This window comes from Gadus chalcogrammus, unplaced genomic scaffold (assembly GCF_026213295.1).
Source record: "Gadus chalcogrammus isolate NIFS_2021 unplaced genomic scaffold, NIFS_Gcha_1.0 GACHA080, whole genome shotgun sequence".
NCBI lineage: Eukaryota > Metazoa > Chordata > Actinopteri > Gadiformes > Gadidae > Gadus > Gadus chalcogrammus.
Genome location: NW_026613515.1, coordinates 46,867 through 118,457, shown reverse-complemented (window position 1 = coordinate 118,457; position 71,591 = coordinate 46,867). Strand labels below are relative to the sequence as shown.

At 46.4% G+C, this 71,591-nt stretch overlaps 3 protein-coding genes, 1 long non-coding RNA gene and 1 other non-coding gene across 5 annotated transcripts in view; 3 read left to right on the top strand and 2 right to left on the bottom strand.

Moving 5' to 3' along the window:
• The window catches only part of LOC130378477 (uncharacterized), a 3,688-nt gene extending 102 nt beyond the window's left edge, over positions 1 to 3,586 (top strand). The window contains exons 1-11 of the mRNA XM_056585228.1: positions 1 to 153; positions 413 to 506; positions 788 to 1,138; positions 1,288 to 1,321; positions 1,472 to 1,555; positions 1,715 to 1,806; positions 2,162 to 2,279; positions 2,362 to 2,466; positions 2,609 to 2,773; positions 2,908 to 3,066; positions 3,372 to 3,586. The exon at positions 1 to 153 is cut by the window's left edge and continues 102 nt beyond it. Coding sequence (XP_056441203.1) covers positions 1,756 to 1,806; positions 2,162 to 2,279; positions 2,362 to 2,466; positions 2,609 to 2,773; positions 2,908 to 3,066; positions 3,372 to 3,586 — 813 coding nt within the window. The 5' untranslated portion in view covers positions 1 to 153; positions 413 to 506; positions 788 to 1,138; ... (1 more) ...; positions 1,472 to 1,555; positions 1,715 to 1,755. The remainder of the gene's footprint in view (positions 154 to 412; positions 507 to 787; positions 1,139 to 1,287; positions 1,322 to 1,471; positions 1,556 to 1,714; positions 1,807 to 2,161; positions 2,280 to 2,361; positions 2,467 to 2,608; positions 2,774 to 2,907; positions 3,067 to 3,371) is intronic.
• Positions 3,587 to 31,860: 28,274 nt separating this feature from the next.
• On the bottom strand, positions 31,861 to 31,980 carry LOC130378482 (5S ribosomal RNA). The gene has a single exon (XR_008894716.1). It is a non-coding gene; the product is annotated as a 5S ribosomal RNA (ribosomal RNA).
• A 7,282-nt stretch (positions 31,981 to 39,262) lies between these two features.
• Positions 39,263 to 41,663, top strand: LOC130378481 (uncharacterized). Its single transcript, XR_008894715.1, has 3 exons — positions 39,263 to 39,511; positions 40,032 to 40,148; positions 41,575 to 41,663. It is a non-coding gene; the product is annotated as an uncharacterized LOC130378481 (long non-coding RNA).
• A 2,893-nt stretch (positions 41,664 to 44,556) lies between these two features.
• On the top strand, positions 44,557 to 57,455 carry LOC130378476 (NLR family CARD domain-containing protein 3-like; the record flags this gene model as incomplete). The annotated part of the gene is made up of 7 exons (XM_056585226.1): positions 44,557 to 44,607; positions 49,331 to 51,117; positions 52,601 to 52,774; positions 54,619 to 54,792; positions 54,948 to 55,121; positions 55,298 to 55,344; positions 56,938 to 57,455. Coding segments are annotated over exons 1-7 (2,925 nt in total), but the record flags the coding sequence as incomplete, so codon positions are not given.
• Positions 57,456 to 70,566: 13,111 nt separating this feature from the next.
• Positions 70,567 to 71,591, bottom strand: part of LOC130378479 (uncharacterized) — a 7,308-nt gene continuing 6,283 nt past the window's right edge. Inside the window, exon 6 of the mRNA XM_056585229.1 lies at positions 70,567 to 71,591. This exon is cut by the window's right edge and continues 3,260 nt beyond it. The gene's annotated coding sequence lies outside the window, so the exon portion shown is untranslated.

The window sequence follows — 71,591 nt, the reverse complement described above, 5'->3', positions numbered from 1 at the left end:
CCAGCGCAGTTTCCTGGAGTGGACCTACTGCAGACATGAGAAGGAAAAGCTGTCGGCTGTTGACCATTTCTCTTGTCCAGCCTGCATGGAAGACATTGCAGCAATTTCTGTTGATGGAAACCGCAAGATGTACCGCTTCAATCGGACTAAAGGGTATGGCTACTGCATTCATTTAATCCCGGTAAAGTCCCAGTAAAAGAAATACAAAAATTTGGTCTGAAGCTGCCAGGTTGTCCAACATGCACAACATGAATTATACAGTCATATCAAATAAGCTGCTGAATTGATCAGCTGGGGTTTTTACTTGTGAGTTTGTCACTGAAGATGATTGTAAAACTGTTACACTAACAAACTACTGGAGGATTGAACGTCTGGTGTACCCTGTACTAATTTCTGGTTTAAATTCCCGTAGGACTGATGAATCTGGTTACTTTGATGGTGCTTTTTTTTCAAAAGACAAGGAGGTTGCAGAATTTGTGGAGGGTATCCGGAATCGAATCAGACCTGTGAGTGATGCTATTCTTCCATGATTATATTTGAATGTAACAGAATCATACAAGGTTAGAAGTTATAATCTCTGGTTTGTTAATACACAAACTTAAACAATAATTACAATCTGCTATTAAAGTGATAAAGAGTGTGATACATAAATGATTTGATCTTTGCAACAAAAATATCAAATAATTTAAAACAATATTAATGTGCATTTTTAAAAAACCTGTTGTTGGAAGAATTATTGTTTTGAATGTTTTTGAATTGATACTTCTTGTCTGACGATGTTTTAAAGGAATCTGGTCGAGGTGTGTGTGGTAAATCCCAATGGAAAGCTGCAAGGGAGACTGCCAAAAAGTCTGGTTCAAAGGTGGATGAAGAGGGAGTGGAGGTGGCCGTCTGTCGTCATGGAATTTTGTTCAAGGCTTTGAACATGTTCAGAGGAGAGATATACGCTTATCCTCTCTTCCTACAAAAGGAGGTTTCTTTGGGCCATAACATTCAATTTTTCTGCACTGATATCATGTGCAAGTACTATCCTTACCTGCAGAAGGTATGTGAGGCTTTCCCAGATCTGGTGCCACTCCTGCAGATGAAGCCATTCTTGTCTGTGATGCATGCAAAAGGCCACTCAGGAAAATGTGAGGTAAATGTAACAATAATAGTCATAGAATAAGGCTACATCTATTGCCACATCAAACTCTGTGTAGTATGTTTCACTGAAAACTTTACATTCAAGAATATCTGCGTAGGTGTTGGATAGAGCTCCAGTGATGGTTTCTTCTTCTATTACAGGTGCAATGGGGTGGGCGCAATCAGGAAGGAGCTGGTGTGTTCTCTAACCAATCTTTACACATGCAACATTTGTATGGCTCTACAATACAATGACAACTAAAGTTTGAAATCCAGAGTAAAGACTGTGCAGATCCCATTTATTGTGCTTGTCAAATGTTTAATTTTAAGTTTCCAATGACAATAGGTATGACTGTTGGGGAGGAGGTCGAGCAGGTGAATTCTTTTTTGTCACGAGTTGGACTAACGACAAAGTACATGACCAAATCTGGTAAGTTTATTATTTCAATAGTCAAGCATTAAACTTACTCTTTGATATGTATTACAGGAAGAATCAACTTGGTGACCTCTCATAAACAGTGTTGTTCTTAACTAAAAGCTTTTTGTTGCAAAGTTTTTAAAAGTTAAAATTAGTTGTATTTTCTTTCAGCACGCACAGATATGATTACATTGCAAGCTCGAGGATAGAACATGAGAAAGAAGAGCAATCTACACGAGTACCTTTCTCAAAGATATGTCAAGGTAGGCTTGCTCTTTAGAATGGATGTATAATATGTATGCACTACCACCAGCCCTTAGCAGTTGAGGCTGTCAAAGTGATGGTACAATCCCAGCAATTGAAAAGAGGCAGACCTTGGGGGTCAGTCTACATTAAATGGGCAACAGCTTCTTCCTATAGAAACTAAATTGGAGAATGTTAACATCGAGGTGACGGATGACATTTCCAACATTATCTCTCAAATTTCCCTCTTGTAGTCATTAATATGCCGGAAAAAGAAATGTAATTTGAACAGAGAACCTCTTCGTTCCTAATCTTAATTTTAATGAAGATTTGGTAATTGTAATGCACTATAAAAGCTGCAAATATCCACTGCAGATAATGAAAAGGACAAGAGAAATGGAGCAGGAGGTAGAGGCCTTGAAAGTGGAACTGGGGAAGACTGAAGTGGAACTCCAGCAGTGGGTTACTGATGTGAAGGATTGGGCCGCAGCAAGTAGGTATCTCTACAGCAGAATATTAAGTAGTGTGCCGATTTGAATTTGTCAGTATTAACTTCTGATTGTTTTTACAAACAGCTCCAAATGACATCAGTCCTGATGATGCTCCTGGGTTACAGCGTGTCATGGAAGGTTTGGCCCTAAGTATCCAGCAGAAGAAAGTGGATAAATATCGGCAGACTGGTGTGTTGGAAGTCATTTTTTCTTAGTACAGAGTTGTTCTTGTGTGTCATTCATTTATTTCCCATGTTATTGGCTAACAATAACATAATAAATAAATTAATGTATTGTTCTAATTTGTTACTCTTTGTGTTATCTATTGCAGACAGCAATAAGGCCAGGCAACGCATTCAAACAAAGATTGCAAAGGACAAAACTAAATTAAGCCAAGCCATGGACTTCTACAACAGGCTTGTCTCTGCTGAAGATGCTGTTGGTCCAGTTGATGTCATCCTGGCTGCAGAGTGTCCTTTATGGCCATGGGACAAAGGTATCTGAATTTCTCCTTTTTTAATTCGGATTAACACTCAACTTCTGTAATGTATTTTTGAAATCTTTATTTTTTTACTCTTGATAACATTCAGGCATACTCATCCTACACTATGTATTAATTTCTCATCATAGACTCAGACGTGCCTTTAAAAGAAAAGAAGGCGGTCTTCGACAAAGTCATGCTCCTCCGTCGCCTGAAAGAGGAAGATGGGATTCTGCTGAAAGAGATGCAACAGCATTGGCAGTTTCTTTGCAGAACTTCTCGAAGACTGCAAGAATTTAAAGGAATGGGTAAGTAATGCTCTACAAATCTAAAACGAAAATCACAAAATTATTCTTTCTTTGAGAGGGGAGAAGATTCAACCATAACATTACTGTAAGATTGTTAAATTGTAATTTGAACAAAAACGTTGTAGGTGATTAATTCATTAGGTTTTACACAGCCTATTTGCTTTGAAGCAAGAGTACATTTTCTGTTATGTTAAATATTAGAATGGTGAAAGAATCATTGTCTGATCTGGCAATCATTTTTCAACATTGAGCATTTATCTATTGCTTCAGTCGCTAAATTAAAGATTCATCTTTTCATTTTCAAGGCTACCAGTCAGGACTTTCCATGGAGGCTTATGAGGGACTGCGCTGCATTTTGCAAGGCCAATTGGAGACGTTGAAGCGACAAATGAGGGAGGTGAAGTCAGCCTACATGCACGTAGTTGACTCTAGTGTCCTGCAGCTGGAGGAGGAAGAGTCTGAGGAAGACTTGCAGGAGGAGTCTGATGGTGACGATAGCGATGAAGACGAAGACTTCTAACCATCCAGCATGTACTCAAGTCATCAGTTATTGTTATTAGACACGGACACAGGGTGCAAGAGGACAGGGAGACGGTAAAAGAGAACAGGGAGACAGGGTGCAAGGGGTCAGGGTGCAAAGGGACACGGAGAAAGAGGACAGGGGGACAGGGTGCAAGAGGACAGGGGACAAGAGGACAGGGGACAGGGGGACAGGGTGCCTTGTTATGTAAAGGTAATCTTTGTACCGGTAAATAAAATTGTTGCAAAAATGTTTGGTGTATCATAAGTGAAATACTTTCATTGCATGACAATATGCCAGAAGGGACACAGAAAGCAATCCTAAAGGAATCCCATTTTGCTGCAGTTCAATGTTGCCGCTGTATACAGCATTATGTAAAAAGGTCAATGTATTTCTCAAACCTCGCTAAGATCTGGCTACTTGCTTTCAGGTCATCTGGTAAACTCATCACTTAATGTAATATACCATGGGATGATATTTTTGTACCTATACACAGGATTGATTTAACCCTTGTGCCATCATCCAAGATGAGCTTTCACAGAGGCATAATTCAGAAAATAGAATGATAATGAATCCCTGAAAATGAATAAACGTAAACGTTTGTTTATAGGGGGGGGGGGGGTTCCAATACCCGTACTGTCCGTACTTACTAGCCAATTCACATCCGGCGAAAATAAGTATACTTCAAGGACCCGGATGCCGTACTCAAAACGGGCTAATCGTGAAGTGTGGATTGAAGGACACTCCCCGTACTCAACGGCAGCCATCTTGGCCACGTAGCGGAAAAGGCTGAGCCAAAGTAGGCGCATTTTCCACATAGCCTGCATTAATAGTAATTTTGTAGTTTTTATAGCTGCTAGGCGTAAAGAGTTCACGGTTCAAAGCGGGATGTTTATTGCGGAGGTGGAGCCACGGCGGCAGTCGTGATCGTCATTTCCGGTAAGTGCACCAGAGTACTCGATTTGGAACATCCCTCACATCTGAAAAATAAGCGTACTCAAGTGAGTACGGATAGTGCAGATAGTGTACTTCCTTTAAGTATACTCATGGAAGTACGGGTATTAGAACACGGCACCGAGTATACTTAAAGGAAGTATACTATACTGTACTATCTGAGTACGGATAGTGTGAGTGCTGTTCCAAATCGAGTACTCCGTGGTGCACTAACCGGAAATTACGATCACGACTGCCGCCGCGGCTCCTCCCCCGCAATAAACATCCCACTTTGAACGGTGAACTCTTTACGCCTAACAGCTATAAAAACTACAAAAGGACTCATGCAGGCTATGTGTAAAATGCGCTGAATTTGGCTCAGCCTGAATCCGCCTCTTCCACTACGTAGCTAAGATGGCTGCCGTTGAGTACGGAAAGTGTCCTTCGATCCCCACTTCACGATTACCCCGTTTTGAGTACGACATCCGGGTCCTTGAAGTATACTTATTTTCGCAGGATCTGCCTAGGTGACTAGTAAGTACGGATAGGGCGATAGTACGGATAGTATAATTATTATTATACTTTATTATTATTATTATTATTATTATTATTATTATTATATAATTCCTATACTATAATAATAATAATAATACTCATGGAAGTACGGGTATTGGAACACGGCACCGGAAGTGAGCGTCGCCCTGGGTTCACTTGACAACAAGCCAACGGTCTTTCCATTGGATTTTGTATTATTGCAGAAAATAAGCTTTGTGGCAAACACAAGTTTATGATAGGGGGGGGGGGGGGGGGGGGGGGGGGGGGGGGGGGGGGCATGGGAATGTAAATGAAAAATAAATATATTTTGTGTCGACCACGGGTGTGGACGCCGTGTTCCGGAGCCGCGGGGGATTCTGGGCATTGGGGTTGTCAGTTGACAATTGGGGCTTTTGTTAACTTGTTTTGTTGTTAGGTTTAAGTGGGGTGAATGGGTTCGGGATATTATGTGGTTGTGTGTTGTTCTATTAAGATATTCATTGTTCATGTGTTCATTGTTGTCGACACCGTCACCGAGAGTGAGGTGTCCATTGTTCCAGTCCGCTCTTACGTCACGCGGTGAAGTCTCGTTCAATAAAACCAACTCTCGTTGTCGGACGTTCAATAAAAACGAACTCTCGTTGTCGAGCGTGTCCCCTATGGTGTCCCCCCCCTCAAGAAACGTGTCCCCCCCCCCCTCAAACAACGTGTTCCCCCCCCTACAAACGTGTCCCCCCCCCTCAACAAACATGTCCCCTCCCCCTACAAACGCGTCCCCCCCCCTCAACAAACGTGTCTCCCCCCCCCTCCCCGGTTACCAACAGTCTACCTCCCCCCCCCCCCACTCAACAATCGCGTCCACAATCTGGCGCGAAACCCGTGAAACCCAAACCCCGAAACCCGCCTCAAGAGCGGCACGCGTGGATACTGTAGGAATAACACGTTGTTTTTACGTTGAAATAGTACGTATCCAGTGTTCATGGAAACGTACACCGTGGACGTTTTTTCTTGGCGACTGGGTTGCGCCATGGCACGCGTAACGACGCTAGATGCGAAAACATCAGGGAAATTAACGGAAAGATCATCAAACGTTAATGTTTTCGGGGATACCTGAGACACGATAGGGTCAGGTAAAACTTTGCCACCACAGACATCGTTACCGAGTAGCACGGCTACACCTGCGATAGGCAGAGAGGGACGTATACCCACGGTAACGGTGCCAGTAACCAAGTCCGACTGGAGGGAAATCTCATGCAGAGGGACATTAACGAAACCCATTTCAAAACCACGCACAAGAACGCTGCAGCCGGTAGACGTCATGTCGCAGAAAGGCAACGCATTTTCTATTATGAAGCTTTGTGAAGCCCCAGTATCACGCAATATTTTAATCGGTACGCGCACACTAGGGTCCCCGGGTAGGGACACAAAACCGTCCATAATGAAAGGCGCAAAACAGGGATTTCCAACATCGAGGTCTTCCTGAGAAAGAGGCGGTTTAGCTACACACAATCCGACCTCCGTGTTAAGCAAAGCTGCCCTGTTCTTGTTCCTCAATTTAAAGCACTCCGAAACAACGTGACCCCGCTTTTTACAGTAACCGCAGGTCGGGCTGGTAGATTTAAATACCGACGCACGAGGTGAAAAGTGGGAAGAATCAGGCACGGCTTGTTTCGTTGTCCTAAACACAGTTGGATGGCTGGAAACGTTTGGTGGGGGTTCAGAAGCAGAGGGGAGACGATTGTGCGCAAGCACATACTCGTCAGCGAGCACCGCTGCACCAGCCGGCGTAACCTCCTTATGCTCACCAACATGAATTGCGACTGATGTTGGCAGACAATTCTTAAAGTCCTCCAGAATAATAAGATCCCGAAGGGCTTGGAAGGTTGTCACTCCCTGCGAGTTTAACCAGCGATCGCAGAGCATTTCCTTCTCTCGAACGAACTCTACGTACGAGAGCGTCCCTGGGCTTTGATAGCCACGGAACTTCTGCCGATACGCCTCTGGCACCAGGGAATAAATACGCAGAACAGCCTGCTTGACCTTCTCATAGTCCGCTGCATCTTCAAGAGGCAGCGCGGAGTAAGCCTCCTGCGCCTTCCCTTTAAAAACGCACTGGAGCGTCATGGTCCAAACCTCCTTTGGCCATTTCAGGGTCGTAGCTACCCGCTCGAAATGCGCAAAGAATTTGTCAACCTCATCCTCACGAAAAGGTGGAACGACACGGATATTACGGGCAACGTCGAATTGTCCCGACTTAGAGTGGAGATCAGCCTCACGAGCCTGGAGATCCATTTCTTTAAGCCGCAAAGCTTGATTAAATTCGAGTTCCTTCAGACGTAACTCGTGCTCTCTATCCCTAATATTTTTCTCTCGCTCCCACTCAAGTTCCATTTCTCTCAACTGCAGACGTTTTAACTCCACTGAAACTTCACTAGGGGAAAGGGCGTGAACTTTACCTCGTGTAGGTGACGTAGGTTCGTCCACCGGCACTTTCCCAAACACTCCACGGTCCCGCAGGTGATTGATGAGCCCCTCATGGAGCTCAGCCTTGGAAGGGCTACCACTGACTTGAAGCTTGTAGTGGCCAGCAACCGTAACAAGGTCATCACGCGTAATTGAAAACAGAGCCTCCTCCGTAGGAGCGAGGGTGAACGCGTGTAAATCAAACATAACTGCGAGGAAAAAAAAAAAAACGATCACTAAGAGGGAAAAACGCGTAATTGGGAACAGAGCCTCCTCCGTAGGAGCGAGGGTAAACGCGTGTTGCGAGGAAATAACCCGATCGCAAACAGGGGAGGGTAAACGCGTGTAGCGAGGAAATAACCCGATCGCTAACAGGGGAGGGTAAACGCGTGTAGCGAGGAAATAACCCGATCGCTAACAGGGGAAAAACGCGTAATTGAAACAGAGCCTCCTCCGTAGGAGCGAGGGTGAACGCGTGTTGCGAGGAAATAACCCGATCGCAAGTTCAAACAAAGGGTGACCACAGCACACTAAATGTGCACAATGCACAGTGCGACCACCACAAAAAAAAGATTTTCACCACAGGAAAATCGGATCGCTCAAAACTCAAAAATGGTTTCTATCCCGGACGAGCCCCCATTATGTTACGAAACATCTTTGGGTCACACCGGACCGAGTAACACAAACTGAAAGTCATGTTAAAACAGACGTTTTATTTAGTAGACGCTGTCTTACACATGGCGGGACGGTTATTAAATCAACGAAAGGAAAGATAACAAAACAGAAAGGAAACCCTAACTAAGCCTAACTCTGGGGGACCCAACTTGTCCTACACCGAAAGTAAAAGGGAATGTGAATTAGCCGGGACCTATGTCTACTCTGCTCCAATCTAACTTAAAACGTGAAAACAACCATCTCCTAACCAACAACGTAGAAAGTGAAATTAAAGCAATAATGTTCCCACATGGGAAAAGACGGCACTGGACCGTAAATTACTTGGCACAAAAGACAACAATTCAAGCATGAACGATCGGTGGCGTGCGGGACCCGGAACAAATCCCCCGCCCTTGCAGTCTGGGCTGGGCGGTCTTTATAGGCGACGCCAGGCGACGGCGGGAACAACCAGCCTAACCCTATAGGGAGAAAGGAAACGCAGAACAGCGCAGCTGCGCAAAATCTCATATTTGCCGTAAGGGAACGTAACACACACACACACACACACACACACACACACACACACACACACACACACACCCACAAACACACACCCACACACGCACACACACACGCACACACACACACACACAAATTCACTTAGGCTGGCTTATGGAGGATGTGGTTGTCTACCAGATGGTAAACATGTAACCCTAAGGCTATTGACGACGCTAGCCAGAGGGGCGAAGAACAACACCATACACCACAACAATGCCTGAAATCTGATTACAACACACGCAAAGAGAGGAAGAGACATAGCCATAAAACGATTCACATGACCCCTAGCAGGCTCGCACTCTAGCTGACCCATAAGTAGAGGAGAACGTAGGCCCTATATTAAATCACACTGAATAGCAATAAGTCATTAACACCCCCACCACACCCCCTCCCCCCAACCGGAAGTTGATATTTTCATAAACCTCCCCTGGTGGTGGTAAGTATTAACTACTCACACATTGCATCTATGCAAGAAAACAACCTTGATCAACTGAGAATGTACTCGAATCTGCCTTCTCAGCAGGAGCCTTTAACCCTTGACCATCCAAAGGGCGACATGGAAAATGCATAATCGACAAATAGAAGTTAGAAAGAATGTCCAAATATAATTCTTCCAATACACAAGTGTGTACAAAGTACATACTGTATACCTTTTGTGAAAATGATTAATTAAAAGCATCACTTTCTCTCTTTCTCTGTTTTCCTCTCTGAAGAAGACAATGTCATCAGAGACTGCAGCACGCAGCGCGGCTCCACCTCGGAGAGTCTGCGTGTGGACGCCCCTGGCTCCTCCCACATGTCGGGTCACAGCGGGGAGCTGCGCATCCTGAGCGTCTACGGACAAGGGGAGGGCCCTCTGGCGGTGGACGGCCATGACACCCTCTTTGCCGCGTCAGAACTGGAGGCCTTGAGCTCGCTGTCTGCTGACCACAGCGTGGCCAAGAGCCTGAACTGCAGCGTACGGCTCGTCCGCCTTGAGGAGCTGACTGGGCATCAGGGCGGCCGCAAGGGCCGGCCCGGTGTCTTGTGTGGAAAGGTTGTTCCCAACAATGCCAATATGATTGTCCTCCCTCTGGGGACAATCATATATGAGGACTCACTCTGGGGAGAAGCCCTACAAGTGTGACCAATGCACGAAGCGGTTCAGTCTGAAAGGCACCCTGAATAGACACATGATGAATCACTCTGGAAAAATCACCAGGAAATCTGCAGCTGCACATAGACACTATCTACTCTGTCCAGTTTGTTTGAGGACCCAAGAGTCTCTATCCTGTCACCTGCGCAGAGTCTGCATGAAGGATAAGACACCACCACAGATCCTAGAGGTGGTTGAAAAGGCCAAGAAAGATGTGTGTGACCTCCTGAAGAATGGACGGGCTTTTAGTTATGCAGTCCTGAAGCAAATCGTCTCATCACCAAATCCACTCGAAGGATTGATTGAGGAGCTGAAATACCATCACTTGTTTGTGACAGGAGTCCCTCCTCCTCTGCCCATTGGTAATCCAAGGTTGGTCACCGAAACCCTTTCTGAATGCCCTGGGGAGGCACCCGGAGAGACAGAGCCATCTGATGTTGAATCTTGCGGCAGCAATGAGCTTTTTCAATGTAGACAAGAGAAAACGTATACCAAAGACAAAATGGTGAAAGCGAAGGATTTAGGCATTTTGAAAAAGCATTCAGCAGATCATCCATTGCTCAAGCGCTTTGCCGACTCCCTAAAGAATGATTACGAAACTGCAAAGTACCAACAGGAGGTTGACACTGTTTCCCGGTACCTGTATTTTGCTGATCCTACGGAACCATCTTTGAAGTTTGTCAATGACAGAGAGAAGCTCAGAGACTTCCTGGGTCAACAGGGTAAGGCAGGGTATAAGGCACAAACATCAGGAAATTACATCTAGTGCTTGAAAAGGTTCTTGGAGTTCCACTTGACAAGGACCGGCTTGAGACAGGATGACAGGGAGCTCTACAAGCAGTGCACATTATATTTGAGTTTTTTAACTTCTTCACAGAGTGTCCTCTCTAAGCAAGCGAGCAAAGAAATTGTGCAAAAGAGGCATGCCTTGTTGTTTGACAAAAGTCAACCCACACCTCGTGAATGCTTGGCTGTTCTTGATAAAGGTGGAGGTGACTTAGTGAAAATCATGAATCAACTTGATGACAGTTCTTCTTCCTCCCTGAGTAGGACTGAGTGCATATTTGTGCTATACTATCTTGAGGCAATTGTCATACTAAGACACTGCCAACGGCATGTGTGGTGCAAAGCATGAAGGTGAGTGTTACTGCTCTATTGTGCTCTTATGTGCTCTATTGATACATTTACCCTGACATTTTAGCCTTACATTTCCTAATCAATGGCATATCCTCTTTTTGTTACAGGTCAAGGAATGGCTTGAACGGAAACACGCAGATGATGATTCAATCGTTTTTGTAAAGGACCACAAGACGGCTGCACATTTTGTGGTCTCAATTGTCCTGTCCAAGAAGGAGGAGGCGTGGTTTGAGAAATATTTTGAGAAATACACCAAAGTGCGGCCACAGCTCCTTGCTGGCGAAAGGAAACGTAAGCGAGATGAGCAGGATGAGAAGGATGGAGATGATTTTTTCTTTGTGTCCTCCCGCGGTAAGCCAATTTACAATACAGCTGGTGATCTGATAAAGCTCCAGCAAAAGTGCAACGTCCCCCAGGTGAGCAGCCAGGTTGTACGGAGGGTATTTGAGACAGCAGCTAACCGCCTGGATGACCCTCAGAAGAAAGCAGTTTCTGACTACCTGGCCCATTCTGGCACAACAGCTGACAAACATTACAGGATGAAATCTCTTGAATCCATTGTGATGGCTGCTGGTCTGCTGAAGAAATTACAGAAGCAGAAGAAGTCAAGGTAAGCATTTCATATTTGTCAACATAATGCCAACATAGTCAAGCACATGAAGGGAAAAAACGGTCTGTCTAGTTACTGGATCAGATAAAATGAGACGGAGAGGTAATAAAGTCTATCGGCACGAGGACCTTGGATTTATTAAGTAAAGTGGCAACGGTTATACAGAGTCATAAAGCGTGAGAAATCGAATATGTCTAAGTCCCTAATCAGCGCTGATGGTTCGTCCAGAGCTTCGCCTCCGTGGAAGGTCTGCTTCAGAAGAAGGTGAAGAGTCTCTCTGTGACACACTCTTATGCTGTATCTTCCTCTTGGTGAGGTGTGTGTGCGTTTGAGACGTATGTGGTTCTGTGTGTCTTTGCGTGACCTTGGCTCTCAGGCCCTAGTGTATCTTCTCGTGTTCTTCCTGATGGGGGAGCGCCCCAAAGAGTCTCCTGTTTGTGGCCCTCCCGTTCTGAGGATGAAACAGTGCATTGTCTGAGTGTTTACCATTTGCCTGGCGGAGAAATGGGGCCTTAGCTCTGGCCTCGACCTGACTATGTTATCATGTGTGTGTTATGTGTTTAAAAGTTGAATGTGACTGCCATGTGTTGTGCTCATCAGGCGTTAAGAGTTGACTATTGTAAGGTGACTGCCATGTGATGTGCTGATCAGGCTGGGGTAGGAGTTAGCTATATTTATAATGTACATGTGATGTGCTCAGCAGGTTTATTTGCCCAACATATCCCCCTCAAGTCGTCGCAAGACGACTTTTACTCATTAGGGATACGAGGGATAGGACTCCAGCGCGGGACTGTCATTATAACACTTTTAGAAGTAACAGAAAGAAGGCAAAACAATCATAAAAACAAACAACCATGAGTATGGGACTAAAACAACTCGCTGGACCGGGTGTATGGGGAACCACGTGGGAGAAACGCCACCCATGCTTCAGACATGGGTATGCCATACACACCCACCTAGGGGTGGCATCCACCCCGGCCGTACATCGCGAGCAGCAATACCAACAATACTGGCAGCAGATAATACACAAAAACATACCCCAAGCAAACCATAATACAAAAAACAAATATCAAACGATACCAAAAAACAATAATCAACAACAAAGCTGGCCACACAACAAAACTAACACCAAACCATAATAACAACAACAAAAATGCAACAATAAAACAAACTCCAAACAAAAACAATATCAGCAAAAAGCAGCAATAAGACTAACATTAAAAAATAACAATATCAAAATGCAACAATCACACAAACACTACACTGACGATCACAGGAAAGAAATGCAACCATGAAACGTGTCCCTAAGTAATAGCAATAATAATAACATCAGAAAGATATGAGGTAGACAATGAATGGCAATCCCCCTCAAGCCATCCCTAGATGACCACACACTAAGGATGTGAGGAGGAGTTAGCTGGTCGTGTAACAATAAGCAATCACACGCATGGGGTATCCAGGGTAGGCCCGGGGCAACGGGAACAACTGAAACCACGGAATAGTCCTGAGCGTCATCACGGGCAGGTGGTCGCAAGGCGCCACCTGAGCATTAGACCCTTTTATTCACTGCGCTCAGGACCTCAGCTGATAAACGGGCAATCAAGGCCCCTGGAGTCTCGCCCGTGTGTATCCCCGAGCTCCATCTAGTGGGACAGCGATATAAACAACAACATTTGCGTTCCCGGCGTCGGTTGCGTAGACGCGGGCATAGATATGGGAGCGGCTAAAAACAGTGAAGCGTACAGAAGCGAATACAGCCAGGGGCGCCCTTAAGCCTTAAGGGAACGGGCCGCAGCCCCTGGTGCCGGAACGCAGATCCCTGGTCCGGGGGAGGGGGGTGGTGCCGTTGGCGGGGACGGGAATGCGGGAATGGGGCAGCCCACCTGGAGAGGTTACTAGCACGTCACAGGCGGGGGGGGGAAAAAGGGGGTGTCGTGGTGGGGTTTCAGCATACGGTGGTGGAAACAGGACGCCGGGGCCGTGCACCTGGAGAGGCCACTAGCACTCCACGCAGAGATAAGGGGTATGTTCTCGAAACCCGCGGCTATCTGGTCTGCTAACTTAAACTGGTTCGGAACGCCCCGGGGAATGCCTATGCTATCCATGTACGTGGGGGTGTTCTTGGTTAGGTCAAAGTGGTCGGTGAGAGCGGAGTCGCGGCGGTGTCGAGAGGTAGTTTGGTTATCGGGCCCGGGCGAACCCCGGGTAAAGAGCGTGACGGGCATAAGTAGGCGCACTATAATGCAGGTTCCGGACCATTGTGCCGGGAGTGTAAGTCTAAGGGTGAATTTGTCACAGGACCAGAATAGGTCTTGGCGTCCCAGGCCCGGTTCGGTCATGTTGGGCCAAAGCGTAACGTTCGTGATGGAGTGGCACCACGATGGTGGTACCACCCCAACATTTACCGCTCCGACCCTGGTGATGCAAGAGTGGGTGTACTCCCCAGGGGAGTACACCGGGGGAATCGAGTCGTTAAGGCCGGGTGGAAACAGAGAGCTAAGGAGGCCGCAGCCGGCCGGTTTGGGGGTAACAAACAGAGCTAACATGCAGTGAGAACCGATGGGGTCGCTGGTAAAATCGAACAGTACTGGGGGTCGAGATTAGATGGGGGCGAGCTGACGCACAGGCTACGCAGTCGGACAGCCCCTGGAATCGGATCGTAGCAGCAATCCAGCTAAGCCATGCATTATCGTCTGCGTAGCCGGATCGCGAGCGCGATGGAATCGTGGGTGGGGAGTCGCCCCACGGAATTTAAATCAAAAATCGTGACCGGGCCGTCGCGAGTCATTATGGGTCGGACGGGGGGTTTAGGAGTTGTCGTGTTGGCCCTGGAGGCTGGTGCGGTGGGTGTGGTGGGGGCCTTTCTGAAATTTGATTTTCAACAAAGCCGCCGGTGTCCGTGCCGGATTGGGACACCCCGAACACGAAATAGGCCAGAGTCAGTATTACCACCGCACGCCCGAGTCGACCCTAATGTGGGGTTGCCCCATCCTTGGTACGGGTGCTGGTAATGTTCCTGAGGGTAAGTGGTGATTCTGCCGTTGCCTCCCGAGAGGAAGCCATTCGCCTGTAGTGCGGCCGTCACGTCCGGTCTGGGGAGAGTCCGAGAGCGGTTAGTCACATAGTACCCCTGGTGCCTCCCCGTCATCCATAGTACATTACCCCATCCTCGGACACCAGCTCTGGCTGTTGTCCGGGGACGTCATTACCCCGTTGCCCTGGACTCCCGCGAAGGAACCCTTGGGAGCATCGCAGATGTATGCATCGTACTTCTCCCAGGCTGCGGGTCCGCCTACGCACGGAACGACGTCGCATAGGAGGAAGGTATAGGCGGCGCTGGAACCATAAGTATAGGTTAGGGATAGCCCACCGTATTTGTTGAGGCAGGGGTCGCTGGGGGATTTGGCAGCTTGCAGGGGTGTCTGTCTCCTGCGGCGGTGTGGACTCTGGGTTGGGGGTCCCGATGAGGGTTGTGTCGTCGTAGACGGGGGCGTGATGGTGGAGGACTTTTTCCGGGATGGCCGTATGGAAGTCCATTCCCCACAGTATGAAGAAACCCATCAAGGCCCCGGTTATTCCTACCATGCCGATGATGCAACGTCTACTGGTCCGGGCTTCCTGTGGCGTCAGTGGTAGTCTCATGTGCAGCCGTGCGAGGTCGCGTTGAACGGTCGCCAAGGGTGCGGTCATGCGGGTTGTCGGCCTTGCGGGTGGTAGACAGATGGTGCCAGCGGGCGCCGCTCCTTCCTGAAAGGGAGACAGAGAAGGGGGTGGCCAGACGTACCTCATAGGGGCCTTCCCACCGTGGCTGAAGGCAGTGTCTCTTGTGGACCTTGACCCAGACCCAATCCCCGGGATTAACGAGGACGGGGTTGGGATCTGCGGGGGTCGGGAGGGAAGAGTCAGGGCCTGTACATATTCCAAGAGGGCTTCATCATAATGGTCTAGTACCGGGCCCCTGGGGGGGGAGAATGTGGGCTGGGCGTGGGTTCTGTACATATTCTAAGAGGGCTTCATCATAATGGTCTAGTACCGGGCCCCTGGGGGGAGAATGTGGGCTGGGGCGTGGGTTGGTGTATTTGGCAGGCGTGACAGTCTTTGATCACTTCCTGGATGCTGGCTTTCATTTCGGGGTGCCACCAGTCTCGCCGGATTGTCTCCATTGTCACGGTGGTGCCCTGGTGGGTGCGGGAGTGGTGTGACCGAGCCATGAGAGAGAGAGCTCGGGAGCTGAGTGCCGGTTTGCCATCTGAGTAGCGGTAGATTTCGGATTCGTCCTGAGTGCATCCTTGTGCGATCCAGCAGCTCTTCTCATAAGGACCGGGGTGTTCTTGCATCTCGCCAAGGTATATCAGGAAGTCGCTCATGCTCCTCGGGTATGGCTCCCCGTCTATCAGGGACGATAGGTTGACCCGGAAGGAGGCCAGGTCCAATGCGCTGGCGCCAGGGGGCGCCGATTCGCGTCCGTATCCTTTCTGCTTTCGGCTGGGCTCGCTCTGGTGGTGGTAACCTGGTTTCGGGGGCCTGGGCTTGGCTGTAGCTTGAGGAGGAGGGTGTCCAGTTCTCGGCGCTGGGTGGTTGCTGGTATTGTAACAGGGGTGGTGCGGGCGCCGGCACCGGGGCGGCCATTGTGTACCCAGGGTAATTGGTGGGTTGGTATCCCGGCTGCAGCCATCCAGGTGGCGGGGGCCCTTGACACGCCGGTATCTGATACATTGCGCATGATAGGGGCATTGGTGCTGGTGTTATTGGTGGGGTAGGCGTCGGGGCTGGGGGCGTTGGGGGTGTCGGCAGTGGGGCCGCTACAGGCATCATACTCATGGGTCCCCATGTCGTCCTTGGTCTGTTGTGCAGCTGGGATTTCTCGGCTAGCTCCTTGATCTGCATCCTCACGAGTTGCTTCTTCAATTCCTCGTAATCATCATCCTTTTCAAGTCGTTTGTCTTCCTCGAGTCGGTGGTGGTGATTAAGGTGAGCCACCCATTCCGTCCGGGGCTTGGAGTGCAGTGCCACCACTGTCTTCAGTCTCCTCTGGACCGTGGGTGGCAGTCCCTGTATTATTGCCCGCTGGAATGTCTGTGTCGCCAGTTTGCTACTGTGTGGGGGACAGTCATTATTATCCGTCCACAATCCTTCAGCCCTTTCTATGTACTGAAAGATAGATTCTTCAGGTTTGATGGTCAGGCCGGAGATTCCCACTCTGCCTGCGTCGGCTGGGAAGAGCGCCCTGAGACTCTCCCAGAAGAGGTTTCGGTAAGCTTCGAAGGGGGTGTTGTCAGGTAGGGCCTCAGTCTTGGTCAGTGTCTCCAGTTCAATGATTCGTCCGGCACCATGTGCCCTGCCGATGATGGCTCGTATGTCTCCCAGGGTCAGGAGATCGCCAGACGTCTCAGTTTCAAATCTTCTGATCCAGGCCGAGGCTCCTGCCGTGAGCGTTGGCAAGCGGGCAACCAGGTTGGCCATGTCCCGGTGGCTCCATGGTGTGTATGCTGCTCTTCCCTCCGCATCTATCAATAGAGGTGCCATAAAAGCCTCTTGTATACCTGGCCGGGGGCGGCGGGGCTCGCTCTTATTGGTACGGGGGTCCCTTAAGTGATCTGGGTCAGGGCTGAACTGGGAGGGGGTCATTAATGGGGAAGGTAGGGTGTATGAGGCGGGGGCTTTTGGCTGGGACTGAACTGGTGTTGTCGATTCTAGGGGACAGAACAATCTCGGCATGGGTAGGTGAGCCCTCTCCGGGGAGGGTGGGGGTGAGTGGCTGTCAGCTGGCCGGGAGGCTGAGAATCGCTCTCTGTCTTCGCTTCTCTGGGGTTCGTCTTGCCAATCCTCTCCGGGGGCTCTTCGTCGCTCGTCCGACATGGTGGGCGTGTTCGCCGCTTCTTCTTACAGCAGCCTGGTATGGGGGGTGGTCGGGGTTGTGGACGCCTTTGCACTGAAGGCCGAGTGCGGGGAGGTTTGTCTTTTTAGCTTTATTAGTAACTGGGATAATTCTTCTAACAGGGGGTGATCGAGAGTCGGGGTTGGATTGGTATTGATGCTGTCCAGTAGGGAGCGGTGTAGTTGGGGAAGGGCAGAGTTGGAGTGGTCCAGCGGGGGCGGTGTAGTTGGGGAAGGGTAGGGTTGGGGTGGTCCAGCAGGGGGCGGTGTAGTTGGGGAAGGGCAGAGTTGGAGTGGTCCAGCAGGGGGGCGGTGTAGTTGAGGAAGGGTAGGGCTGGAGTGGTCCAGCAGGGGGCGGTGTAGTTGAGGAAGGGTAGGGCTGGAGTGGTCCAGCAGGGGCGCTGTAGTTGGGGGAAGGGCAGAGTTGGAGTGGTCCAGCAGGGGGCGGTGTAGTTGAGGAAGGGTAGGGTTGGAGTGGTCCAGCAGGGGGCGGTGTAGTTGAGGAAGGGTAGGGCTGGAGTGGTCCAGCAGGGGGCGCTGTAGTTGGGGAAGGGCAGAGTTGGAGTGGTCCAACAGGGGGCGGTGTAGTTGAGGAAGGGTAGGGTTGGAGTGGTCCAGCAGGGGGCGGTGTAGTTGAGGTAGGGCTGGAGTGGTCCAGCAGGGGGCGGTGTAGTTGAGGAAGGGTAGGGCTGGAGTGGTCCAGTAGGGGGCGGTGTAGTTGAGGAAGGGTAGGGCTGGAGTGGTCCAGTAGGGGGGCGGTGTAGTTGAGGAAGGGTAGGGCTGGAGTGGTCCAGTAGGGGGCGGTGTAGTTGAGGAAGAGTAGGGCTGGAGTGGTCCAGCAGGGGGCGGTGTAGTTGAGGAAGGGTAGGGCTGGAGTGGTCCAGTAGGGGGCGGTGTAGTTGAGGAAGGGTAGGGCTGGAGTGGTCTAGATTTGGCGGAGGGGGAGGTGTGGCTTGGGACTGAGTGAGAGAACTCAAAAAATGGCGGCCGTGGTGCTATAACTCTGTGTGACCTGTCTTAACACACAAGAGCGGATGAGAGACTGGGGGGTAACCCTTGTCACTCTTGGAGGAGGAGAACGAGAAAAAAGGAGGAAAAAACAGGGGGGGGAAGCAAAAAACAACAACAAGGCCTAGAGACGTTATTCAATACATCCAGATATTCCTTATAGCCAATAATCATTATCTATCCTTATTGATTAATCTGCTTCAACAGACTAAACAGTCAACCAACGCGGCAAAGAGATGTGGTTTAGTATCGTAGTTTATCTATGCGACAGGTCCAGCAGTAATTCAAAGAAACACAGTAAAAGAGATATCATTTATCCTTGTCAACTTATCTAGGTTTTAGTTTTAACGGGTCAAACAGTAACTTGAAGCAACACAGTAAAAAGGTTATCTATCATTGTCAATTTATCTATTTCCGCAGGTTAAGCCATAGACCGAAGCAATACGTCAGAGAGACATTATTCATTATTATCAATCTATCTATTCTTTCCTTTACCCGTTTTAACGGGCGAAGATAGAGCGGACCACGCATACACTCACTGATTCACTCACAGATTCTCTCTTTCGCGCAGACGTACACAGACACATATCAACAGACTTCTCATTCTGTGTCCCGCACCCACAATCATCAGACACGGCAAAATAGCGTTGGGCATAAACAAAGCAGGCAAGCGTTGCACACATAGCCGGGTTATCATTAATTGATTTATTTCTATATTTAACCGGCTCACAAATACGCTCGTCCTCTTTCTTTCTCTCTCTCTCTCTGGGCCTCTTACACACACACACACAGTCACTTCGTCACTCTCTCTCTGGGCCTCTTACACACACACACACACACACAGAAACATATAAACTCTTGCGTACGCGCACAGGGATGCACACAGTCTTTCTCACTCTGTCTCTCTTTCACTCATGCTCTCCTATTCTTCCACCCACGCTGACTCTCGTTCTCGACTCCATACACACGCACTTGCTCTCTGGTCGTGAAGGTGGGGGTGAGAGGTCTCTGCTATCCCTAGTCTGCGTCAGTTCAGGTGTCTGTCCGTCAGTCCCCGCATATGCAATGAATATATGGTCAAGAAATCGCTGTGCTTCTTCAGGCACCTCAGATTCACTTATCAGGGGCGGCGAGCCTTAGGCCTCGAGGGTGTTCTTTCACCACGCAACGAGCCTCGTTTATTTATTTAATACACAAACAAAGAGGGGGATTCTAACCCTCTTCATACACAGGTGGGGCCTCGAACCCTCTTGATACACAGGTGGGGCCTCGAACCCTCTTGATACACTGGTGGGGCCTCGAACCCTCTTGATACACTGGTGGGGCCTCGAACCCTCTTGATACACTGGTGGGGCCTCGAACCCTCTTGATACACTGGTGGGGCCTCGAACCCTCTTGATACACTGGTGGGGCCTCGAACCCTCTTGATACACTGGTGGGGCCTCGAACCCTCTTGATACACAGGTGGGGCCTCGAACCCTCTTGATACACTGGTGGGGCCTCGAACCCTCTTGATACACAGGTGGGGCCTCGAACCCTCTTGATACACTGGTGGGGCCTCGAACCCTCTTGATACACTGGTGGGGCCTCGAACCCTCTTGATACACAGGTGGGGCCTCGAACCCTCTTGATACACAGGTGTATTTATTACACATCCATTACTTGGCCATCGGTAGTCTCGTATCACTATGACCGATTCTTATAGGCCCTATGGTCTCGTCGGTATTCTTTCACCATGCAACGAGCCGATATTCGATGTGTCACGCGTTCAGGGTTAATCGGGTTTATGGGGAAATGCTGGAATGCAACTCTATTCGTCCCCACGAGATATCCCGTAGCGAACCGCTCTCACAGTCTCACCTCCTAATGTGGTTCCTATATAACTATGCAGAGTTTGGATTTTATCAACAGGTTCTGCCTACCTTTTGTTGGGCGGCCGCGAGGTGAGACTGCAGGAATCGGTCCGGTGCTCCGGGGTCCCGAGGTCGTGCCGCTCTCCGTCTCTCGTTTCCCAGTTGCGTGTTCAATTCAGAAAAAATCACGTCGGAGGTCACCAAATTGAAGGGAAAAAACGGTCTGTCTAGTTACTGGATCAGATAAAATGAGACGGAGAGGTAATAAAGTCCATCGGCACGAGGACCTTGGATTTATTAAGTAAAGTGGCAACGGTTATACAGAGTCATAAAGCGTGAGAAATCGAATATGTCTAAGTCCCTAATCAGCGCTGATGGTTCGTCCAGAGCTTCGCCTCCGTGGAAGGTCTGCTTCAGAAGAAGGTGAAGAGTCTCTCTGTGACACACTCTTATGCTGTATCTTCCTCTTGGTGAGGTGTGTGCGTTTGAGACGTATGTGGTTCTGTGTGTCTTTGCGTGACCTTGGCTCTAAGGCCCTAGTGTATCTTCTCGTGTTCTTCCTGATGGGGGAGCGCCCCAAAGAGTCTCCTGTTGTGGCCCTCCCGTTCTGAGGATGAAACAGTGCATTGTCTGAGTGTTTACCATTTGCCTGGCGGAGAAATGGGGCCTTAGCTCTGGCCTCGACCTGACTATGTTATCATGTGTGTGTTATGTGTTTAAAAGTGAATGTGACTGCCATGTGTTGTGCTCATCAGGCGTTAAGAGTTGACTATTGTAAGGTGACTGCCATGTGATGTGCTGATCAGGCTGGGGTAGGAGTTAGCTATATTTATAATGTACATGTGATGTGCTCAGCAGGTTATTTTGCCCAACACACACCACATTCTATATGTAGACACACACATGGTTTTCTTATAATCTCATTGTGTTTTATTTTTATATAGTGCTGGGCCTTCCGGAGAAGGGACCCGTCAAGAGGCTCTTGGAGAAGGGACCAGCCCTCAGTCAGTGGAGTCTTCCAGCCATGGTGACCATTGTGCTCTCCCTCAGCCTTCCTTGAGACAGCTAGTGATCGATTTAGAGAGGATTCCTGAGGGAAATGACAAAGTCAAATTCCACGAGGCATTCAAGTCCCTCTTGGAAAACCACACTGTGACACTGAGTGGTCAAATCCCAAAAGTGAGAATCCGCAGGGACACCTCGGAGGCCAATCAGCGGAAGCTTTACACGCACTGGGCGCAAAAGCAATTAGAAATGCGTGTAAAACACACCCGTGGTAAGTATTTGACTTCACATATTTAACATTACTTTCAAGAAAAACTGATTGCATGAAATGACATTTTAAATTATTGTGTTCATAGCTAACAACACTTTTGTTACTTATTTTGACAGAACAATTCAATCGGAGGAGGCCAACGAAAGAGCGTGTCGACACATGGGTCAAAAAGCAGGAATGGAAGTGCAAGGCTGCCAACATCAGCACTGAGGTTGTGGAGAACTGGGCACCATCTGGATCTGAGGACCGCATCATGGACAACAAACAGATCCAGACTTTGTTGAAAACACAAGACTGGAAAGGACTGCACATCACACAGTTTGAAGAGAAGGGCGATGGGATCATTACAACCCGCACTTTTAAGAAAGGCGAGGTTGTATGTGATTATCATGGGCCTGTTGTTAGTGGAAAGGAGGGCGAGAACATACACTAAAACACAACTGGAAAGGAGACTGGATATATCTTCTTTTTCCGGAACAGTAAAGGACAGCCAATGTGCATTGATGCTCACTCAGACAGGTGTCATTGCCACCCTGACAAGAGAACATTTGGCAGGCTGGTGAATCATTCCAAAAAGAACTCGAACATCAAGCCCCTGCACTGTGTGGTGGACAAGCATGGAGAAATGAAGGATGTGATCCTTTTCATTGCAACCAAGGACTTGCCAGTGGGTGAGGAAGTTCTGTTTGACTATTGAGTCAACAAAAAATCTTTTAACAATGAGGGGTCTGACTATGACTGGCTCTAGCAGGGCATCAGCCTTGAGAGACACATATGACATGTCCCTGGTTGGTGAAATGTTTCATCTGTGTGTTTGTTTGTGCTGATGGCTCTTTAAAGGATATGGATGAGGACTCCAAAATTGTACCATGACCCGTTTGGTGAGATGTTTCATATGTTTTTTAGTGGATCAATTCTTGGCATGTATGGATAAACTTTCTGAATATGATGCTCGGCCTTTGACCTTTGGGGGGTGGTGGGGCGGCGGGTGACTCCTAAAGCTTAGAGGGCATCAGCCTTCAGAGACACATATGACATGTCCCTGTTTGGTGAAATGTTTCATCTGTGTGTTTGTTTGTGCTGATGGCTCTTTAAAGGATAGGGATGAGGACTCCAAAAGCGGGAAATGACCCATTTTGGTGAAATGTTTCATATGTGTTTTTTAGTGCTGATTTTTGTTTTTGTTGTGTAGCTGTTTTGCAACTTGTTCTAGCTTGTGTAACTTAAATTGAGGTTCTGTGGTGATATCCTGTTTCGTATCTTTAGAGATATATCAATTAAAAATCTTATTCATTCTAGAGGACTGCTGAGGTTTCTCTCATTTTGGTAAACTTCAACACACTTGCAGACTTTTTCCAAGATTGGCTTTTTTTCCAAAGACAGAGATACACTTTCAAGATATTTTATTAACATTTGCACTTCACATTTTGATTAATCATTTCAATCACACATTCCCCAAGGTCTGGAAAAGATAATAATTGTGTCTACATAAATGGATGCATTTCATTCACACACAGAGCAACTGTCGAACTGCAATGCATTTTTGCATAATTTCTTCGAGTGAAACCAGCCCTAGCCCTTCCCCAAAGATGAGAAACCAATTTGAATGGCCCATTGACAATTTCTAAAGCAGCTCATGAATAAAGGTGGGGCTTCACTGCACAGGGAGTGTGAGTGACCTAAGGCCAAGTCAATTTGTAATACAATGGGTGGATATTGGACATGTCTGCAGGTTTGTAAGACATGGCTCTAAATAGTTTACACAACAAAGAAGTCAGTCGATTGGCCTGGTCACAAAACCAGATTTACTGGCTCCAGTGGGAACTTGAATACGAATTAACTTAACCTCTCTCAGTTAAGAGGGGAGGGATTTGTTTTTAAGATACAGGGAGAATGAATACAGTTCCTCCTAATGTAATAATTATATAAACAAGGTTAATATAATTTGTATGTGATTGTATATTTATAGTTATGATTGATATTTCCACGACAGTGTCCTATTCTCGAATAGATGTATATTGAGTGTGTGTGTGTGTGTGCCTGGCCCCGGTCCGGGAGGGCCAGGACCTCGTCAGGGGGGCTCCGGTTGATGTCTGGGGTGGCATGGGACCTGTTGTGGCTCGGCTCCCGTCACCCAAAGCATTGTACGGGGGAGCTGGGCCCTGGACCACAAGGGTCACTGTAAAACAGACAAAGAAAGAGAAAAGGCTGAAACAATCACAAGAAAACGAAATTAATGAAAGAAAGGCCTAAAACAATCACCAGAAAACGAAATAAATGAAGGAAAGCTCTAAAACAATCATCAGAAAATGAATTAAATGGAAGAAATTAGATAGAATAGGCTAAAAACTACAATGAAAAATAACCGAAAACAAGGAAAATAGCAGGCCGCTCACTGTAAAACTCGAAAAGCGAAATCCCTGGTATTCTATTTTCTTTTTAGACTACCAGGGATTGACTTCTTCCAGAGGAGGCTAACTTTGTGAGTTTGAGTCCGAGACGGTGTGCCATGTCGGACTGAGTGTTGCCGCGAGTCGGTGTGCACCTGGATGAATCAAAAACAGAGCGTTTTTTTTCAGTCTTTTTTTCGCCAACTGTCTGGAAGTCTTCCCGGAGCTCCAGAGCAGCGGGACAACGTGGCGTCTGACTCCGAAACGGGTCCCCTAAACGGACTGAGTGGTGCGGTTGGTCGCCAACGGTCTGGAAGTGTCCCCAGGGCTCCAGAACAGCGGGACAACGTCGCGTCTGAGGCCGAAACGGGTGCCCTAATCGGACTGAGTGGTGCGGTTGGTCGCCAACGGTCTGGAAGTCTTCCCAGGGCTCCAGAGTGTTTCATATGTGTTTTTTAGTGCTGATTTTTGTTTTTGTTGTGTAGCTGTTTTGCAACTTGTTCTAGCTTGTGTAACTTAAATTGAGGTTCTGTGGTGATATCCTGTTTCTTATCTTTAGAGATATATCAATTAGAAATCTTATTCATTCTAGAGGACTGCTGAGGTTTCTCTCATTTTGGTAAACTTCAACACACTTGCAGACTTTTTCCCTTTTTTTCCAAAGACAGAGATACACTTTCAAGATATTTTATTAACATTTGCACTTCACATTTTGATTCATCATTTCAATCACACATTCCCCAAGGTCTGGAAAAGATAATAATTGTGTCTGTACATAAATGGATGCAATTCATTCACACACAGAGCAGCTGTAGGACTGCAATGCAGTTTTGCATAATTTCTTCGAGTGAAACCAGCCCTGCCCTTCTTCAATGCAGCATGTAGTGAATGGACTGAGGATACCATTGAAGTTATTGCTAGACATTTTGAAGTTGTATTGGCAGATTTCAAATTCAGTGGCGATACCAAAAACTGGGAGGAGGCTTGGACTATGGCAGTGAAGTGGGTGAGTCAAGAGTTGGTTGAACTGCATTGATGCGGCAGACAGAGCTAAAGTGATGATTCAGGAGAAATTTGAGAAATTGTATAGAGATAAAGCCTTGTTTACAAGACATGAGCATTTCAATGACAAATTTGGAAATTGGAAGCTAAGCATCCAGAGACCAGTATTGATCATTGGAGATTCAAATATGTCAAAGCTACCAAAATGTAATGATGAGAGAGTACAGATAGATTCTTATCCAGGTGCCAAATTTAGCCATGCCTTGCACATGTTGAAGAAAACAGAGAAAACAGATACTGGCCTGAAAGTAATTCTTTCATTTGGAATTAATCATGCAGACGGCTACAAATTAGAGCAGGTAAAGAAAGATTTGGAAAACATTTTTAAAGTTGCACAAGAAAGATTTCCAAAGGCTGTCGTAGTTATGCCGTTGATCTCTTTCTCAAAACATCTTCCCAGCCATAAGAAACGAGTGCTCTCTTGTATTAACTCATGGATTGAGCAGTATCCACATCTTTCTAACATACCTGAGGAAATGTTTAAAACTAGCGTGAATGATCATATACATTGGTCTCCACAAACAGCAAAACACATCCTCTCTGACTGGAGAACACAGTTTAACTTTTAATTATCAGTGCTAGAATATATACTGGTCCAGGCCAAGGATCAATTCTTGGCATGTATGGATAAACTGTCTGAATATGATGCTGACTAATTGTATTCTGCAGATAAAATTCTTGTGTTGTACTACCTTGAAGCTATTGTGATTCTAGGACACGTTCAAAGGCCGAGCGTGGTGCAGACATGACTGTGAGGACAGCAGATGTGATTGCCACACCAAACAGCCGCCGGGCAAGTTGATCAAGTACTCCAAAAATAACTCAAACGTAAAGCCCAAACATTGCAGTTTGGTATTGAATGGAGAAATAGGCATGTGACTCTTTTTCTTGCAACCAGGACTATGTCTCCAGATGAAGAGGTGTTGCTCCCTCTTAGTGTCAAATTAACTCTTTGAAGGACTCCTAAAGCTTACAGGGCATCTGCCTTCAGAGACACATATGACATGTCCCTGTTTGTTGAAATGTTTCATCTGTGTGTTTGTTTGTGCTGATGGCTCTTTAAAGTATAGGGATGAGGACTCCAAAAGCGTGAAATGACCCATGTGTTTTTTAGTGCTGATTTTTGTTTTTGTTGTGTAGCTGTTTTGCAACTTTTTCTAGCTTGTGTAACTTAAATTGAGGTTCTGTGGTGATTTACATGGTTTTAAATTGTACAATTGTGATAAATGTGTTTTCTTCAAATAAAAGCAGATTTGATGGTGTATTTTCACCAAGTGTGTGTTTGAGTGGTAATCTGGGGACAAAACCATGTTAAAAGAGACAGCTGACCAATATTGGGTCGTCACATGAAGGGAAATCTGAGTGTAACTACTTTTTAAGTAGAGAGATATATGAAATAATTATTTAATCTACTTGTATTTCAAATTCGAGAGAGAGAGATTACATTTTTAAAGTCGCACAAGCAAGATTTCTTTTGCAGAGTGTTTGCTATTCTTAAAATGACCAATTCCAACAGCATATGCTGGTTGAAATGTTTAAGGGAACACTTGATTAGGTTTAACTGGAGTCTTGGGGGGGGGGGGGGGGGGGTAATTGTCATGTATTAAGATGTTGGTTGGTTAGAAAATAATTCAGAGAAATACAGAGATAAACAGATTCAGAGAAAAATGAAACTACGAAACCACAAAGATTTTTTTATTATTTAAACTAAACCACACAACTATATACAAAAACAAACATAAAAAAAAAATTCAATCATCCCCCTCATCATCTCCCAAATATCCCTCCTCGTCCCCCTCCTCAGCCGGGGGTAGTTGAGGGGGAGCAGGCTGAGGAGGGGGCTGCGGAGCCAGCTGGGGACGCAGCTGGGGAGCCAGCTGGGGAGCCAGCTGGGGAGCTGGGGCCTCCTCCTCCCCAGATAAAGAGAAGAAATCCTCCTCCTTTAAAAAAAACATTGTATGCATTGTATTGTACATATGTATATAATGTATTTAGAAATAAGTTTACATTGAGACTTGTAACATAAAATGTGGCAATAGGGTGTAACTTACAGTTCTGGACAGGATGATGTTGGAGTCCTCCGACATCCCCCCCCCCCCCCCCGTCGTGTAGCCACTTGTTTCGGCCATCTGAAAAAAATAGTGGTTAAGTTCTGTATAATTCATGAATGGCCGAGTTAATAAAAAGGAAAAGGCCACACACACACACACCCTGGAGAGCTCCCGGTCAGTCCGATTTTGACACCCACGAGTAATGGTTCTCCTTAGATACCAGAAAGGAGAACAAAATAACATCAAGGTGGCCACTTCAATTAACCTGATTGACTAGTCCCATTTGTGACCGATATAAAAGTAATGCCATTCATTCTGTCACAAATGGGATTGACAGGCTTAGATATGGAATAATTCACATCAGACAATAGTGATGTAGTGACTGACTACTTACCACAAGTATTTAAGAGCCGAACATTCTCATACGCGGTCCATCCTTTACGGGGCATCATGTTTTCTTTTAGGGCCTTTGAATAATTTATGTTTTTTGGGGGCCAGGACAATGTACCTTCCTTTGCATTGAACCAGCTGGAAAGAACTGTTGCAGTTCTTTTTTTAATCATATAAATGATTAAAAAAAAAATACTCATGAATCGTAAGAAGTCATAAACTTGCTATGCTACTGCATATGAGCTATTGGAATAGCTATGACGCTATTTCCCTCTGACTCTGGATACAGAACACATTTACGTTTAATACAGCCAAGTTTACCAACGCCGATATCATCACACAACTCTCTAACCTTATATGTACCTATGCATGAGGACTCACAGGGATAAGTGTAATATGATTCTTGGTGTCTGAACTTTCTGTATATCACATAGACCTCATCTTCTTCTTGGACTATATTCTGCACTACTGCAATTGTATCTCCCACCTCAATACAATTATCCCCCTGCTTTGTAGACAAGGTAAAGCGACTACTGGAGACCTTTCTGTACTGTAGAGCAACATTGAAATGTCGAGGAAGTGGTCCATCAGTATGGATGTTCTGTAAGACTGGTTCATCTGTTGCTAATGGACGCTCAACATGTGGCATTTCTGACAACCTTTTGACAACCTGCTGTAGAGGTTTGTGTGGCTTGCGTAAAAGATGCTTAATTTGGCCTAGATAATTCTCAAAAGGGAATCCCGAAACATTATCTAAAGGTCCAAATTGTTTGTATTCATCAACTAAATGTATAAGCTGATGAACAGTGAACACAATCTCATCCCTACCATACAGCTGTCCAAAGTGTTTCACAAAGGAAATCATCAATCTATGTGCAAATTCAACCATTTGGTCAGAAAGTCCCGGTGACAAATACAAATACATGGCCACAGAAAATAACATAAAATTGTCATAAAACTCACTGGGAAGGCAACCCTTCAGAACTACAGGACCCCAGTATAACATAAAGGATCGGAGCTCAGTAGCTTTCCAACGATCAAGCTCATTCAAACCTCTTGGCTTACGATTGAATTCAACAGGGGTGTGGGAATGTAACACCAGCAGTTTGCTTGATATACTGTTAACAGTTTGTGAAGGAAGCCTAGTGGCTAGCTTGCCCTTTGACCACATATTCAACAGTTTTCTCATCAACCCAAGACAACAGAGATGCATATAATCTATTGGGAATGAAGAAACCATCTTTACAATCCCTGTTAAAGGACTGAGTGTCTGTTTCAAGTGATGTTCCTCATCAATCATATCATAATAACTCGAGTCAGTCCTCAGCCTGACATCTGTTTCAGGATACGTCATTTTGTTCTTCCACACACCCTCTTGATCACACTTGTCGCATCCTGAATACCTATTATGTGACTTAACATTCTTAACATAGGCTCTGGCGGGAGCATCACACACAAATGAGGAAACCTCTACATTCAATAGCTTACCCTTATGAATAATGCCATTAGCCAGTACATTTTTAAGGTCCCTAACAAATTGCTTCAGATACTCAACAACACACTTTGGCTTGCTTAAACCACAAAATATGCCGACAATAAATGGGGACTTAGTGTAATCACATTTCAGGATTGCAAGTATAGGCCAGAATTGAAGACTTGAACTCTTAAAGAGGGTGAGACCATCTATGTTGAACTGTAAAGTAAGAGTTGTGAGGTTCACTGGTAAACTCAGACATTTCAATCGTGAAAGTATTCCTTGCACCAATCCAAAATGAAAGTACTCGCCACCTTGCATTTGAGTGGTTGCAACATGAGATTGTGTTCCAAGCAGAGTTCTTCCATTTTTAGGAAGCCTGGGGTGAAATAGCTTTAAGATGGACAGCAGAGCAGACAAAGCAACCAGACTGATGGAGTAGGATGTTGCCCAATATCTCAGGCTCCTTATAAGCAGATCCTGACTAGGTTGATGCTCATCACTGTCAGAGTGAGAACCAGATTCATCTCCATCAATTCCAGCTACACTACCATCTGTATGATCATTTTCCATTTGTACATAATCTGATTCAACTTCATCATTGCCATCTACACTACCATCTATATGCTCATTTTCCATAGGTACATGGGAAGCTAGTGTTGTATCGAGTTGGCAAACTTGAGAGATTGTGAAGGGTGGTTCCCTATTCACACAGGGTGCACTTTCATTATGCAGAGTTTCCTCGTATTCCTTAAGGATATCTTTCTCTATGTCCCTTACAGTTCTGATGACCCTACGTCTTTTGGCCCAATAAGAAGCCATCTTAGCTAGAGAGAGAGGTGGTGGTGCTATATTAAATTACTTGTATATTGCTTGCAGTGAATCCTCCAAGTCCAAGTGGGGACCTCTTGTAAGTTACTGCAACCCAGAAAAAGATGGAAACAAAGAAAAATAAATAACAATGCATAAACTAACAATACAAATATATATAAGACAAATAATTGTGTTATTCAGGCTATTAAAAAATATTTCAAAATATCTGAGAGCCGGAAGCATAAGGAGATAGTCATGATGTTGTCGCCATATATATAAATATTAAATAGATGCCTCGTCCAGGCTGCTGGCCAATGGAGTCGAACGTCACCACTGGCGGCCATCTTCCCAGCGTAAGCTGCTCACCCATAACATTGTGTTGGTAGTGGTAGGCCTACATGTACTTTTTAAATAACCACAACTTGCTCAATTTTCCACCGATTTTCAACCGGTTTGGTTCATTATAAACATCAGAGATGTAGTTATGACACTGCATACTTTTGATAGAATAATGAAAAACAGAATAATGTTCTAAAATATGTACAATATCATAACCACGTTAATAACGTTTGTAATAAACCAAACCGTTTGTAAATCAGTTGAAAATTGAGCAAGTTATTGTTATTTAAAAAGTAAATGTACCACTACCAACACAATGTTATGAGTGAGCAGCTGACTGTGGTAAGATGACCGGCTATGGTAACGTTCTAGACGCCACAGTAAAACGGAAAATGAGAAACGGCGATTTATTAAAAAAAGGTGGCGAAGAAGATAGAGGAAGCCGGTGTCGTGTCAATATAAGAAGTGTATCATCATCACGATGCATTCAGTACACACTACGCTCTCGTATGTGTGTGCGTGAGAATGGCAGCGTGTGTTGACTTCAGCGAGTGAGCGGACAAGCAAGGAGAGCGAGCGATTGCGCATGTCAGTTTAGTGAACGAACGAGTCCGGTTGTGTGTACTGTTAAGTCACTGGAACTACGAATAAAGTACCCAGCCCGTCAATAATCGTGTCCGATTCATTCCGACCTATAAGCAGACCCACTGCCTGTCAAAGTTAAGGGTGTTACCCCGAGAGAACATCGGTCCTGGAGGGAACGTCTCTCCTGTGCCCCTGACCATTCAGCTTTTAAAAACGCCAGTAATACTTTTATATACACAGATAAATAAAATACGTTTTGATTGCGAAGCTTGCTAGCATGCCACACAGACTCATATGATGGTATCTGAACGGATAATATATTACATTAGGACTTACCAGTTAACTATTATTAGCGAGCATGCTAGCGATTGATAATGCTATCAAGCTAAAGCCTCCGGACTTCGGTTTACATGGCACGGCAATAATACACCAAGTTAACATTTATTCATACGATGACAGGTGAATATATATATATAAGGCAGACTGTGGGAGTCACCGGTGTCTGTGTGACTTCAGGACCATGGAGAGCACCACTGCAGCCTGCACTTGAACAGGCTGAATTGTGCTGAGTGCTGCGGGCAGCAGGGGCCCACTAGGAGGCAGAGCCAAAATGCTTGCAGCACCTGATATTCCCAGGCGGTCTCACATCCAAGTACTAACCAGGCCCGACACTGCTTAGCTTCCGAGATCGGACAAGATTGGGCGTGCTTTTTTTTTTCTTTTGGTGACACCCGCCACTACTTACAGCAACCTGGGCTTCTGAGGAGGTCTCCCATTCAAGTACTAACCAGGCCCGACCCTGCTTAGCTTCCGAGATCTGACGAGATCGGGCGTGTTTTTTTTTTTTTTTCTTTTGGTGACACCAGTCACTACTTACAGCAACCTGGGCTTCTGAGGAGGTCTCCCATCCAAGTACTAACCAGGCCCGACCCTGCTTAGCTTCCGAGATCTGACGAGATCGGGCGTGTTTTTTTTTTTTTCTTTTGGTGACACCCGTCACTACTTACAGCAACCTGGGCTTCTGAGGAGGTCTCCCATCCAAGTACTAACCAGGCCCAACCCTGCTTAGCTTCCGAGATCAGACGAGATCGGGCGTGTTTTTTTTTTTTTTTCTTTTGGTGACACCCGTCACTACTTACAGCAACCTGGGCTTCTGAGGAGGTCTCCCATCCAAGTACTAACCAGGCCCGACCCTGCTTAGCTTCCGAGATCAGACGAGATCGGGCGTGTTCAGGGTGGTATGGCCGTAAGCAATTGCTACCTGTGAAAGTCAGCCTCATGAAGCTCAGGTGTGGGCAGTGCTGGGGGTTAGGGCAGTGCTGGGGGTTAGGGTTAGGGTGAGGGTTAGTGCTGGGCAGTGCTGGGAGCTCTGTGTGTGTGTCTGTGGGTTAGGGTTAGGGTGAGGGTTAGTGCTGGGCAGTGCTGGGAGCTCTGTGTGTCTCTGTGTGTTAGGGTTAGGGTAAGTGTTAGTGCTGGGCAGTGCTGGGAGCTCTGTGTGTGTCTGTGGGACCCTCAGTGACCTTTAATAGCAGGCAGGCTTTTGGGGCCTAAAGGGAGAGAAGTGTGAGCCATTGGGGCTTGCTGTGACTTAATACAATACACAGGGCAGTGCTGGGAGCTCTGTGTATGTCTGTGGGACCCTCAGTGACCTCCAATAGCAGGCAGGCTTCTGGGGCCTAAAGGGGGACGAGTGTGAGCCATTGGGCCTTGCTGTGACTTAATACAATACACAGGGCAGTGCTGGGAGCTCTGTGTATGTCTGTGGGACCCTCAGTGACCTCCAATAGCAGGCAGGCTTCTGGGGCCTAAAAGGGGACGATTGTGAGCCATTAGGCCTTGCTGTGACTTAATACAATACACAGGGCAGTGCTGGGAGCTCTGTGTGTGTCTGTGTGACCCTCAGTGACCTTTAACAGAGAGCAGGCTTATGAGGCCTACCTGGGAGGTGTCTGTGCCTCTGGGCCTGTCAGTGACTTAATACAATACACAGGGCAGTGTTTGGTGCTCTGTGTGTGTCTGTGTGACCCTCAGTGACCTTTAATAGACAGCCGGCTTATGAGGCCTACCTGGGGAGGTGTCTGTGCCTCGGTCTTGTACTGGAGGCTGTGGAGAGTGGGTGCCCTCCGGGCGCCAGGCCAGCCCGGGCATGTGTGCCCTGGGCCAGGAAGAGGGGTGCAGTGTGCTGCCAGGTGGTTATTTAATTTATTTAATAGAGAGAGAGATAAAGAGAGCGAGAGAGAGAGAGAGAGAGAGAGAGAGAGAGAGAGGGGGGAGGAGAGAGAGAGAGAGAGAGAGAGAGAGAGAGAGAGAGAGAGAGAGAGAGGGGGGGAGGAGAGAGAGAGAGAGAGAGGGGGGGAGGAGAGAGAGAGAGAGAGAGAGAGAGAGAGGGGGGGGGAGGAAAGAGAGAAGAGAGAGAGAGAGAGAGAGAGAGAGAGAGAGGGGGAGGAGAGAGAGAGAGAGAGAGAGAGAGAGAGAGAGAGAGAGAGAGAGGAGGAGGAGAGAGAGAGAGAGAGAGAGAGAGAGAGAGAGAGGAGAGAGAGAGAGAGAGGAGAGAGAGGGGAGGAGAGAGAGAGAGAGGGGGGGAGAGAGAGAAAGAGAGAAAGAGCGAGAGAGAGAAAGAGAGAGAGAGAGAGAGGGGGGGGGGGAGGAGAGAGAGAGAGAGAGAGAGAGGGGGGGGAGGAAAGAGAGAGAGAGAGATAGCTGTAATCCCACTGGAGTTGCACATCAATCAAATCATGACATCAACGTTCACACAAGGAGATGGATAAATCTCTAAACTACACCACACCACACCACCACACCACACCACGCCACCACCACCACACCACCACCACACCACCACACCACCACACCACCACACCACCACCACCACACCACCACACCACAACACCACCACACCACCACCACACCACCACACCACCACACCACACCACGCCACCACACCACCACACCACACCACCACACCACACCACACCACCACACCACACCACACCACCACACCACCACCACCACCACATCACCACCACCACCACACCACAACACCACCACACCACCACACCACCACCACACCACACCACGCCACCACACCACCACCACACCACCACACCACCACACCACCACCACACCACACCACGCCACCACACCACCACACCACCACACCAGGGCGAGGGGCAGGTGGGGGGCTATGGAGGGGGGGCTGGGGGTGTTGAGAGGTGTAGGGGGTCTAGGAGGGGGTGAGGAGAGGACAGGGGGGGCAGTAGTGAGCAGTGTGTGTGTCTGAGGGAGGGGGTGGGCCGGAACCGGGGTCTGTACCGGGGGCGGGCCCATCTCGCAGCCACGCCAAAAGCCCCCCCCCTCAAAGGGGAAGCCTGTTGAGGGAGGGGGTTAAAGTGTGGTGGAGGGCTGTTGTACAATAAGCAGGTTCTGCTTCAGCCAGTCGTCCGTGTTCTGCTCCACCCTGTGGAAGGTATGGGGGGGGGGGCCAAGCAGGTTTAATGGACTCTGCTCATTGGTTCCCCTGTCTGACCGTCCCTGATGGGGGGGTGTTGGTGGTGACGGCGTGGGGGGTAACTGCTTGGTGGTGAACTGCTTTTATCGTTTTAAAGTATGTCTTGGTGATGTGGGAGAGTGGAGGTAGGGGGTATGTGTTGGGGGCTGGTTGTCTGTGTGTGTGTGCGTGCGTGCGTGCGTGCGTGCGTGCGTGCGTGCGTGCGTGCGTGCGTGCGTGCGTGCGTGCGTGCGTGCAAACCAAGCCGGCTACCAGGAAGTTGCGTCCGCAGCGTCACGCGGCAGCCTCGGGTCAGCCTGTGGAGAGAGAGCCCAGGTTACACTCACACGCAGCGCATGGTGGGTATGGTGGGGGATCAGGTTAAGTGGTTTGATCCAGATATGAAGGGGTATTGTGGGGGGATCAGGTCAAATGGTTTGATCCAGATATGAAGGGTTATTGTGGGGGTATCAGGTCAAATGGTTTGATCCAGATTCCCGGTCAGGGTCCAGGTCCCAGTCCCAGTCCCGGTCCGGGTCCTTTTCCTTGTCCCGGTCCGGGTCCTGGTCCAGGCCCCGCTCCGGGTCCTAGTGCGCGTCATGGTCCCGGTCCGGGTCCGGACCTGGTCCTGACCTCTGCAGCTCATGATAGGCCCCCTGATAGCCGTAGGCCCTGGGGCTTCAGCCCAGGTAAGCCTGTGCATTAAGGCGGCCTTGACCACATCGACCTCCTTAAGAGGTGGAACCATCTCCCTTGTGGGATTTATACAGTTATCTTATCTGGTTATGTGTGTGTGTGTGTGTGTGTGTGTGTGTGTGTGTGTGTGTGTGTGTGTGTGTGTGTGTGTGTGTGTGTGTGTGTGTGTGTGTGTGTGTGTGTGTGTGTGTGTGTGTGTGTGTGTGTGGTACAGGTAAAACAGTAGTCCTCTTACGTTGGTTAATGATTGATGATTGAATGACAGCTCTTACTCAGTCCCAGGTCTGGGATCTGGTTTGATCCAAGGTGTTTCTACATTTAAAAATATATTATATATATATATTTACTCTGTTTCTTTGTCTTGTCTTTTTCTCCCTATGTATTTTGATACGCTGGGAGTCACATGATTTCACAGCACACGATACAAAATACAGCAGAACTTTATAGCTGTGAAGTAACTCTAGTTCCTCTGTTTTAACCTCCAACATCATTACTGGGACCAGGTGGTTTATAGCTTTATATGGACTTCCTCCAACCTTTGTTCCGTTTTATCTTATCACTTCACCAGTTTAGGTTGTGTTCGGGTGGAGGCCCCGCCCTGACGGAGCGTTGGGACCATCGTGAAGGCTTTACACGTCTGTCTCTTTCCTCATTTGTCTTTCACACTGAGGAGCCCAGCAGCTCAATCTTTACTCTGAACCTTTAGAACCTCTTAATGTTCTGACTCGGTTCTGAACACTTACTTCAGCCTCAAGAGTTCTCGCCCGCACTGGGCCCTGGCAACACATCACTCCCATCCTCCACCAACTACACCGGCTCCCTGTGCAATACCGTATTCAATTTAAAATCACTCTCCCTGCTTTCAAAGCACAACATAATCTCGCACCTTCCTGTCTCTCTAACCTCCTGGCCCCCCTACCAACCAACCCGCACCTTCCGCTCCACTGAAGCCCAGCTCCTCTCCACCCCCGCCGCACACCTCCGCACCACGGGTGACAGGGCGTTGAGCGTGGCCGCTCCAGGACTCTGGACCTCCCTCCCACTTGTACTGCGTCAATGCGCTTCACTGTCCACTTTCAAATCTCTACTCATAGCCCTCCTCTTCACCCTGGCTGTTCCCTCTGACCCCTAACCCCTCCTACCGTGACCCTGACCAGGGCTGACCAACACACCCCCCCCCCCTGCCATTTCCTCTTCCAACCTATCTTTTACCGCTGGTTTATTTATGACCTAGTTGTTTTGATTTGTTTTCTTTCTCTATAATGTGTTTAACAAATGTAAAGTCTTTTATTGTCCCTGTTTGATGTCTAATGTTATTTTATTGCAATTTTGTTTTACCTTTACCGTCTATATTTATTCCCCTTTGGTGACATGAAAGGCGCTTGAAACAAAATGTATTATTTTTATTGTGTGTCTGTGTTTGTGAGCGTGTGTGTGTGTGTGTGTGTGTGTGTGTGTGTGTGTGTGTGTGTGTGTGTGTGTGTGTGTGTGTGTGTGTGTGCGTGTGCGTGTGTTGTACAGGTAAAACAGCAGTCCTCTTAAGTTGGTTAATGATTGATTGTTTTAATGACAGCTCTTATTCAGGCCCAATAAGCCACGCACGCGTGGCTTCAATATATATATATATATACATATATATATATATATACAGTATATAAAGGATGTCCATGGTTAACCGGTCAAACCCATACTGATACCATTTTCGAGACTCCTTGAAATAGAACTTATTATTGCTTCAATTGCTGATAAGATGATGATAGTTCAAGATAGGACATTAAACAGGTCATAATTTCATCTTTACTATCTATTTTATATTGCTGGGACAACAAGTTTTCAACAAAATCTCAAATATTTTCTTTTTTCTGTTGCATTTGAACACATCAGTCATGTTACTGAGCCAACCTGAACACATCACAATTGACACTGTTTGCGACTTATTTTTTAAGCTAACTAGCTTTATGTCCTGCCGATTCTAACATGGATTTAAAAACTGCATTACTATTTTTAACTGACGGGACTTTCTACACCGTCCGGTTGTTTGATTACTACCGCTGCTTTGAATGACTGTTGATGCACGCGGTGCCGACTCTGAAGGCCAATTTCCACCAGAATCGTCACGGAAGCGCCACGGCAGCGAAGCGGCTGTGTTCCGTACTGCAATCCCCACTGGGAGCGGCACGGACACGTTCCGACTGATGGCTCAAGACGTGCATAATTATAATAAGTATTCATACAATATTTGTTATATTCAAACCATATATATTATAATATACATTATAATATATATATATATATATATATATATATATATATATATACACACCTTATAATCAACCATACACATAACCCATTAAATAGGCCACGGTAGACCTATGATTTCTAGATGTCATGGCAACATCCACTCGCGACACTGGACTTGCGAGGCATCGACGCAGACTTTCATTTCTTCTTTGCCACTGATTAGCAATTGATACCATACATAGATAGACTGTATAATATTACAATACCCTGTGAATTGCATAGGGATCGATGTGAGCTCATGAATATTCATGAGCAAAGGCAAACTGATTGGCTGTAGTCGTGTTCTGAGACACGGCAGCGAACCGGCAACTTTCAGAAATAGAAGAGGCAAGTATCGTAAACGAAGTGCCGATTTGGGGACGGTTTTGTGCCGTGCTTGTGCCGTATCCAGTGGAATAGCCTACGTTGACTTTAATGGTTTCTATTATTTTCGGTGACCGGTTCGCTGCCGTTCCGCTTCCGTGCCGATTCCGGTGGAAATTGGCCTTGAGCCCGTCTGTACACCGTCTGCAGAAGCAGCAGCTGACAGAGTTTTCGGTTGGACTAGACGGATACTAAGTTGAAGGAGTTTTTTAACCCAAAGACAGTGAAGGTACAACACTTTTATATAGGCCTACAGTCCAGTGTTAAGATATGACCAAAATACAAGCTGTGGTCGCTCACAATAAAGCTTGCAGTGGGCGTGCATTAGGGCTTTGACTTTTGCCCAAAAATCATATTCGAAGTTTGTTTGTTTATTAATATTAATATTCGAATATATTCAAATATTTATTAATAATATTTTGACCATTACATGCCTTCAGTAAGACCTGGATTGGGCTTTGCGAGGTTTGTTTCCGCGTTGCTATGGTTACCGGTCTTGCGTGTTTCAACGGTTTATTAGGTTTCTAAAAAATCGCTGTCTAATCAATACTTCATTCACTGCCTCTTCCGTGGTCATTGCAATATTATGAATAGACTGCGTCGGGTTCTCCAACGTCTCTCCCTCTTGGCCTGCCCATAACAAGTTCCAATATTAAGGGCTGCCTAATATTCGTTCGAATTTTGTTATATTATATTCGGATAACGAAGTTCGGAGTCAAAGCCCTAGCGTGCATGAACCATGAACCAACCTGCAAACAGTGCCGCGCCTACGAGTGACGTATTAATCGCGCGACTCAACGAATTGATGACCAAATTCGTTGCCAACGCTTTTAGTAATAGATTTTTATCGATTTTATAAATTCGTTGTTGCAGCCCTAGTATATGATAATGAACGACCTGTTTACTACCGTTAATATTGACTTCAGGTTACTGGTATACAATATAGTTCTCATCTTGGTATATGTCTCTGTGTATCGCTTATCAATTAAAGACAGACTTTACTGTAGAGAATACAACGTTGGTTCACTGCTTTTCTGACCCGTGTGGTAAATTGAACACTGCGTTCAATATTCAAGAGATTAGTTTGTCTTGATGCTACTCCGAATTAAAAGAAGGACGTGACAGAAGTCCTTTCAATGAGCTGATATTTTAAAAAGTTAAATATTTGTGCGTATTGACTATCAATGTGTTGAGCTTCACCAGTTGATTTATATTGAATCTGTGGTTCAGTAAAGTGACAGAATTCACTTCAATTGTACCGCAATGCATTTTTTAAGTCTATTGTACATCTTTTTTGTGTTGTAGTTTAAGCACAGTTACAGTCTCCAAGGTGTTTAATTATTCATCTGTCATCTGCTGTACACATCTGTACTGTAGTGAGGGCAGTGTGGTTATGTTGTGGGGTTCATATTGATGGTCTATGACGTCCATAATGCTTTAGTGTGACGCAGACACAATGATCTTCTCTCTCAATAAACAGCTAAAGTTCAAAAGGCAATTGAAGTGATGGATGAGTTGTGTTTGTGTCCAGTCTACTATGGATGAGGAGAGAGAGGATGGGGGTCCTACCTCTAAGACCGCTCTGTCTGGGGAACATGGCCGCCGGAGCAAAGCTAAGAGGTAAGAAGAGGATCTCTCTGCCTGTGACTGTTGTCCATCTCAGAGCTCAGCAGTGGTACATCATGACTCCATCATTAGTCTGAGTAAAAGCTGTGTGTGTGTGTGTGTGTGTGTGTGTGTGTGTGTGTGTGTGTGTGTGTGTGTGTGTGTGTGTGTGTGTGTGTGTGTGTGTGTGTGTGTGTGTGTGTGTGTGTTGAAGCCCAGAGCAGCAGCAGAGAGCAGACTCCCCTGGACCCAGCTGTGTCTCCATGAAGAGTGACTGGTCTATGGATCATCCTTATAGCTTTAAAGATGGACGCCCCTCCAGAGAGGAGAGGTAGGAGTTTCAAACAGACTGGAGTGGCTCAAAACTAATACAACTTTTTCTTTAAAAAAAAGTGTGTGTGTGTTGAAGGCCAGAGCAGCAGCAGAAGGCAGTCTCCCCTGGACCCAGCAATCGTATGAATGAAATTAGTATTAAGATGACTTGTAGCAGACTTTACAGGTTTAATGTTTTAAGGTTCAATGACTTTAGGGATTATTTACTATCCATGTTAAAAAGAAGAAGGAATAGTGCCTCAGATTGCAATTTTTTTAAATATAGACTATGCTTAACATTTTTCACTTCATTTAGTTTTTACACATTTGAAGATTTTATTTAAAGTCACATTTGTCTTATTATCTTTATTGTTGTTGTTGATCCGAAAATGATCCGACCCGTGACTCAAAAACCGTGACACAATCCGAACCGTGAGTTTTTGATGCGTTGCACCCCTAATCATTAGTCTGAGTAACAGCTGTGTGTGTGTGTGCGTGTGCGTGTGTGTGTGTGTGTGTGTGTGTGTTTTGTGTTGAAGCCCAGAGCAGCAGCAGAGAGCAGACTCCCCTGGACCCAGCTGTGTCTCCATGAAGAGTGACTGGTCTATGGGTCTACCTGATAACTTTAAAGATGGACGCCCCTCCAGAGAGGAGAGGTAGGATTTTCAAACAGACTGGAGTGGCTCAAAACTAATACAACTTTTTCTAGAATAAAAAGTGTGTGTGTTGAAGCCCAGAGCAGCAGCAGAAGGCAGACTCCCCTGGACCCAGAAATCGTATGAATGAAATTAATGTTAAGACGACTTGTAGCAGACTTTACCGGTTTAATTTTTAAAGGTTCAATGGCTTTCAAACGGCTCCATTTATTGAACCAGTTTGAATTTATCTTTGGAGGTTTGTTGACACAAATGATCTGTGAAGAACAATACAAGTCTGGGTAGAAATGTAGATACTGACTGCTTTATTTTCTATGTTAGCTAAACGCATTGTGAATAAACACTCTATGCACAGTATGAAGGGTACTTAGTGGGTTTTTATGTCAGCATGTAGGTGCTTAAATAATAACTTTTCTTCCCCCCCCCCCTTAAATTTCCATTTAAAAAAGCTGAGAAAGAATATTAAAATTAAAAGTCATGAGAAAATAGTTTAGTAGCCCTGCAATAAATAATGATAATAGATCAAATTCATGTAGTGCTTTTCCCACCGCTCAAAGACGCTTCACAATCGCTTCATAAGCTAAATGATAAGAAACAAAAAAGAAGCTGAACAAAACCTGAGACAACGGGGAGGGGTGTGGCGGTGGAGGAGGTCAGAGAGGGAGGGGGGCGCAAGGTTGTTGAGGGCTTTGAAGGGGATGAGTAGTATTCTGAAATCAATCCGGTATTTGACGGGAAGCCAGTGGAGGTCTTGGAGGACAGGGTTGTGGTCTGAGCGGTGGGTGGATGTGAGCATACGGGCTGCAGAGTTTTGAACATATTGCAGTTTATTAAGCTAGTGTTTTGATGAGCCGTATAGGATGGAGTTACAGTAATCAAGGCGGGATGAAATGAATGCGTGGACCAGAGTTTTGGCGGCTGAGAGTGACAGGGAGGGACGGAGACGAGTGATGTTCCTGAGGTGGAAGAAGGCTGTTTTGGTAATCTGGTTCATATGGGGGAGGGATGAGAGGGTGGGGTGAAGGATGATACCTAAGTTGTGGATGTGAGTGGAGGGGGTGACAATGGAACCATCAATATTAAGTGAGATGTCCTGGGTGGGGCGGGTGAGGGAGTTTGGGCCAATGATGAGGATTTATGATTTATTGCAATTTAGTTTGAGGAAGTTGTGTTTCATCCAAGTTTTGGCCTCAGTGAGGCATGTGGCGAGGGTGCAATGGTTGGCTGCAGAGGTGGTGTTGGTGGAGAGGTAGATCTGAGTGTCATCAGCGTAACAGGGAAAATGGAGGCCATGTTGGCGGAGGATTTGACCGAGTGGGAGGATGTAGATGATGAACAGTAGGGGACCAAGTACAGAGGACCAAGGAAATGATCAAATGAAACGATATCCACAAATCCTAACCTCCAGATGGTGTTTGTTTTTCAGAAGGAGGCAGCAGAGAGCAGACTCCCCTGGACCCAGCTGTGTCTCCATGAAGAGTGACAGGTCTATGGGTCAACCTGTTAACTTTAAAGATGGACGCCCCTCCAGTGAGGAGAGGTAGGAGTTTCAAACAGACGATAAAAGAGACAAGTTGGTTGTTATCAGACCCCACTGACACTGATGTTTACAGATAAGGAAAAAACAATAGAGTGTGTGTGTGTGTGTGTGTGTGTGTGTGTGTGTGTGTGTGTGTGTGTGTGTGTGTGTGTGTGTGTGTGTGTGTGTGTGTGTGTGTGTGTGTGTGTGGTGTTCAAGCCCAGAGCAGCAGGAGAGTGCAGACTCCCCTGGACCCAGCTGTGTCTCCATGAAGAGTGACCGCTCTATGGGTATACCTCCTGAGCTTAAAGATAGACGCCCCTCCAGAGGGGCTTATTGGCTATTCTTATTCGTGTTTGTATTCGTGTTTGTATTCGTGTTTGCATTCGTGTTAGTGTTCTTGTTTGTATTCTTGTTTGCATTTGTGGTCAAAAAGCGATATTGCTCCAGACTGTATGGCGTGTTCCTAATGCGGCCCCCTAATGGGCCTTACATCCTGTTTACCTATATTGAGTTCCAGGAGGCATCTCCAACCAACATAAAAGTGCCAGCAGTGGGAGGTAATTTTCAATAAAATAAAACTAAGAATAAATTGGCCCTAACAACAACAGGAGAATTTCGATTATTATATTCGATTATCTTTGAAATCATGACCCCCAATCTGGATACCAGTGATTTTCCTCTCTGCTCGGATAGCACATACTAGAGGTTCTAAGGCCAAAATAAAGAGTGATGGCCAGGCGGGACAACCCTGCCTGGTAGATCTTAGGAGTTGGAGAGGTTTGGATATTGTTCCATTAGTTTTAATTGAAGCACTAGGGTTATTATAGAGGGCCTTCACCCAGCTAATACTAACTGGTCCAAAACCAAATTTTGACATAACGTAAAACAAAAAATGCCACTCTACCCTGGCAAAGGCTTTCACAGCGTCCAGTGATATGGCTATGGCTGGATGCTGTAGAGTACTGGCTGTCGCCATTACCTGGAAGAGTCTTCTCATATTGTTGGAAGCAAGTCAACCTTTGATTAATCTTACTTGATCAAGATGGATCAATGAGGAAAGGGCGGTCTCCATAGGCATAGCAAGAATTTTAGCAAACAGCTTATAATCGTTATTTAGCATACTTTTAGGGCGGAAATTGGTCATTTGATCCTTACCAGGCTTAGGAAACAGCAAGATAGTTGCTTGGCACATAGTCGGTGGCATTGAGTGGTTAGTTAATATATTGTTGAATAGTAAAGTAAGAAGTGGAGATAAGTTATGTTGGAGGCATTTATAAAGCTCTATGGTAAAGCCATCATTGCCTGGTGCTTTCCCAGATGGGAAAGCTTTCAATGCTGAGAATATTTCCTTTCTGTAAGGGGAGCCTCTAAACTTTCTCTCTCCTCTTCTTTTAAAGTTGGAACGGAGATATAGTGAAAGAAAGATTCCATCTCTTTCTCGTCTATGGAACCTCTGATACATTTTTGAATAATATTCTCTGAACGCTGTATAGATTTGTGTTTGTTCGTAAATTACCTCACCAGTGCTTTTACCTGTATTTGAAATTGAATGCCGATTTCGTAATGGTTTTAATCTTAAGGCTAGCATTCTGCCTGCTTTGTCACCACTTTCAAAGTATTTACGACGAACTCTAAACAGTGCAAATGCTGTCTCCTCATGTATGATTGATTGTAATTCTGCCTTACAGATCATCATTTTATTTTAATTGTATATTCTTAGGATCCCGCATATGCTGTGATTCTAAAGACTTAGTCTCTAAAATTAAACAGTTTTTCTTCATCACCATTCTCTTCTTTTTGGCTGTGGCGTAGCTAATAATCCATCCTCTACAGGTAGCCTTAAATACTGCCCATACTATTTGTAATGAGGGCACTGAAGTTAGATTGATCTGAATAAACTCTTTTGTTTTCTCTTTTAACATGGACACAAATTCTTCATCCTTGAGTAAAGAGTTGTTAAATCTCCACTGTTTATTTGTATGGTTGATTTGGGAAAGAGAGAGGAGGACAGACAGAGGGGCGTGGTCTGAAATAATAATATTGTGTATTTTGCTATTTTGTCAATCACATTCTCTACTATATTCTGAGATAAAAGTAAGTAATCAATCCTTGAGTATGAGTTATGAGCATGAGGATGATAATAATAATAATATTAATTGATCCGTTTTTTAAAGCGCTTTTCTAAGTACTGTGGCAACCCCTTTCGTCGGCGGCGGGGATTCGGGAATTAAACAAGGAAGCAGGGTTGCGGTCACAAAAAGGGAAATCATACGTCAACTAAGGTTCTTCCGTAATCGGGAATAAGGGTGCGGGACCTCCGGGTCCAGCCCTTCCTCGGGGTCGGCGGGGAACAGCTCCCGACGCCTCCGGCTCACTCCTGGGGGGGGAAACGTTCTTTGGTTAACGTGAGGTCGACAACACGTCTCCTCCCGGTCAGCCCTCCTTGCCGTCTGCTCCGTCCCCAGCCCTTAAAGCTCCTCTCTCGTCCCCGACCCCCAGGTGCCCCCAATGTCCTTGATTGCCTGGGCCCGCTTGATGCTCCCTCTCGTGCAGCTGGGTGGAGGGGGAGGTATCTTCCTTCCACTACCCGTCCACGGGGAGGGTGCTGAAGCGGCTGGGCCCTGGGGTTGCCGTAGTACTCAAAGACGCTTTACAAATAAGAAAGGAATACATACAGACAATCAAACAAAAGGCAAAAAGTAAACAATTAAATAAACACCACAACAATAGGCAACACATTAAGAGAGTGGAAGATGGCGGAGGATGATTTGTCAAATGTTGTAGGTGGTCCTGAAGAGATAGGTTTTAAGTTGACCTTTGAATGAACAGAGTGTATCAGAGTTTCGGATGGCCAGAGGGAGGGAGTTCCAGAGGGTTGGGGCGGCGATGGCGAAGGCTCTGTCCCCCAGGGTGCGATACTCGGTCTTGGTGATGGAGGTGAGAAGGTTGGCATCAGCGGAGCGTAGGCGGCGAGTGGGGGAGTGGCGATGGAGGAGATCTGTCATGTACGAGGGTGCAAAGTTGTTTAGCGCTTTGTAGGTGGTGAGGAGAATCGTGTTCTCTGGAGGGGGAGTTAGTAAGCAGTCGGGCAGCAGAGATTTGAACATATTGCAATTTTTTAATAAAAGGTGAGGGGAGGCCAGACAGAATGCTATTGCAATAGTCAAGTTTGCAAGTGATGAAGGTGTGGATTAGTGTTTCGGCAGCTGAGGAGGAAACGGTGGGTCGAAGGCGTGCAATGTTACGGAGGTGGAAGAAGGATGTTTTACTGACGCTGTTTATGTGTGACTTAAAGGAGAGGGTGGGGTCCATGATGATGCCGAGGTTTCTGCAAGGGGGGACGGGAGTGACAGAGTGACCATCTGCAAAGTGAGAAGTTCTGGGAGGTGGGGATGATGGTTTTTGGGCTGAAGATGATAACTTCAGTTTTATTGCCGTTGAGTTTGAGGAGGTTGTGGTCCATCCAGGTTTTGATGTCCGTGAGACAGTTGGTGAGAGTTGATAGGATGGCAGGAGTAATGGCTCTGGTGGTGATGTATAGTTGAGTATCGTCGGCCTAACAGAATAGAATTTATATTCCCGCACACAAGGGTTCAAAACACGCCATATGTCAGACATTGCCAAAGATTTGTTTAATTCTTTAAATGCTACAGAGAGAGACCTATCAGTAGAGAGTGTGGGGCTAGATCTATCTACTGCAGGATCGCTAACCAGGTTAAAGTCTCCCCCAATAACAATTGGATCAGCAGAAAAGTCTAGAAAGAAATTTAGTCTAGGAAGAAATTTGGTCTGCCCTATGTTAGGAGCATTAACATTCACCAAAGTGCACTTTATGTTGTGTAAGAAACCCAATATAATAATATATCTACCATCTTTGTCCACTATTTCTTGGGTTAACCTAAAAGATAAGCGTTTACCTATTAAAGTACGGACACCTCTAGAGGCCCCTGTACCCGGTGCTGAAAAAACCTGACCGACCCATCTCTGTCTTAACTTAACAGCTTCTGTATTCTTTAAATGTGTCTCCTGTAACATTGCCACATCACTTTCCAGGGATTTCAAATGTGTTATTATTTTATATCTCTTTGTTTTATTGGACATCCCTTTTACATTCCAACGCAGTAGTTCAATAGTGGTCATAATATCCTCTTCTATATTGAAAAACTTTTCCCATTAATTTGCTTACAGGAGCAGATAATAATTAAGAATAGAATTAACAAAAATTTGCCCTGGAATTATAAAGGGTCTGCACGCACATGGATGGGGGATAAGCAACTAACATACAAAGAGATTGCCAAAAGGCAGATACACACATAACAAAAAGGAGAACGAATCTTAGTCCATTCCCTGTCCGTGAACTAATATTAAGGCGCAGTCTGTCTTTGTCTGCCATGATTTGATTGGTAGCTCGCCAACTGGTATCACGCTGCTTTACAGTTTGCCTAGTCTCTTTGCGATTTCCAACACCTGACATTAACGCGTCCTTATCTTAGGCACCTTTTCCGTTACTTTGAAGTTTGTTTACAAATATTTAGAGCAGCAATGTTAAGGTTACCTTGCAGAGGAAGTTACTGTGCCACGCCTCGTAGTCACGTGACCTCAAGTTTAATTATTGATCTGAATTAGAAACAATGAACTATCAGAGTTGTTCGTTTTAAGGATTTTTTTTATGTTGTGAGTGAACAAGTTGGTGCAACAAACGGTTTTATCTTTACCCCAATAAAGATGAGTTTAATGAATCCAGTATCGTGTTTGCTCATTGTCATTTCATATTGCCTTTTGATTTCTCTTCCAGGGGAACTTCGAAGGATCCGTTCTGAATTTGTGAAGGGAGTTTCAGAACCAGCTATCAAAGGTCTCCTGGATGACCTTTGGCAGCAGAAGGTGTCAGTTCTGAGGAAAAGGACTACGTGATGGCCGAGAGGACCAAAGCAGACCAAGCACGTCGTCTGATCGACATGGTGATCGGTAAAGGGGAGAGAGCAAATCAAGCGATGATTGATAGTATGAAAAAGAGGGACCAACACTTGTGCTCCACCCTGGGTCTGATGTCTTCTCCTGCTGGTGTGGGTGAGTTGTTACCATTAATCTACTTTTTAAAGAAACGGTCTCTGCCAGCTTTGTTTTAACAAGAGGGGAGCTTCTTTCTCCTTAAATCCACTGGGATCCAGTGATCATTATCATCCACTCGGGATTGCATTTGTGTGGCATACATTTTACCTTTTTTGAGAGGTAGGGGTTTTACTTAGTGCTTCCATATTCCTTGGCTCAATGGTGTTATTGCTAGTTTGACAGGATACCTTTTATAGTTTGGTAACCCTCACCTTAACCCCTGACACTCATTTTTACCACTTCCAGAAAGCAAAAAATGGTGATCGACAAGCACAAAATGGTTTATTCCCCCTCTGCACATGGATTCCCCCAAACTGTAACGGGCTAACTGACTGATTGATGGCCATTAATGATGGAGCGCTAATTTTCACCACGATATTCACGTCTTTCCCTCGCATAAAAGAAAATAATCTCGGGAAAGGGATGACAACTGTGGACCAACTTCAGTGAAGTCGTAGCAATGGATTACTGGCAGTCAACATAAAGAATATCCCAGAATCCCAAACTGTTGAGATCAATTCGCCTTTTCAACTAATAAATTAACTGGTGGAAGCTGGAAAGAACCAGCATATGATGGGAATAAAGGTTAGGTACTTCATATGCAAATGCTGAAAAAGTACTTTTTAGCTAAGGTACTTTAGCCGATCAGTGCTCCAGCACCAGGCCCTGTCAACAGGTGCAGCTGCCCTGACTGGGCCATGAGACCACTCACCGTGGGGCCTAGAACACGGGTCCCTCCGAGCTCCGGGCCCCAATGGGCCTGCACTGTAGTTACTAGGGCTGGCCCGAATTATTTGAATATTTGAATACTCGTACGGAAAATTAGTATTGAAAGCTTAAATCAGTATTCAGAGCTTCGTTTTTTTCTACGTAACGTTACCAGAGCGAGGGAGCCAAACTATAAGCGACACCAAGCAGAGAAGCGAGAGAGGTGGAGGAAGAATAGATATCTTGTTTCCCTTAACTTTATAACACAACATTAGCGGGATCTCGGGAGGAAAAGTAATGCTTAGCGAAATGCTAACCGTAGATTAGCTGTTTTTTTTACATTGTTGTACAGCGCCGCGCCAATCAACTGTGACTAGCTTGCTGCAGAGTGTGAGCGTCTTTTGAATACCCGGTCAATATAATGGATATAATATGGACACATAAGACGATCAATATTCGGTATTTGTTATGGATTTATTGTACAAATTCCCTGAAAAGATACACGTTCCAGGATGAATTGAAAAGCTCCCGTAAGGGCTGATATGGCAGAGGACAGCTGATTTGGAACTTACTTAGGCCTACTAATTACCGTTCAAAAGCTATTAAATCTTCAACAAAATATGCAGATACTGTCAAAATCGGTTCCAGGGAGTATATAGGGATTACTAATGTTGTTTTGATGGTGCGATTTTCTGGAACGAGTATTCGAATACTTGCTCGAAAAACCAACGAGTATTCAAAGCCAGAAAAATGGCATTCGGGCCAGCCCTAGTATCAGGTTAAATGGTTTAATCCAGATATGTAGGGATATAGTAGGGTTATCAGGTTAAATGGTTTGATCCAGATATGTAGGGTTATAGTGGGGGTATCAGGTTAAATAGTTTGATCCAGATATGTAGGGGTTATAGTGGGGGTATCAGGTTAATGGTTTGTTCCAGATATGTAGGGTAGTGGGGGTATCAGGTTAAATGGTTTGATCCAGATATGTAGGGGTTATAGTGGGGGTATCAGGTTAAATGGTTTGATCCAGATATGTATTACTGGTCCGGCACCACGGTGCCCGCGGTACCGGTGCACGAGGGGAGTCGTGACGGCTGGGAGTCGCCGGAGTGCCCGGGCCGCGCTCACGGTGAATGAATGTCCAATCCAAACATTTCTTCCTCAACTCTTCTATCTTGGCCAAAAGATCTCTCTGTGTCTCTCTCTGTCTCTCTCTCCTTCTCCCTCTCTCTGACTCTCTGGTAGTTTAATTGTTTGTATTTCTATGACAGACAGTGCTGTTAGCCTGTCAGAGGCGAGACATTTGGATGTCATGAATATTCATGAGTAAGAGCCAAAATCCTGGCGTTCCTCCCCACCACCCTCCTCCTCCACACTAGAACAGCGTGAAACAGGAGCACCAGAGCATTTTTTCACCAAAACTGACTCACAGGGGATTTATTGCTACTAGTGACCACCGCAAAATGAATAAAAAAAACGATGCAATGACACCTTTAGACATTGTACAGCATACCAACAGCAGAATAACTCAGTGGAAGAGATGCAGCACTATCTTGTTATATCAGCATAGTAAGTCACTTCCCACTGATTCACTCTCAGTATTGCTATCATTAGACCAATCATATTGCTGTGGAAATAACAAAAGTCTTGAAGATTTTGAATCTGTAACATGAAGTCCTTCTCAAGACCAACTTCTCCGACCACAAGTAATGAAGCCAATAAATATCATGAAGTTTATCATTTAGAGGAAATATTGACCTGTTTCCTCTGTTTCCACTGATCACCATACACTAACTGATGTCTTCTGTTTTTTTCTCATTTAGGATCTGCTGCTGTCGAGTGCCAAAATAAAATAAAATCCAATTTGCAGAAGAAGTTTGGGTGTGTGTTTGAGGGAATCGCTAAAGCAGGACATTCAACACCTCTGAACGACTTCTACACAGAGATCTTCATCACAAAGAGAGGCAGCGGAGAGGTCAACCAGGAGCATGAGGTCAGACGGATTGAAACAGCTTCCAGGAAACCAGCCATGGAGGAAACACCAATCAGATGTGAGGATATCTTTAAACCCTTACCTGGACAAGATAAACCAATGAAAAAACCAAGGACAATTATGACAACTGGAGTGGCCGGCATTGGTAAAACCGTCTTAACACACAAGTTCACTCTGGACTGGGCTGAAGACAAGGCCAATCAGGACATACACTTCACGTTTTTCTTCACTTTCAGAGAGCTGAATTTACTAGAAGAGAAAAAGTTTAGCTTGGTGAAACTTCTTCATCACTTCTTTAATGAGACCAAAGAAGCAGGAATCTGTAAATATGACCTGTTCCAGGTTGTCTTCATCTTTGATGGTCTGGATGAGTGTCGACTTCCTCTGGACTTCCAGAGAAACCCGATGTGGACTGATGTCACAAAGTCCACCTCGGTGGACGTGCTGCTGACAAACCTCATCAGGGGCAACCTGCTTACCTCTGCTTGCATCTGGATAACCACACGCCCTGCGGCAGCCAATAGGATCCCTGCTGAGTGTATTGACTTAGTGACAGAGGTGAGAGGGTTCACCGATCCACAGAAAGAGGCGTACTTCAGGAAGAGATTCACAGAGGAGACACTGGCCAAAACAATCATCACCCACATCAAGAAATCACAAAGCCTCCACATCATGTGTCACATCCCAGTCTTCTGTTGGATCACTGCTACAGTTCTGGACAACTTCTTCAAAACATCCCAGCTGGGAGAAGAGATGCCCAAGACCATGACTCAGATGTACAGCCACTTCCTGAGGGTTCAGTCCATGCTGGGGGACAGGAAGTATCGGTCGATAGCTGAAACAGAGTGGAGTTCACAGAGCAGGGAGATCATTGTTTCTCTGGGAAAACTGGCTTTTAACCAGCTGGAGAAAGGCCACCTGATCTTCTACGAGAAAGACCTGGCAGAGTGTGACATCGATATCGGAGCAGCCTCAGTGTACTCAGGAGTGTTCACCCAGATCTTTAAAGAGGAGTGTGGGCTGTACCAGGACAAGGTGTTCTGCTTTGTCCACCTGAGCATCCAGGAGTTTCTGGCTGCCCTTTATGTCTTTATGTCATTCATCGACAATGGGGACAATCTGCTCTCAGGACAACGACAATTCCTCTGGTCTATTTTTTCTAGAAACAAAGGAAATGTCAAACTCTACCAGAGTGCTGTGGACAAGGCCTTACAGAGTGAGAACGGACACCTGGACTTGTTCCTCCGCTTCCTCCTGGGCCTCTCTCTGGAGACCAATCAGATTGTCCTACGAGGACTGCTGGGAAAGACAGTTAGTAGCTCAAAGACCAGTAAGAAAATGGGCTCTTACATTAAGAAGAAGATAGGTGGAGATCTCTCTACAGAGCAAAGAATCAATCTGTTCCACTGTCTGAATGAGCTAAACGACCGTTCTCTAGTGGAGGAGATCCAACAGTCCCTGACATCAGGAAGACTCTCCAAAGAATCTCTCTCTCCTGCTCAGTGGTCAGCTCTGGTCTTCATCTTACTGTCGTCAGAAGAGGTGCTGGACGTGTTTGACCTGAATAAATACTCTGCTTCAGAGGAGGGTCTTCTGAGGCTGCTGCCAGTGGTCAAAGCCTCCAAAACATCTCTGTAGGTTCACTAATAACATGCATTACAATACACACAACACAATAAACATAATGCTAGAATATAAACGTTATAATAATATATAAAACATCTCTATAGGTTCGCTAATATCATTCATTATAACAACCCAATATACCTCATAGTAGAATATTCAAATTAATCAATATCTACTGTTCAGTACGTTTGCTTATGTGGATGCGTTGGGGCAATTGCTCTGTCGCTAGCTTAGCCACTTTTTATAGTTTAACACAGTTTTAAACTCAAGAAGTCACGTGACGTCTTAAACTCCATTGCTGTGTAACATGTACTTGTGGTTTAACCTGCAGCTGGGTTTTATCTTGATCTCCATTGCTGTGTCTTCAGAGAAATTCACATCAGACACTAGGGGGCGTATTTTGTGCGTGTTAGTTTAATCTCGAAACCGACGTGGTTTTACAGGGAGACTAAACCAGTTTGCAGGATGAAACAAGGCTCCATCATAACCGACACACACACAGAATTAGTTTTATGGATTATTATTAATAGGTATGATACATTTACATTTATTACACCAGATAGACCTTCAGTACAATACGGGGTCTTGGTCGTGCTAATCAGCAAGAGCTTTACGCGCTTCTACTTTGAAGCGCTTCCATTGATTTCTTAAATGTGTCGGGCTGCTCGGTCTTCTGCTTGGAAATTTACAGTTGAATGTGTTTGACAGATTATCCCAAATAGCCTTTCTTCAGAGCGTGGTGGTGGTGTCTTTCCTTGGATTTTCCACCGTGTCCACAACACCTCGAATGCAGTCCGGTTTCCAAGCAGTTTAAACCGAGTCAGTTAGGAATCAGTTGATCCTGTACGAGTCGTTTCACAGCAATCACGTTCAACCTCGTGTGCAGCTGCGTGTTAAACTCCAAAACCACTGTTTTAAGGAGTACGGTTTTAAAGCGCAGCAATGCTAACTGACAGAGCAATTGGCCCGTTGGGTTTAACCAACAGGATGCGTTGATAAACAGACTTCAGGGTCTTCTGGGGGAAGGGTGAGAGGTCTCGAGTGAGCGGGAAAAAGGAGAGAGAGGGAAGAGACAGTACTTTATTCTCTCTGAAGATCGCCCAGCTAAATGCTATTTAAACTAGGGCTGTCAAATTAACGCGTTCATTTTGATGAATTAATCACAGAAAAAATAACGCATTAAAAAATTAACGCAGATTTATCGCGCTTCTATAGTGCACTTTGACCCGGTGGAGGCAGACGAGAAGACGCTGCTCGGCCCCGTGAGCGGAAAATTCAAGTTTAAACAACTCCTGAGCTCACCTCTCCCAAGTGTGCTCATGCCACAGAATTGAAGTGGACTTGAGTACGGTTGGCGTGCTCACACTAGCCAAACAATCTAGACTTGAGCACGGTACAGGTGTGAAATGGACTTGGGCACGGTACAGATGGCCTAGTGTGAGTGCGCCCTTAATCACAGTTCTTTATGTATATTGTCTATTGTATGTTTAGGCTGAATGGGTGTGGTCTGTCAGAGAGATGCTGTGAAGCTCTGGCCTCAGTTCTCGGCTCCACCTCCTCTGGTCTGAGAGAGCTGGACCTGAGTACCAATGATCTGCAGGATTCAGGAGTGAAGCTGCTCTCTGCTGGACTGGGGAGTCCACACTGTACACTGGAAACTCTAAGGTCAGTTTGACTCAATGGTCAAACATTTACACCACAAGTACCACATCAGAGGACATCGAACAGATTTGCCTCCTGTCACATACAAATGTATTTAACTAAACTATAAATGTACACAGCATACACTGAATAGGGCTGGCGTGACCTCAGCCCGTACAGCAGGTGCCAAAGCACAGGTCCCGGTAGTAGGAAGGATCCAAAGCAAACACGTTTTCTAAAGTGAATAATAATATTTATTGACTGGAAAGGGATAAGGGAAAGGGAGAACAAAACAGGAACAACAGTAAGACAAACAAGCACTAAACAATAACCCACTCAGCTTGATAATACAAACTAGTACCACACAAGCAAATGACTATCGCCAGGGAAATCTAACTTGCTGGGCAAGACCAGCAAGACAACATAATGAAGGCTAAAGAGCCTACAAACAATGGCATGAAAGCCTACAAATGTGACCGGTAGTGTCCACATCAATGGCGTAGCGCCCAAACACGATACAACCAGTATCAACCGTGGCTTAGAGCCAAGTGGTGTGGGAGAGCACAGGCTTTATCCACCCGCCCCTTTTGATTGTAATTGCCCTGAGCTGTTGTCACCACTGGGCCTGCAGGATACTCTACAGGGAGGGGCGGGGGTACCTGAGCAGAGGGGGGGAAAAGAAAAGGGATTCAATTCCTCGCACAAAATAACTACCTATACCAACCTGATGTTTACATTGAACGGAACACGATAACAATGATGAGCCAACCCACCTACGTAATACCTCCAGAATGTTAACAAGTCTAAATAAATATGTAAATTATGTCGTCTCGGTAATCAAGACACATTTTCTACTGGCTACTATCTTAGCCAGTCGCACCAGTTACTCGAAGTTACTCATGTGCGCATGTGCCAAGAAGCCTGCAGCACACACGCACAGACATACAGCACGCGCAAACATTTACATATACTGCTAACACGAACATACACACCGCATACACACACCGCACACACATGCACATGCGCACGACCATACACGGAAACGGAAAGACACAAACACACACACACGCACACAGACACACATGCGCACACACCCCATGTCAAGACAAGGGCAGCGACAAATACACAGAAGCACACACACGCACACACCACAGCGACACTTGCCCATACACATAACGGCTCCGCCATTGACACACGCACAGGTAAGAACACACACGCACGTGCACACACGCCTCCAATTAGGATTTAATTTCTTCTCTGGGTCATCATGAATAGTGCATTTCTTTACATGCTCTTGAATACACTAGTGCTGCGGTGAAATTTCAACGTCACTTTGCACAAAGTTCAAACGTGTTTTTCTAGTTTTCTGATTAAAACAGTGTCTTCAGGGGAACGTTAAGTGGGTCGTGTTTCCCATTAGAGCGATCATGTGGACGCTGCAATACAGCCGCTATTTAACCCAGCACTGAACTAAACCTTGGCAGTCTGCGTGCATCACAGCGCCATTACCACTCATCTTATCAAACACAAGACCTCAATCTCACTCTATTTGTGTTGCCATGACAGTAAAAGGTGTACCTTGGATTCAGTTTGTTAATGATTGTATAAGGTGTTTGTTTTATTATATTCCTATTCTATTCATAATCATGTAGTCGGACAGTAAGGTGGACTTTAGAGTAGAGTTCTTCTTAGAACTGGCTCTTTTTATGGACATTTTCTGGAGTTTGCTGAATCTTTAGTTATCTGAATTCGAAGTTTTACATATTTTCTGTATTGACATTTAGTTGAACTAAAGAAACGTCTAATAACAAATTTCAAATTCAACATTAATCACAGTTTCTAAAGTGTTCCGTTTATTGTGTGTGAAGTTTGAAAGGCTGTGATCTATCAGAGAGATGCTGTGAAGCTCTGGCCTCAGTTCTCAGCTCCAACTCCTCTAGTCTGAGAGAGCTGGACCTGAGTACCAATGATCTGCAGGATCCAGGAGTGAAGCTGCTCTCTGCTGGACTGGGGAGTCCACACTGTACACTGGAAACTCTCAGGTCAGTTTCACTCAATGGTCAAACAGTTCCACCACAAGTTCCAAATCAGAGCAGATTTACCTCCAGAAAAGTAATAATTCTCACTGTGTGTGTGTGTGTGTGTGTGTGTGTGTGTGTGTGTGTGTGTGTGTGTGTGTGTGTGTGTGTGTTTGTAGCTTGTCTGGCTGCCTGGTCACACAGGAAGGCTGTGCTTCTCTGGCCTCAGCTCTGAGCTCCAACCCCTCCCATCTGAGAGAGCTGGACCTGAGCTACAATCACCCAGGAGACTCTGGAGCTGCGCTGCTCTCTGCTGGACTGGAGGATCCACGCTGGAGACTGGACACTCTCAGGTATGGAGAGGACAGCTCACCACTCAGGGACAAAGTCTCCTACAAGGATTCATGCCGCTGCTAGATGAAGTGGTTTAAAAAGTCAGCTGTCACTCATGTTGTGTAGAACGTTATGAGACAGCAGATGATGAAGGTGAATGTTTCAACATGCTGCTTTCACTTTGTTTCCCCCCCAGTGTGGAGCACGGTGGAGTGTGGAGGCTGAAACCAGCTCTAAAGAAGTGTAAGTGTCTGTTTGATTCATCACATCACATACTCACTATTGAGATGGAAAGTCCATCCACAAAGCAGGAAGTGAGGTCACATCCTACTGGGAATGAAGATGATGGCTGACATCATATATCTTACGTATATTAATACTCTCCACCATCACAGTTGGACCTGCTTGTATAAAATCCAGCAGGTATTACATTGTTACATTGAGGGGGGGTGACCGGTCTGAGGGGGAGGACTAGGGGTGAGGGGGACCGAGCTGAGGTGGGAGGAGTGTGGGGGTGGGGGGGTGAAGGGGCTGAGGGGGAGGACTAGGAGTGAGGGGGGGGTGGGGTGGGGGGGGTTGAAGGGGCTGAGGGGGAGGACTAGGGGTGAGGGGGGACCGGGCTGAGGGGCGAGGAGTGTGGGGGTGGGGGGGTGAAAGGGCTGAGGGGGCGGACTAGGGGTGAGGCGGGGGGGGGGGGAGGGGGGGTGGACCGGGCTGAGGGGGGAGGAGTGTTGGGGTGGGGGGGTGAAAGGGCTGAGGGGGAGGACTAGGGGTGAGGGGGGACCGGGCTGAGGGGGGAGGAGTGTGGGGGGGGGGGGGGGGTGGGGGGGGACCGGGCTGAGGGGGGAGGAGTGTGGGGGTGCGGGGGTGAAGGGGCTGAGGGGGAGGACTAGGGGGGGGGGGGGGGTGAAGGGGCTGGGGGGGAGGGTGGCTGACCGGGTTAGGGGCCGGTGAGGGGAAGGGGTGAGAGAAAGGGGGCTGAGGGGGGGGGGGGAGGGGGCTGAGGGGGAGGACTAGGGGGAGGGGGAGGGGGGGTGAAGGGGCTGAGGGGGAGGGGGGTGACCGGGCTGAGGGGGGGGGGGGGGAGGGGGAGGGAGGTGACGGGGCTGAGGGGGAGGACTAGGGGGGAGGGGGAGGGAGGTGACCGGGCTGAGGGGGGAGGAATGTGGGGGTGAAGGGGCTGAGGGGGAGGACTAGGGGCTGAGGGGGGGCTGAGGGGGAGGACTAGGGGTGAGGAGGAGGGGGGGGGGAGGGGGTGTGACCGGCTGAGGGGGGGCTGAGGGTGAGGACTAGGGGTGAGGGGGAGGGGGAGGGGGGCGGACCGGGCTGAGGGGGAGGACTAGGGGTGAGGGGGAGGGGGGGGTAAGGGGGAGGGGGAGGGGGGTGAAGGGGCTGAGGGAGGAGGGGGAGGGGTGTGACCGGGCAGTGAGGGGAAGGGGAAGGGGGGGTGACCGGGCTGAGGGGGGGATTAGAGGGAGGGGGATGAGGGGGAGGGGGCTGATGGGGAGGGGGAGGGGGGGGCTGATGGGGAGGGGGCTGAAGAAGAAGAGAGAGCGATCACAAAAAGAAAGAGAATAAAAAGAAGAAGAGCAGCCTGGATCCAAGGAGAGATGTTTGTTGTTGATGTATTCATAATATTGTTGTTGATGTATTCATAACGTCATTGTTGAGGTGCGTGTATCTATGTATGTGTACATATGTATATGTATGTATACATATGTACAGGAGAACAGTACTCCTGAACAGTACTCGCAGGAGAACAGTACTAGTGATGATGATGATGATGATGAGGATGAAGAGCGGTTCAGCAGCTCATCATGTCTGGTTCTCCCTCAGATGCCTGTGACCTCACACTGGACCCCAACACGGCCTACAGAGACCTCTCTCTGTCTGAGGACAACAGGAAGGTGATGCTGGTTGGAGAGGTCCAGTCGTATCCGGATCACCCAGAGAGATTTGACTCCTGGCCCCAGGTGTTGGGTAGAGAGGCTCTGACTGGCCGCTGTTACTGGGAGGTAGAGTGGGGAGGATATGTTGATATAGGAGTGACATACAGAGGAATCACAAGGAGAGGACGGGGTGCTGACAGCAGGCTTGGACGGAACAACAAGTCCTGGGTTCTTTATTGTTATGATGGTCGTTACTATGCCTGGTACAACGATAGACAGACACTCCTCCCCCTCCGCCCCGCTGGCTCCACCAGAGTAGGAGTGTATCTGGACCGGCCTGCTGGCTCTCTGTCCTTCTACAGAGTGTCCCCAGGTGGAGGAGGGTCCTCAGACACACTGACACACCTCCACACCTTCTGGTCCTCCTTCACCCAGGAGGACCTCCTCCCGGGGGTGGGGGTAGGGTGGGGGGGGTCAGCCTCTCTGTGTCGGTTGTAGAAAAAAAAAAGGACCTCCTCCGGGGCTCTGGGCTCTGTCATCAGCGGTATTTACGTGGCCCCTGCGCGCCCGTAAATACACACACACACACACACACACACTCACACACACACACACACACACACACACACACACACACACACACACAAGAAGGGTGCTGAGGGGGGTCGGCGGGGCCGCTCCCTCTCTGTGTCTCTCTCTCTCTCTCTCTCTCTCTCTCTCTCTCTCTCTCTCTCTCTCTCTCTCTGATTGAGCGGAAGGTGCGTGATTTGCGGAGCAGAGCGGAGCGTGTGTTAGAGCGATATTGAATGGTTTTTCAAAACTTCTTTCATAGTTTTTTTGGGTAATTGGATCTATTATAGGTAGGTGAAGGTTTTGTAAGGTTTTTTTTGTGAGGTTTGTATTCTTTGGGGTGCTTTTGTGCGATCGACCAGCGGCCGCTGGTCGGTGCGCCTGAAGCATGGTTGGGTTCAGCGATCTGAGCCGAATGCACGGCATCAAGATCTCCCCGACTTTTCATTGCTCGGTTGAGGACTGCGGTTTGGCAGTGGGAGAGTTGATCGGGCATAGTAGCATTAAGTCCGCTGCCCGGATGAACGGGGCAGTCGTGATTTTTGTGGACAGCGTGGCGAAAGCCAACAAAGTAGTGGAGACCGGCATTGTGGTTAATGATTCATTTGTATCAGTGTCTCCGCTAACTACACCTGCGGCAAAGGTCACTATTTCCAACATCCCCCCGTTTATCGGGGATGAGTTGTTGATCAGGGAGTTATCGAGGCACGGGAAAGTCGTGTCCGCTATAAGGAAGTTGCCGTCCGGTTTTAAGTCTCCCCTGATGAGGCATGTCGTGGGGTACAGACGGCAGGTGCATATGATTTTGAATAAAAAGGACGCGGAGCTGAACTTGGTTTTCAGCATTAAAGTTGATGATTTTGATTACGCAGTGTTTGTCAACTCTGGCACTCTGAAATGTTTTGGATGCGGCAGGGAGGGGCATCTCGCGAGAGCTTGCCCGGAGAAAAACCCCTGCAAAGCGAGCTGAGCCTGCGGAGGCGACAGCAGGGACCTCGGCCGGTGTTGACATGGTGAAACAGAGGGTGGCAGATGTGGAGAACCTCATTCAGTGTGTTGCCGTTGTTGAGGGGAAAAGGCTAGATGTGGAGGATGCAAAGCAGTGTGGCGAAAGTCCCATGAAAGCATCTAAAAGTGTGGAAAATGAAAAGCAGTGTGGGGAAAATCCAGAAGAGGCAATTCTGGGTGTTGAGAATGGAAGGCAGAGCGAATGTATTGTTCAGAAGGAGGGGAATAGTGCAGTCAAAGAGTCAGCAGAGACTGTTGAGGCTGGGCTCATCCCTGCAGCAGAGGGATGCAGTGGCAGTGAGGAAGGGTTGATGGAGGAGGAAGGTGTGTGTAAACCTCCTCTCCTCAAGAGAAAACAAGGCAGTGAAACCTGTGGCTCCAAAGCCAAGAAAGCAGCGGCTAGTGGAGAGCAGGAGGAGTCAGTGTCTAGTGATAAGCAGGCAGAGGTACAGTCTGAGGAGGAGGAGATGGAGGACGGTGCCACAGACAGTCAGCCCCTCACAGACTCAACGCTGCTTTCTGCTTCTCAGTTGGAAGAGTTGTACACTGTACAGAGCATACAAATGTTGCTTCAAAAAACAAAAAATATGAAGAATGTCCAATTTGAAGAGTATTTTGCAGATAAGAGTATGCTGTTGCTTTCAGTCAAGGCTCAGATGAGCATCAGAGGGGAGGGAGGTTTCTCTGAGCAAGAAGTCTACAGATTGAAGAAGATTGCTCTGAGACTCAAACAAGAGCTACATGCTGAAGACAATGTTTAGAGCAGTTGGCCTCCTGTTTCTTCTCCTGTGTGTGTCTCTCCTCACATCAAAAGCAATGACTTCTTTTAAGGTTTCCACTCTTAATTTAAATGGAGCTAGAGATGTGAGGAAGAGGGCTTGCCTGTTTGAAACTCTTAAACTTAAAAAAAATAATATAATGATGCTCCAGGAGACTCACAGTGATGTTTTTAATGAAACAGACTGGAGGAGGGAGTTTGAGGGCAAAGTCATTTTAAGCCATTTTAACAGCACGAGTGCAGGAGTAGCTCTCCTGTTCTCCAGAGATTTTGTGCCCTTATCCCATGTGGTGGAAGAGCGGGTTAAGGGGAGACTGCTGGTAGTTAAGGCAAAATATGAGCGTTTTAATATTGTATTTATTAGTGTATATGCTCCAAATTCTGGCCCTGACAGAGTTCAGTTTTTAAATGAACTTGGTCTGGTTTTAAGTCAGTGTGTGCCAGAAGATTATTTGTTTTTGGGAGGGGACTTTAACTGCACAGCGGAGGATAAAGATAGGAATCATACGGAACCTCATGCACCTTCTCGGAAGGCAATGTTAACACTGATGGAAAACCACAGTATGAGTGACGTATGGAGGAATTTCCACCATCATGTAAAACAATATACATGGGTCCACAGCAGGGAACTTGTTTTATCTCTAGCTAGGTTAGACAGGTTTTACTCTTTTACGCATCATTTTAGCATTTTTAAAGCGTGTAATATATGTCCAGTAGGCTTCTCTGACCATTCCATGGTCATATGTGAGGTTTTTATTGCAAATATGAGGAATAAGTCTGCATACTGGCATTTTAACACTGCTTTGCTTTTAGATGCGCATTTTAGAGAGGTTTTTATTTATTTTTGGAAAGGTTTTAGAGAGAGGAAGGGGGATTTTATCTGTTTAAAACAATGGTGGGATCACGGCAAAATACAGACTAAGCAGCTTTGTCAGCAGTACACTCTCAATGTTTCTCGTGACATCACCAAGTCTATGAAAGATCTGGAGTTAGACATAGTGGAGCTGCAGAGTTCTGCACAGTCCACAGGAAACGGAGGCTGTGTTGAGAGCCTCAAATCTAAAAAAGCCGTGCTGGCAGACCTGCTGGGCTCCAGAGCGCAAGGGGCGCTAGTCCGCTCACGATTTCAGAGCATTTCTTTAATGGACTCCCCGTCCAAGTTCTTCTTCAGTCTGGAGAAGAAGAATGGCCAGCGCAGGCAGATCCATGCGCTGCGGTCAGAGGATGGACAGCAGCTCACAGGCATAGCAGAGATCAGGAACAGGGCGGTAGAGTTCTATGTGAAGCTGTATAGCAGTGAGCACCAGGAGGATGATGCTGGTTTTGACTCCTTCTGTGAGAACCTGCCTACAGTCTCAGCGGAGACCAACAGAGAGCTGGAGGGGCCCTTGACTGAGGAGGAGGTGTTTTCTGCCTTGCAGAGTGTGCAGGGGGGTAAGGCCCCCGGCATCGATGGGTTGCCCTCTGAGTTCTACAAGGCTTTCTGGTCTGAACTTAAGGAAGACATGCTGGAGGTCTTCTCAGAGAGCTTTGAGGACTCCTCCCTCCCACAGAGCTGCAGGAGGGCTGTGCTCACTCTGCTGCCCAAGAAAGGGGACCTTCAGGAGATTAAGAACTGGAGGCCCGTCTCACTGCTTTGTGTAGACTATAAGCTGCTGTCAAAAGTCCTGTCAAACCGGCTGAAGAAGGTGATGGACCAGCTCATTCACCGATCTCAGACATACTGTGTGCCCGGCAGGTCCATGATTGACAATGTGTCACTCATTAGGGATATTTTGGAAGTCTCCGGTTCATTGGGCTTAGATGCTGGTTTAGTTTCTTTAGACCAGGAAAAAGCTTTTGATCGGGTTGAGCACCGTTATCTTTGGAAAGTTTTACAAAGGTACGGCCTCAGCCTGGGTCTGATAGCTAAGATAAAGGTCCTGTACGAGAACATTGAGAGTGTGCTGAAGATAAACGGTGGTCTATGCAAACCTTTTATGGTAAAAAGAGGTATTCGACAAGGCTGCGCCATGTCTGGTATGTTGTACTCACTGTCTATAGAACCCATGTTGCACAATGTTCGTGTTTTTATTAATGGCCTGTTTGTACCTGATATTAGTTCAAATTTTATCTCATCAGCTTATGCTGATGACATCATCATTTTTATTAAAAATCAGGAGGACATTAATAGATTGGGCGAGATTGTTGAGACGTTTGGGAAGCTCTCAGCTGCCAAAGTGAACTGGGCCAAGAGTGAAGCGCTGGCAGTTGGGAAGTGGTCTGCGGGTCTGCCCCAGCTGCCGGGGGGGCTGAGCTGGAAGAGGGGGGGTTTTAAACACCTGGGGGTTCATCTAGGGGATGAACAGACAGAAAGAAAGAACTGGGAGGGTGTGCTGGAGAAGGTAGAGGGGAAGTTGGCTAAGTGGAGGTGGCTGCTTCCCCACATGTCCTACAGAGGAAGGGTCCTCATTATTAACAATCTGGTAGCGTCCACCTTGTGGCACAGACTGAAATGTTTAGAGCCCCCTGCTGGGCTCTTGCAAAAAGTGCAAGCGGTAATTTTAAACTTTTTCTGGGACAAGTTGCATTGGGTTCCTCAGAGTGTTTTATATCTTCCGAAAGAAGAGGGAGGGCAGGGGTTAGTTCACCTGGGGAGCAGAGTGGCGGCTTTCAGGCTGCAGTTTATCCAGCGGTACCTCTTGGGGCCTGATGATGTCGTCTGGAGACAGGTAACAGACATCATTTTAAGGAAGATAGCTGGCCTCTTTCTAGGCAAATCCTTGTTTTTATTGAATTGTGGTTCTTTTCATGTGTGTAGTTTGCCTCCTTTTTATCATGGTGTTTTCAAGGCATGGACTCTTTTTAAATGGGAGAGACTGGGGCCCGCTGCGTCTCTGTTCTGGCTCCTGGAGGAGCCCCTGGTGTGCGGAGCTCGGCTGGACGTGCAAGATGGCAGTAGCCCTGGCCTCACCCAGCGCCTGCGCTCCACTGGGGTGGTCAAGCTGAGGCAGGTGGTGGACGTGGCAGGGCCCGGGCTCCACAACACTGAGGCTGTGGCTTCTCTCCTGGGTCTGAGGTCCAGCCGGCACACCAGAGACATCATAAACAAGTGGATTAACAGACTGACCAGTGAGGAGCGAGAGATGCTGAGGGACTACTTCAGCGGGGCGGATGTACCGAACGAGGGGGATCCGTTTCCAGAGCTCGGACTGTCGGTGGATCAGACCGGACTGGTGAAACCAATGGGCCTTTCCAAGTCCAGGATGGATTTACACTTTCTTTCGGGGAAAAGCTTTTACAAGTACTGTGTGGTGGCTACACACAAGCTGAGCAATCGGAGGGACACGGTGTGGAAGGAGAGGCTGCAGGGCCGTGTGCCTGTGTGGAGGCTCTTGTACAAGCCTCCCCTTAACAAGAGGACAGGAGACCTGCAGTGGAGGATCCTGCAGGGGGCTCTGGCTGTGAATAGCTTCATTGGAAAGATCAACCCCACGGTGTCCGAGAACTGTCCTTTCTGTGACGAAACTGAGACTCTTGTCCATTGCTATCTAGACTGTCACAGACTGGGAGTCCTCTTTCATATTTTAAAAGCTGTGTTTTTAAATTGTGGAGAGGTTTGGTCAGAGGCTGCTTTCATCCTTGGTGCTGGTTACGATAAGGAACATTAAAAAAAATGGTGTTTGTTGAACTTTGTTGTCGGGCAAGCCAAAATGGCTGTTTACATAAGCAGGAAGAACCAGGTAGAAGGGGAGGCAGGCCTTGGGCTGGCAGAAATGTTTGGGGTCCTGGTGAAGGCCAGAGTCAGGGTGGACTTCAGATACCACTCTTTAATGAGCACAATGGAGGAGTTCAGGGACCTCTGGTGCTTCACTTCTGCAGTATGCACTGTACAGGAGGGGAAGCTCCTTTTTAACTCTGTGTTTGAATGAGTGTTTATTTAGTTATTTATTATTTATTGCCGTCTAATCTAAAGTCCATTTTGTTTTGTTTAAAATGTTAATTGTTGAAGAAAGAAACTGAATAAAAGAAAAAAAAAAATCTCTCTCTCTCTCTCTGTGTGTCTCTCTCTCTCTCTCTCTCTCTCTCTCTCTCTCTCTCTCTCTCTCTCTCTCTCTCTCTCTGTGTCCCTTTCTCTGTGTCTCTCTCTCTCTCTCTGTGTCTCTCTGTGTCTCTCTGTCTCTCTCTCTCTCTCTCTCTCTCTCTCTCTCTCTCTCTCTCTCTCTCTCTCTCTCTCTCTCTCTCTCTCTCTCTCTCTCTCTCTCTCTCTCTCTCTTCTTTGAAGTATAGCATGATAAACCATGAAAAGGCTTTTAAGATCTCTCTTGAATTGTACATAAAATACCTATTGATGGTAAATGTTTGTATAATTTCAGACGGCACCAATTTTGGTCTTAAGGGCTCTGATATCATTTTTGTCATAATCCTGATTTACAACCTCATTTAAAGCAGATTTAATATTTATTCATAATAACCAAGAGGTTTATGGCATAGTGTTGCATGTTGTGGATTACTTAAGACTGAATTTTGATTTTTCGGAACCAAACGGCCGCAGAACATGTTCAGTTATTAAAGATACGTGCTCACCTGTTGATGATTTGTAAAGTCTGCTGCTTCTATTGTTTTAGTCCTCGTGTTAATTGTGAACATGTAAGGGACTATTTTTCTGTCTTATTTGTTAATGAAGCATAATTGTAATAAACAACTCAGTGGATCCAACTGAATGTTCTCGTGTGTTCAGTCGATGATTTCTTGTTTTATTAGTGAATAATGCTTCCATAAGTGCCTTAAGAATAATAATATATTAATCAGAAATTATAAATAATACATTAAATGTTATTCCGATTTTATTCTGGGACCTCCTCCCTGGGTTTCGTTTTTGGGGGGGTGCCTCAGTGTCTCTGTCAGTTGTAGAAAGAAACCACAGACAGACGGCCGGACAATCTCTCTCTGTCTATATTAATCAGAAATTATTAATAGAACAACAAATGTTTTTCCGATATTATTCCCGGACCTCCTCCCTGGGTTTTGTTTTGGGGGGGGGGGGTGCCTCAGTGTCTCTTTGGGATAATGTTGCATGTTGTAAATTACTTTAAACTGAATCTTGATTTTTTGTGTTTTGTTGGGAAGCAAGCGGCCGCAGAACATGTTCAGTTATTAAAGATACGTGCTCACCTGTTGATGATTTGTAAAGTCTGCTGCTTCTATTGTTTTAGTCCCCGTGTTTATTGTGCACATGTAAGGGACTATTTTTCTGTCTTATTTGTTAATGAAGCATAATTGTAATAAACAACTCAGTGGATCCAACTGAATGTTCTCGTGTGTTCAGCCGATGATTTCTTGTTTTATTAGTGAATAATGCTTCCATAAGTGCCTTAAGAATAATAATATATTAATCAGAAATTATAAATAAAACATTAAATGTTATTGTATTACTCACTCCATTTAGGCCCACGTTGTATTATATGCACAGACAGACGGCCGGACAATCTCTCTCTGTCTCTCTTTCTCTCTCCCCGTCTCTCTCTGTCTCTCTCTCCCCGTCTCCCCCTCCCTCCCCCGGTCTCCCTCGTGATTCAATGAATAATTCACATAATAGACTTTAAAGATAAATGTCTCTTTTATTTAAAACATGTCTTTCATTAACATATTAAGATCAAATTAATAGAATTTCCATCTCACTCAAGATTCAATGCATCTCAGTCGAGTGTGTCTTGACGAGGCTGGCTGCTAGCGCCAGCTTCAGGGGCTGTGGCAGCTCGTACCTGCGAGCTTGCTACCAAACGTTTTGCGTTGAGTTGATATTTAAGGGTTGATGAACTCCGGTGATAGGAAAATTCCTTACTACAGCGATTGCAGATAACGGTGTTGCTATCTACAGTTCCGTCCGGGAGTTTAAACTTGAACTTTCCGTGCACGGGGCCGACAGCGTCTTCTCGTCTGCCTCCATTTTGTTTCAACGCAAATGACGCACCGGGTCAAAGGGCACTATAGAAGTGCGATTAATGTTTTTTTTTTTTTTTTTTTCTGTGATTAATTAATCGAGATTAACGCGTTAATTTGATAGCCCTAATTTTATTCATATTAAAGGTTGTATCAGCTATTCTGATTGAAACATAAAGTATCACATTAATCTGCTTCTTCCTCACGATCCGCTAGCTGCCCATCCCATAAGCAGGCTGTCAAAAAAACGCGTCTCGCTGCAGCCTAGAAGGGAGATAGGTAGAGGCTTGAAAAAAAATTTTGAGAGTGTTTTAGAGCCCCCTGAGTCAGTCTGCACTGAGCCCGACGTAATTTTCCCCCAAATAGATTTTCCCCCATTGACAATGCATGGAGAGGCTAACCCTGAGCCTTAGAGAAAGGCCTTTGGGCTTGGCATGGCAAAACCCTACAGGTAAGTAAGGTAAGCACAGGTAAGTAAGGTAAGCACAGTTAAGTAAGGTAAGCACAGTTAAGTAAGGTAAGCACAGTTAAGTAAGGTAAGCACAGTTAAGTAAGGTAAGCACAGTTAATTAAGGTAAGCACAGTTAAGTAAGGTAAGCACAGTTAACCTCTTAAACCGAGCGCCCCCGGGGGCGGGGGCAGCTGCGCCAACGTGTGCTGTAAACAGCTGTAAACAGCACCACCATGCTCCAACATGTCCATGGTGCATACCCACGTAACGGGAAGAAGCTCGGCTAAAAGCCCATGATAACCATTTTTACCTAAACAAAATACAATTCTAACACCAAGCAACTAAATGAGCCCATAGCAAAACACGCAAAACGTGCATGCGCTCATACTGGCCGCCGCCGATTTCGCTACTTCATGCCACCCGAACAAACTATATGGCGCGTTTCCACTGCAGGGTGCGGAACGGATCGGATCGCAAAGGTGCGGGTCGGATCGCGTTTCCACCGCCAAAAGTGGGCGTGACCCGGACTTTGCCGTACCCGTTCCGACCCCATTTTGGGGACTCCTCCGTTGCGGTACCCAAAACGAGACCAGACGCCTGAAAGGGTACCCTGGAATTCTAGCTACACCCCCCCTCCGTTGATTGGTCGACAGAATCATCACTTCCGGTCGACGCGGGGATAAAGACGAACAAACAGTAGCCTCGAGGTATTATTCTTAACAATTAACATGGCTCCTAAAACTTTCGCTTGGTCGAACAAGGAGGTGAAGACGTTCCTCGGCATTCTTGGGGAGGTAGACGTGCAGAGGGAGCTTGATGGAGCAGTGAGGAACGAGAAGGTCTTCCAGCTGGTTTCTGGTCGAATGGCGATTGCGGGGTACGAAAAGAACACTGAGCAGTGTCGGCGGAAATGCAAGAAGCTCCGGGCCGAGTATCGGAAGGTCAAAGACCACAACAGCCGCAGTGGCGTCCACAGAAAGATGTGGAAGTGGTTCGATATCATGGACGCAATCTACGGACACCGACCGGCGAGTAGGGGAAGAGAGGGGGCCATCGACACGGCCACCTCTCTGCTCGAGTCCATGTTGGAGCCTACCGGTAAGATTTGCTAGATAGCTGCTACTGTGAGCTCTGTGCTCTGTTGGTAATAATTAACAGCAACTTGATAATTGCTAGATATGCGCATTAAGGTTTTAAGAAAGTGGGATGATTTCACAGCATTAAATCTAATTGTTGTGTTGGGTTGCTAGCCAGTAAGCTGGCAGCCCTTTGTTAGAAATTACTACCTTTCCGGTGATTACGTCTTTTGTTTAGTCATTTGTTAAGTAAGCTATTGTTGCAGTTGGCCTGACTGACTTTAATTTGCAACTTTCAGGTGTGGAACCTCGCTGCCAGGAAGTGCCTGACTCGGCCTTCCCAGAGGACGAAGACATGGGGTCAAGCCGCTGTGTGAGCCCAACGTCACCACCAAGGACATCTACACCAGTCCCAGCGGAGAGTGCTGCTCTTTGCAGCACCACCAACCCCACCTATCCACGGCCTTTTGCCTTTGGTAAGTCCTAGCAATCACGTTGCTACACATGTTTACAAAATACGTTGTTTTACGGCTTTTCAGATGAAAGTTGAGCTACATCTAACCACACCTACATTGCCACATTTTAGTAATCGGAATTGGAGTGTAATTATACATTGTGTGTACCTGCATATCAGTACAATGAGAAGTTGCTCAAACAATTTGTATGATGTCCACTATTACTTTCTGTTACAGCCAAAAGAAGTAGGGCCAGTGACGTTGCAGCGAGCATCCGGGAAATGCAGGCATCCGAGGAGAGGCGGCAGGAGCGGGAAGAGGAGCGGATGGACCATAGACTCCGGGTCGCTCGAGAGGAGGCCGTACAGGATGCCATCGATGCTCGACTGCACGAGGATCAACGCGCAATGCAGCAGATGGCGCAAGTTGCAGCCTTCAACACCGCCTTCCTCCAAAGCTTCAGCCAGCTGGTGCAGGCGTTTGGAAACCGCGACCCTGTTCCGTGATCCAGCCATTCAGGGCCTGACCCTCTGAACCTTCTTTTTTTTTGTGTGTATACGCTGTTTTTTTAATGTAAATATTCCTGTATTTTTTTGTCTTTAATAAAAAATATATACTAAAGCAGGAGTTGCTTTATGCACATTTTCCATATGCACATTTTATGGTCCCCTTTGAGTGGAGTTTACACACCCACAGTTCGGGATGTCTCACATTTCACACATGGGGAAAGTGGACAGCATTGCTTAACTTTTCAATTAAAATAGGGGAAACCAGTAAGATGCCTTCTCATCAGCTTTTAACACGATCCAACCCCACATCCTGGCAAGCCGGCTTTTAGAACAATTCAACCTAGGTTTTAATCTTGTGGGCTGGATTGTGGATTTTATAACTGAAAGGACACTTGAGTCAGGGTTAATGGAGTACTGTCCAGCCAACTCTGCTCCTCTACTGGTTCTCCACAGGGATGTGTGCCGTCACCCTTACTTTTCATCCTGTACACCAATATGTGTCAAATTAAATATGCAAACAGGACCATAATCAAGTATGCAGATGACTTAAGTCTCCTCCAGAAAAATGAGACTAGTCATGGCCCAATAATATAGGATTTAGTGAAGTGGTGAGTCACATCTTCAATTAAACATACTTAAAACAAGATATGATCATTGATTTTTAGAAAACATGCTTCCCCTCACAACAATAAAAACACAACCGGTGCAATATGTGGATTCATACAAATACCTTGGAACAATAATTGATTTTAAACTGAATTGTGAATTGTATTGCTGTGTAAAAAGGGACACCAGTGTCTCCACTGTGAGGAAACTGTTCTTTTTCCAGGTGGATAAAACCATAATGACCTTGCTTTTATCGTATCGATTGTATCCTTTTCTTTGGTTTCATGGTTTGGAAGTCTATCAAGAACAGGCACTCTTAATCAGGTGGTGAAATGGTCCAGTAAACTAATTGGTGAATCTCAGCCTAACACGGCCTCCCTGTACACTAGACAGGTACAGCGGATAACCGACTCCATTTTAAATGACCGTTTGCACCCTTTGCACGTGTTTCAGCTACTCCCTTCTGGAAAATAGTCCCAAGGTTTAAAACCAAGCGTTTTAATAACAGCTTTGTTCCAGCTGCAATCACCCTGAAGAATGTTACGTATTTTAAGAATCTAAGCTACCCACACATGGACCCAATGAAGCAGGACCAAACATTTAAGCCGTAAATACCATACATAGCCACAAGGGGAGCAAGACCTTACTGAAGGCTGTAATACATACTTTAGCCACAGAAGGCAGCACCACAGACCAGGCGAGAAAGCCGAGGGTTATCTCACATCGGCTCCCCCCACTACTTCCGGACCGCGCTGGTCAGACCATAACAGCCTACAGATCCACATTGTCTTCAGAAACTCCCGGTAGCGATTGGACAGGGTTAGGTCTATTGATCAGCTAGGAGTCGCTCAGCACGTGTTTAGAATACATCTTCAATCTCTCTTTGCTTCAGAGTATCAGTTTACCATACCGAAAATACTTTATACAAATAAAGTCTCTTTAAAGCTATTCCTTTGGATTCGAATACTTTCCTCGAAGAACTACGCAATAAGAACAAGCTGTAGAAACTGCTTGATTTTGCACAGCATTAATTTTGTATGCGTTATTTATTTAGTTGATCTTTTAGATCAATTTATAAATGTATGTCCCATTTGTGTTTGTGTGTATGTGTTGTCCTGTGTGACTGAAGCCCACTTTTAAACTGCAACACAAGTTTACATACGGGTACAAATAAAGTAACCTGATGCCTGGCGTATTATATAGGACAATAATTGGTTCAGTGCTGTAAAATCGATACTTAATTTGAAGAAGAGGCAGATTTAAGCAAAAGGTTTTTATTTGTAAAATATATACATGTACAAAACTGCAAACTGGTCAAGTTATATCTGCATTCATGTTTGAATGTTCAAGTGGCGCATCACACCCTCTCTGACTTCCCTACCCTCCTCTTCTGCCCCCTGTGCAAGTGGCAGCATAGGCTCTCCTGCCACAGCTGCAGGCATGTCCAGTTCCGTCTGGTAGTCCTCAGCATGTTTCTCACAAAGGTTGTGGAGGGCACAGCAAGCCACAATCATCGTTTTGGCCAGTTCGATGCTGCTGTCATTCCTTTTCAGAAGGCAACGCCCCCTCCCCTTAAGTCTTCCAAATGCATTCTCCACCACAACACGTGCCCTGCAGACTCTTTTATTGTATAAATGTTGTTCTGCACTCAACCGGCCATTTCTTGGAGTTTCTCCTGGTCAGGAAAACAGATCATTTCTGGAGCCCACAGGTTGCAGGCAGCATTGCAGAACTGTTGCACACATCGACAAACAGTCGTTGTGCTCACACCGAAAAGATGGCCAATCTTTTCCTGTATTCACCGTTGGTTGCCAGCTTCTACAGTTTGATGGCAACCATTTTCTTCAGGGGGACACACAGGCGAAAGTTTGTGTCCTGCCTCTGCAGCGCTGGACGCATCTTGTTGCAGAGGTACATGAATGTTTCTTCTGACATCCGGAAGTTATCCACCCACTGTCTGTTGGTGAATTCTGGGACAATCGATTCCCACCAGGTACTGGCTCGGCTGAAAGACCAAACTGTTGGCCTGCGTCTGTGAATGTGCAACTGCTGAAGCATCTGAAAGACACAAATAGCAAACATAATTTAAGACACAAAAGTATTGCTTGTGTTGCAGAGGTGTATTGAAACTATAAGTAATAACTAATGAAATTACTTATAAGGAGGTGGGGTTACCGAAGTTATATAGTTTGAGGGTCCGTGTACTTTGCGGCCAATGGATTTTCGTTTTGAAATGAGAAAACCAAAATCGGGAAACGAGCTGTTTCCCGATTACCATATAGAGATAGGAAAACAAAAATCCGAAAATGACCCATTTTCCGAATTTTGTTTTGATAATAGAAAACGGAAAACGGTAAAACGACCAGTTATCTGATTTTCTTTGATGTGCTTAAACATTGACATCGGGAATTAAAATACTGCGTGGAAATCTTCTTTCTCAATTTTGCGAAGATTTTGTGTTGTGACCCGGAAGTTCCTCTCACAAGCTTAACCGTTACATTGCATGGAATGGAAATGGAGAGCTTCATATTGTTTCGCGGACCCAAACGGCTGACTATGAAGCAAGAGGACATGTCTGCAGACAAAATTTGCAGGATTTTTCAGGTGATGTTACTTTTCAACTTATAATTGACACTTTTATCCATTGCAAAAAAAATGCTCACACAGTTCACAGCGCCTTAGCTTGGTGGCATGTCATTCTACGACAGGTAGAATGAGTTAATGTTAGCATAGCCGTGGCTATTTTTTGAGCGCAAAATAGTTTTTTGACTTCCCACATGCAATTTTACAAACGGTAACATTAACATTTTGATTTTAACAATAACTCATTTGTTGGAGAGACTAGTGATGTACTAGTAGTGGTAATAATACTAGTTGACATGACATAACTGTTTAGGGATGTTCTCTCAACTAGATTGATTAGTTAGCATAGTTCGCTAAATATCTAACTGCCAGGGCTCGCAAATATCTAGCCACTCCTTCATCCACAATGCCGTGTGAAAGACGTTGTTGTCACTTGTCAGTCACAGGACACATGGTGCTAAAGAAGCCGTCAGCTTTACTATCAGGGAATGTGAACAAGGTAGTTTGCCACACCAGCTGGCGAAAGGAAGACTATATTGTGTCATGGTGTGGTCAATGGTTGTTTGACAATAAAGAGACATTTTCAACCATCCACTGGCTAAGAAGCCCAAATCATTTCTGTTTGATTTGAAAAGATAAGAAA